This window comes from Canis lupus, chromosome 2, assembly GCF_048164855.1.
Source record: "Canis lupus baileyi chromosome 2, mCanLup2.hap1, whole genome shotgun sequence".
NCBI classification, from domain to species: domain Eukaryota; kingdom Metazoa; phylum Chordata; class Mammalia; order Carnivora; family Canidae; genus Canis; species Canis lupus.
The window spans coordinates 91294996-91367084 of NC_132839.1; the positions used below are offsets into that span (position 1 = coordinate 91294996).

General features: G+C 37.2%; 1 long non-coding RNA gene across 4 annotated transcripts; it reads left to right on the forward strand.

The window, feature by feature from the left end:
• The first annotated feature begins 11135 nt into the window (after nucleotides 1-11135).
• LOC140610713 (uncharacterized) lies at nucleotides 11136-57991 on the forward strand. Of its 4 annotated transcripts, XR_012012267.1 has the most exons (5): nucleotides 11136-11302; nucleotides 16499-16579; nucleotides 19988-20326; nucleotides 22265-22403; nucleotides 43234-43501. It is a non-coding gene; the product is annotated as an uncharacterized lncRNA (long non-coding RNA). The 4 variants fall into 4 exon arrangements; XR_012012270.1 differs by lacking the exons at nucleotides 19988-20326; nucleotides 43234-43501 and adding an exon at nucleotides 57800-57991; XR_012012266.1 differs by lacking the exon at nucleotides 19988-20326.
• Nucleotides 57992-72089: the final 14098 nt, after the last annotated feature.

Sequence of the window (72089 nt, forward strand, 5' to 3'; positions counted from 1 at the left end):
CAAGTATGGATGACAGCAGTGCTTAGAAACGTTTGAGAAGAATTAGGTAATATTTTAAGATTTGTGGGCCATACAACATTCAACTCTTCTACTACAGCATGAAGGCAGCTATAGATAATTCAGATGAGTGTGGTTGTATTCACGAAGACTAAATGTGAAAAAACAGGCAATGGCCTGAATGTGGCTCACACTGTAGTTCACCAATTGCTGTAATAGTGAATTCTTTTCCATAAGATATCTGAACAATTCTTCCCATAGTCTTAACCTTTCAATGACAAGCTATACTATGGAAAACTTCACCAAGTCTTCCAAGGCTGTAGCAATTAGTGCCTCGTCCATCCAGCCACCCACCTATCAAAGTTTCTGCCACCTCCAGGGCATTAGATTCATTCATATTCAGAGGCACACATTTCCTTTAGGACTCTGGAGATCTCACAACTCTTAGAGCATCATACCTCTCTCTTAGTCATAAGGCATCCTGTCTCCCTTACTTCCACCTCAGATGCCCCAGATTAATTAAGCAATGACTAGAGATTTGGGGAACCAAAGATTTTTTGGGTTTATCTCCCTAGCCCAACAATTCCTGTTCTTTCTCAGATAACATCCTCTTCTTGTCCTTGGGCCAGATTTCTCTTCTCCGTGTTCTTGGCATGCCTAAAGAATATGTGCCCTCAGGAATCAGCTGAAAATCCTCTTTATCAGAAGGATTATCCTTGACCCCAGCTAAATTTATGTCTCCTGGGTTTTGCTTTCTCGTAACATATTATGCATTTCTCTCATAATCATAATCAATCTAATTTTTATTAATATTTTTATATTTACTGGCTTGAAGCCTTTCTTTTGTGCTTTTGAAAGTCAATGCAGAAAAAAAAAGAAAGTCAATGCAGACACAGATCTTCTCCATTTTAGTCCAAGCAGTCAACCCAATGGGCACTTATAAGTAGTTTTAGTGGGATCTGAGGTGCTGGCATAAAGAAGAAAGTACGATTTTTTTAAGCTCTAACTTTTTGATGATTAAAGCCCAGCCAATGTAGAATATGTGATAAGACGAGTAGAAAATATGAAAATAAAGACTAAGGATAGAACTTGGAAAGCCAACTGCATGAAAGAAGAAAGTGAGAATGATGTCAAGGAAGCAAGTACAAGAACAACAGAGGAAAACAGCACATTCAGCTAAGGGCAGAAAACATTTTAAGTAAAAGTGAGCAAGTGACACAACCAAAATCCTCAGAAAAGTCAAATAGGTGTGAACAATCATTAATCTTTGTCTCATATATTGATATAAATGTATTTTTTAATTATATAAAAAGAAACAGTTATCCCTTTAAAGTGAACTGAACAGCATCAATAACTCACATTTAGATGTGAAATGAGCCTCAGTTTCCATGGCCATCCTCTTTTGAGGGCATTGCTATGACCTCACATTGACCATCATATTAGCAAGATGTGCCTCCCAAATACTTTCTTTTGTCCAATTTTTGTATGTTGTATCTTCTTTGTGAAAGAGGGGCTTTTTGTTCAAAATGTCAATTCCTCCTTATAGGCATAAAAGGCCATTATTTCTTTTAAAAACTTATATTAAGGGTATCTGAGTGGCTTAGTTAGTTAAGCATCCAGCTCTTGATTTTGGCTCAGGTCATGATCTCAGAGTGATGAGATGGAACCCCCGGTTGGGCTCTGTGCTGGGCATGGAGCCTGCTTAAAATTCTCTCTCCTCTGCCCCCCTCTCCACTTCTCTCTCTAAAGAAAAAACAAAAACAAAAACACCTTATATGTAGTACTAATCATGTCAGAGCCATGTAGCCTTCATTTCCTAGACGTAATGGAAATTCACAAAAAGATGTTGCCCATGCCCTTACGGAATGTATTCTAGTACATTGGGGATGGACACAAAACAACTGCAAAATGGACTGTTTTCATTCAGTTACAGTAAATGCTATGAAAAAGAGATGGAATTTAAGGAAGTGTCTAACAGGAAGATTGGGACTTGGGGAAATGAAAAACAGAAATGTGCCAGGTAACATGGGTAAGGATACGTTAAAGGATATGCCCACTATAAAAGCGTCTGTAAGTCACAAAGAGGAATGGCACATTCAAGGAGCTACCTAAAAGACAGATGAAAATGGAATAAATAAACTTAGGGGAAGAATAAAGAAACTTAGGGGTAAAATGGTATGAAATTAAACTAATCTGGTAGGCAAGGGTCAGTTTACACATGATAGATCATGACTATGTAGAAAGATCAATCTCTGTCTTGTATAGAGGAGTGATTGAGCTATTGAGAATGGAAGTAGGGAGAACCACCTGGATATGAGGTGGAAGGAAGCATTAAAGGGGCTACCATTATTTTAGGACCAATGACATAATAGCTGTGTTCAGTAATTGCTCTGGCACAGAGTAAGTCTTCGATAAAGATTAACAAAAACATAATTATTGTAATCAACATAGGATCCTGAAACATATCAACTTACTGAATATGAAATGATTACTGGGATTTGCTGCCAGGTGAATAATTGTCTCCTGATACCAGGAGAATTGACCCACTGGATGGTTTCTGGGCATCCTTCAAACCAATTTTGAATGACATTCTTTGCAGGGTCACTCTTTCCTGCCGAACTTGCACTCTGCCTCTGCACTGGTGTAACCTCTCACAGATAGAGCAGGGGCTGCTGTTCTATGCTGATCCACAGATAACAGGTAGGATGCATTTCCTGGGTTCAGCTGTCCCTGTTGCTAAGAGTCCAGTGACTATATTCAAGAACACATTTTTTCCTAGAAGCTTCCTCTTTAATCCCCTTGACATACGTGCTGAAGCCTCAGGGAGGGTCAAATTTCATTCAGGTAAAAGTGCCTTTGGACAACTTCATTTTGTGTTCCATAATACAGCTGCACCATCGATAAGTTAACTAATGAACATGCTCTAAACAATGGTGTATTGGCAGCAGAGCTCTGAAAAATAATTAGCAACAACCATAATAGAATTTGTTTTTTTTTTTTTCATAATAGAATTTGAATTAACTGTGGAATTTACCATTTCTAATAATAACTATTGTCCATGGTGAAAAGGACAGTCTTGGCAATTCGATGATTTCTTTATACATTTTGCAGTTTTACATCAAGCTGAGCTTGTGAGAAAACTTTGCACAGCCTTATAAATGAAGGCTTAAAGTGAGTGCTCACCTATGAAGGCCTCGGTTTGTTTGCTGGAGGTAATATTACTGGATGGACGGGGCGGGGGGCAATAGTCTGAAATTAAGCTAATCTGGTAGACAGGGGCCAGTTCACACACAATAGATCATGACCATATAAAAAGATCGATCTCTGTCCTATATAGAGAAGTGGTTATGGATGGACAGAGAAAGTCTGGATTGGCTGAAGTTTGGGAGAAAATGAAAGTCTTTAGTAGATGATTTTTCAGCTTACAACATTTAGCCTGAATTTACCTGACTTAAATCTATGTACATACAAACCCTGGGAAATAGAGTTGCAGATCATAAAATACCGCACACAATCATTTTAATTATTTGGATTTTTCAAATTCCAAGGTGGTGTTGAGAGTGAATTTATTATCTTCAACCACCATGTTTGATTGTTAATGAGATCTCTTTCTATTGTTTTCCATAGTTAACCATTATGTGTTCAGAATAAGTCAATCTTCGATGCCAGATATACCAAGAGTTGTTCACTGAGCATGATCAAATAGCTGAGGATGAGCATCCTTTCCATGAACAGTTCTTTAATGAAGTCAAAGTAACTCAAGTAGGCCAAATCCTAAATTATTGCAATTGAATGAAACTACTAGTAGGAATTAAATTAATATGGCATATGTTCTCTCATTCAAAAAAAAATATTGCACTTCCTCAGTGTTCCAAGATCTATTCTAGACACAACAGATGCAGCAGTAAATAAAACAGTAAAAAAAAAAAAATTCCTATCCTTTGGATCTTGCTTTCTAGTGATGGAAAGCAGACAACAAACCAAATATGTGTTTATAGAGACGGAGAGTGGTCAGAGAAGACCTCGTTGCAGAGGTTATATATGAACAGAGATTAAAGGAAGGATCAAACCATATGGGTATATAAATACCTGATGAATATGGAAAGAGAAAACTGCAAACATTAAAACTTTGAGAACTAGCTGGGAGGTCAATGTTGCTGAAGCATGGTGGAACAATGGAAAGTTAGCAGGAGATGAGATCGGAGAAGTAACTCGAGTTTTTATTAGGTAGTTAGTTATTTGAAGACCACTGTAAGAATATACCTTTATACTGCGGATGAAATGGAAACTGTGGCAGAGTAAGCATGGTCATAAAATCTTTGTTGTGCCTTCCATGGAGAGGTTGGGGGTATGTCTCTCCCTCTGAATCTGTAAGAGGAATCTCAGCAACTGCTTTGACTCACAGGGCACAACAGAAGTGGCTCTTTGCTAGTTTCTGGGACCAGGTCTTTAGAGACTGGCAGCCTATGTTTCCTGGCATTTGGAATACTCATTCTTGGAGGTCATCATACTCTGAGAAGCCCAACCCAAATAGAGAGACCATAGTAGACAATATTGTCAACAGCTAGATGCGCTCCCAGGCAACTGCCAGCTTCCACTGCCAGCCATGTGGATGGGTTATCTTGAACATCCAGCCCAGTGAAGCCTTCGGATGACTTCATCCCCATTCACTGTTCCCATTCAGCATTTGCATAAAAGGTCCCAGCCAGAGTCACTTGGCTGAGACCAGTTAACACAGATGTTCACAGTTAAAGCTATTATATTTTAATGTAATTTGTGATGCAGTAATAGATGGCTGTAGAAGTATTTAATACAAGTTTCTTACTGTAGTCATATTCTGACTTACATTTTAGGAGGCTCACTATTTTTGTTGTATTAAAAATAGATGGCACAGAAGTAAAACTAGATATATTAGTTAGGAGACTGGCAAAATCATCCTTACATGAGAGTAGAGCACCTGGACCCGGGGAGTTAAATATGAAAGTTAAAAAAAGGGGGGATATGTTTCTAAGGTATGGATATGTTTCTAAGGTAGAGGTAATACATTTTGTTTATAGATCAACATCTATAAGGCTGTAGATCTATAAGATGTTATAGATCAACATCTATAAGGCTGTAAGATAAATAGAGGAGTCAAGAATGATTCCAAAATTTTTGTTCAATAAGCTGTAGAGCAAGTTTGGCAGCTAACAGAAGTGGTAGAAATCAAGACTTTGGTTTGGGGGATGTTAGTTTTGAGATGCCAGTTAGACATGGATGTAGGAATATCAAGTGTGCAGTTCTCTCTATGAGTCTGGAGTAGGTGAGAAGGCCATGCCAGAGACATACTTGAGTGCTCGCATTGGCAGCACATATACTAAAATTGGAACGATACAGAAAATATTTTTTTCTTTAAGATTTTATTTATTTACTTCAGAGAGAGAGCACAAACAGGGAGGAGTAGAGGGAAAGGGACAAGCAGAGCACACTGAGCACAGAGTCAGACACCGGGCTTGATCTCGCGACCCTGAGATGATGACCTGAGCAGAAATCAGGAGTCGACACTCCACCAGCTGAGCCACCCAGGCTCCCCGAGAAAGAACCATAAATAAACATGAGAAGAAGCCTAAGAATTATGCCTTGGGATACTCCTACTTTAAGTGATTGGAGAGAAGACAACAAACCAGAAAAGAATATTGAAGAAGAAAAGCCAATGAGATAGGAGTGATGTGAGGAGAGTTAGGACAAAGGAAGAAAGGTAATAAAGATGGAGGAGGGGTGACTCCCAAATGATGCTGACAGGTCAAGTGAGAGGGGGACTGAACTGATCACTGGACTTAGCAATAGGAAGGTCACAGTGACCTCTACAAAGCTGTTTCAGTGCATGGAGGAGGCAAGAACCTCTTTGGGCTGGGTTCAAAGGAAAGCGGAGAAGAGGCATTAGAGATGCAAGCATGGGCAGTTCCTTCAAGGAGGTTTTCTGTCATAGGGCAAGGAGAAAGAAGGCGTGCAATTGGATAAGTAATAAGATTAAGAGAAGTAAAGGGGCACTTGGGTGGCTCAGTTGGTTAAGCATCTGCCTTCAGCTCAGGTCAGGGTGTCGGGGTCTTGGGTTCCAGCCCTACATTAGGCTCCCTGCTCAACGGGTAGTCTGCTTCTGTCTCTCTCCCTTTGCTCCTCCCTGCCCTGCTTGTCCTCTCTCCACCTCTCTAATAAATAAATAAAATTTTTAAGAAAGATAAGTAGAGAGCTTTTTGTTTTGTTTTTATATATATTAAAATATGAAATAATTAATTATAAATTATTTATATCTATATTTATATAAATATTCATTTATTTAATTATTATTATTGAATTAATAATAAATATTAAAATATATATTTTAAGAGGGGACACATGACAGCACATCTGCATCCTGACACAAATGTTCCAGGAGAGAAAGAGAAAAAAACTGTTGCAGGATTGAGGGGGACTTCCTAGCACCATGTCCTTGAGGGGAAATTACACCAACGGTGTTAGGAGACCCAGCAGAATATGTTGAGCTGATGCCATTACGTGAGTAGACGTGGTGGTGAGATTGTTTCTACTTTTAAGGGTGGAGTAAGACACAAGGTCATCAGCAGAAAGTGAGATTGGGAGCCAATATGGGGGATGCTTGGGGAGAGAAGAGAAGTTGTAACATAATTATCTAGGAGAGGGAAACTAATCGGACTAGGAAAATGTTTTCTGATCACAGGGTGGTGTTCGGGGCCCACTTGACGTTAATGGTCATGAATTTAAAAGGAGACCAGCCAGCGTAGTCTCCAGCCATGTCTGGCTGTGTGGGTGAAGATGTCAGGTAAAATTTAACCTGGGCTAGTATTGTGAATTGCAAGAAGAAACAAAAGGGGGAATGGTTGGGATGTGTGCAGGGGTTGTTTATAATGATTATCCATGAAGCTGAAACTGAGGTCTTAACTATTATTGTGTCATAGTGTTAAAACCAAACAAACACAACTTTTCATTATGGTAATAGAGCTGGAAATCTGGGTTCTACTAAGGTCTTTCTTTGTTGGACCATCTTATTCCAACAAAATCTCTAAAATTAATTTAATCAACATTTACCTAGTATCTGGTCTGTGGATGATAAAAGATTATGGGCAGAGAGCTTCTGAGAACAATTTTGATGCAAAAACGGGAAAGGTTGGTTTTTGATACTGGTTACAAAGACATTATCCTACTTGGAATTGTTTAGTACTCATTAGAGAGACATTTTCATGACTAGGATTTAGCATCCACTTAGCATTCATGGTGAGCTGAGACCTTTATGGAAAATATAAACAACATTCTCCCTGTTTTTATGGAGCTTTACAGGCTACTCTGAGCCTTTGTCAAGTACCTAATAAAGGGGAGAAGAACTTGTTCTAAATTGCTATTGTAGCAATGCAAGAAGGGGGGTTTTGTTTCTATGAAGTTTAAGAAGTACTTGGCAAATAAATTCAAATCTAACCAACAAGTTCACTTCTTCAATTATCTTGCTTCAATAAAGGTTGCTTCATCTTGAAACAAGCTTTCCTGGAATCCCCATAATGCTAATGAAGTCCTCATTCATCATTCCTAATTCCTTATCAGAGGCATATTGCATTTTCTTCTTATAAATCTTTATTGTGATCAAAGAGTCAATTAAAGAGAGATTAATCTTTTTTTTTTTTCCAGGTAGGAAAACTTCTCATTCTTCAATTCAAATTGTAATTGCAGTTTTTACCTTTAAATCCTGTAGTAGATGCTAGGGAAAAAAAAAAAATTACATAACATGTAATATCATTACCAACACAGCTATTTTGTAGTGCCATTTGCATTTACCTTGGTAACACTGCCCTAAATAACTTATATATTCTCGTTCTCTGTCTAGGTGATTTGAATCTCCGTGGGAGGTTTTCAAAAGATTTATATTCATTGAATAAATAGTGACCACGTCTTCTTGCTAAACTTATAAATGGCTTTTTCTTCCCTGAATTTGGCTCTCTATATTGTATTCTTAAACTGTTTTGCTTGCAATCTGCCCTAAATTGCATTGTGACAGTTCTCAGACCTGAGTATTCTTTTGAAGACCTATTTTCTCTTGTATAGATACAAATATAACTTGAAAGCCATGTTAAGGCCTGTTTCCTCCTACAAGCTTTGAAACAAAAATTTGAAACTGTATAGTACAACATCTGGCTGACGAGCCTCCTCCTCTGGTTGTGCTAACACGGACCCTGCAAACCGATGCCCCAGTATTAAATGAAACACGCCAAATTCTGTTGTCAAGCATACTCCCCATTGATCCTCAAAAATAGATTCCCTTAAAGTGTTTTCATTTGGATCTGAAAGGAATCTTGGAAGAAACCTTAGAGATTTTGAGTTCAACCCCCTAATTTTTTAAATGAGCTAGGAATTTTGAGACTTGCCCAAGCTTATAAGGCTAATTCAGAAACCAACAAGCCCTAATCCATTTCTTGATTTTCACTTCAATGTTCTTTCTGGTACACCACACCAGGATGAATAAATAACTACACCACGCATGTCTGTGCATTTTATAACCCAAATTACACTGATGGAGTTTAAGATTGTACTGATAGCTGGGCTTTTGGATACTTCTAATTTACGTGACCATGGCTTAATTTGGGGAACATCTAAATGAATGTCAGTTAGATGTCCCCCGATAATCAGAAACGTCTGGTATGCCAGTTGGCTGGGATTGGTGGTAGTGAAATTGGCAGTTAGGAAACTATTTAGAAGAGGGATTAGGAAGCTGCCCAGAAATAATTTATCCTTAAAGTTAGAGAAAGCCAAGAAGTATTCAAGTTCTAAAACTCGTGGGTCAGAATTAGACAGGGGTTCTTAGAACTGCAGAATAACCAACATTCAGATTAACCCCTGAGCCAAGGTGCTTACGGAGGTTTATAATAAGAGAATGTTGCTACAACATCCATCGCCACACCTTAGAGATGCAAGGCTCTACTAGTAGTGCATTTGCAGGGGCACAGAATTTTTTTTTTTTTTTGGCACAGAACTTTTGATGTTGGTATTAGCAGGTTGGTAGGAGAAATGGTGCCTTAGTCATGGGCTGTCTTATTGCCGGTGACAATGATCTCCCTCAAGGAAAACTAGAATAGAAAAGTATGAGTCAACTCAGTAATATGCAGACCCTAAGAGCATAAAAATTGCCTCTGTAGGACACTCAGAACATAGAAGAAGGCTCAGGTTTTGTGACTTGTGGGGAGCCTGAGTCAGATAAATGTAGGTATTATGGATCCCAGGCTGATATGTCCTAAAAGAATATGAATTATCCATCTCCATGATTAAGAACACTTAACTTGGAGTACCTATTGATTAATGATAGCTGAAGAAATGGAAAGATGTCTGAAGGGAATAAGGCAAGTGTCAGAAGCCTAGAGACCCTTAGCTAACAGTGGATTGAAGAATGGAAGTAAAAGAGGCCATTGCTTTGAAGAGTTTCCATCTAGAGGCCTGAACATTTAAAAAAATGTGTCCATGCTTCTGGTGGAGGATTTCTTTTTATTTATTTATTTATTTATTTATTTATTTATTTATTTATTTGGTGGTGGAGGGTTTCTGATATGCGTGTGACAAATTTGGGGTACTTTTTTAATGCAATGAGTTTTCTAACTATTATGCCCTTTCTTTCATAACATTTGTCATGCTTATCTAAATCCAAAAGCATAGCTGAGAAAAGATTGGAAGAGCCTGATATGTAGAACAAGAAAATCAGTATAATTTAGCATGTTAACATGTTTCTGGTCATCTTTATATGTATGTATTCACTTTTTGATCATCTATCAGCTTCTCTCATTTTTGATAAATGCATTTCCAACATTTAGTACCTGTGCACATGAAGAAAGCTCCCTTCATATAAATAAATCTACTGCCTAATATTTTAAGTTGCTGTGATCTTCATTTATATGTCTCAGAATAATGCCAGGCTGTTAAAATATTAATACAGTTACAGACAATATGGTAATAGTAATGATAATGATAATAATAGCTAATGATTATTAGGACTCATTATGTACAAGGCAATGTATCTATCGTACCTCTTACCATTTAATAATTAAAATAACATCATGATATTATGAGTTAACATGTATTCTTTAAAAAAAAGATCTACTCATGTGTTTTAGACACACAGAGAGAGAGCACTCAGGAGTTGGGCATGGGTGGAGGGAGAGGGAGAGAGAGGATCTCAAGCAGACTCCTTGCTGAGTGCAGAGCCAGATGTAGGGTTCTGTAGATCCCATGACCTTGAGATCATGACCTGAGCTGAAATCAAGATTCAGTTGCTCAACCAACTGAGCCTTCTAGGTGCCCCATGTTAAAGTGTTTCCCTATTTCCATTTACAGAAGTGCAATTAGAGAAAAAAACTTGCCCAAAGTTACACATATCCAATAGGGTTCAAATCTAGATTCAGAATCTGATTCTAATTCAAACTGTATGTATAAAGATATGTTAGAACAAATAAGCTAACTCCAACTTGATGAAAGGACACTACAAAGAAATTAGAGAATTAGAAGCCATTTCAGGGGGAAGAATGCCTTCAGGGAGAGTCTATAAGAAGGAAGAAGTGTCTTTCCCAAGGAAGACTTCCTTCAGACTTTCTGTGGTGAGGTAACTAGTTATTTTGACTATAGAAGAATTTCATTAGTACCCTCCTGATTTTGAAGTATTGCAAATCAATGATTACTGACATGTATTGTGTTGATAACTATTAAGATATAAGTTCTCGGGAAGGTTTCATTCAAAACCTAGCTTACCAGCTAGTTTCACAAGTCACACTAAAAATGCTCCAAATAGCAACTGAGTTGGCATCTAAGAATTTTAATCAATACTCCAGTTTCTAGGAGGCATTCCTGTTAATGAGAGCACAGACAAGAGGATGACTGAGGAACCACCAGTCCACAGCTCAGGCTCTAAGTCCTGAAACAGAATAAGGCTTGAGCCTCAAGAAAAAGGCATTTATACATCTCAATGATAGTTCTGGACTAAGAGACCCCAGTCTTAGTCCCACTAGAAAAGTTTACTATCACTCCCACTAAGTTGTCAGAACTACTTTCTGAGTCACAAACCTCCCTTATGATCTCATAAATTAATTCTTCTTGCACCCAATGGGCCAGAGATTCATTAGTACACACCCACCACCAGCTGTCTCTGCACTGGTTAAATTCCTCTTACACCCAGAAACAAAATTTGGAATTGAACTTGTCCTCAAGGACATGTGAATTGTATTAGCATCCAAGTGAAAGTAAAAAGGTCCATGTGCTGGTTGAAGAGCAAACAGTAAGCCTGGTGAGATATCTGTTTGCTCAGAATGAATAATCAGAGGGGAGAAGATCGGAAATTTAAAATGAATAGGAAATTTAAAAACTCCCCAGCCTAAAAGGAGGGGCACTTCATGCAAAAAAATTAAAAAAAAATAGAAGTTATAGCATGAGACAATGTTAATGATGAGCTGTCAATGAGACTTTTGAAAATATGTTAGGTGTTCCAAGCAGACAGGCTCAAGAGTAAGAATCGTAGGAAGACACAATATTCTTCTAGTTTCTGGGGCTTTGTTTTCCTTTTTTCCAAAAATGTGCAATTGTTTGCAGTACCTTTCTATTGATTGGTTAAGTTAACTTATAACTACCTTAATATTCAATCTTCATTATTGATATTCTATGACTGGTCTTACTGATATTGCATTTTCTGGAATTTTGTTAACTCTTTAAAGGCCAAATGTAGTTATGCTTCTAAATTAGAAGTAAGCCATCCTTGGCACCAATGAAAGAGGGAAAATGTATAATTTAACAAAAACCTAAGAGACTGTGTTGGGATGTTATTCTGTCTCACATTGTAGCAAGAGGCTTATGCTGTCAGGAAATTTTGGGGAGATACATAAGAACCCTTATTTGATTAATTATTATTATTGAAATTTTTACCTTGACATGGGGTCATCCAAAATGTATCACCACTGAGTTAATCTTATCAAATACCTCTTCACGTCTGCTTGCTGAAACACCCTCTGTGGCAGATGGCAAAAGACTCAAAGGTCAAAGATGGGATATTAAATGCTGAGCTTCTGAACATCTGGAAGGCTTTTTTTTTTTTTTAAGAAGGAAGAAAAAAAGAAAAGTAAATATATGTAGGTGTCATTTGCTCTCTTTCATATTAACATGACAAAGTATACTTCCTTGCAAGTCAGCCAAGGGGATTTTGATTTTGATAGAATATATCACAAGAGGAGACGTTCCTCCTCTCCCTATTACACCTGCACAGACGATTTATTTGCTGCACCCTCAGGCAATGAGCAGCCTGATGGTGATGGAACTCATCAGCATGCCCACAAGCACCATCTGTGCAGGAGCTAGGCTAATGAGCAAAGTAAGTAGGGGCTGGCGAGAGACTGGCAGTGAGGGGAGAGGGCAAGGTGGCTGGCTTTAACTCCAAGCAATCCAGAGGTGGACTTTCATATAAAACACTAAGTCTCAGCCATGGCTGCTCATTAGGCTTACAAGGGGAACTGTTTCCGACTTTCAATGCTCACACTCTTTAGATCAGATGATTCCAAATATCTAGTGATGGGGTCTAGACGCCATATTTTTTTTTGACTTTCCAGATTATTTTTATGGGCATTCATTTAGGAGAACCACTGGCAGAGAGGATAATGTGCTGAATTCACTCTGCTCCATATGTACAGGTTTGGATTCAATGCACAAGACGTTGTTACTCAAGTGTATTCCAGGACTGCCAATATCAGCCTCACCCAAGAGTTGTTGGGACTGAAGAAACTTATGCCCCACCCCTACGGTTGCTGCCATTTAACAAGATCCTCAGATGATTCACATTCACATTAAAGTTTGAAAACCATTCAATTAGGATGTTGCTTTTTAAATCGTGGAATTGGAAAAATTGTAAATCAGAGAACTGCTTTTCAATTTGTAGAGAATCTATGGGGACGGATTTAAGACAGAAAGTGTTACATATTTCATTCTATCAATCATTCAATAAAAATATGTAGAATACTATGGACTAGTTGCTTGAGTGGATTCTAGGAACAAAATGGTGAACTTTTACAGGTGGAATCCCATATAAATGTGCGATGAGAACTGTGATAAAGGTTAGAAAGAGCATCCCATCTCCACAAGCCCCCCTCCATCCCAAACTTCTTCAAGGGATTACCAACCTGCTTAGAGCCAAATCGTAACACACCTACATCAGGTCTTCATGACCTGTGGTTACTGTCAAGTAATTATTTCTTCTTGTGCTTGAGCCACACTACACTTACTAACATTTTCTTAGCCTTGCTCTGATCTTTTTCTATCCATTTTGGGTTCTCTGAAATGCTTCTTCCCCTGTCCTGTCACCCGCAAGTACTTAACCTTAGTAAATCCTTTTCATCACCTTTTTAGATAGATCAGTCTCCTTGGTTATAAGATTATTCCCTTCAAGATTACTGGTCTTGAACTAAATTAAGCACTTTTTTTTTTAATTAAGCATCCTTTTGTTGATGTAAACTCCACCTTCACCAGTAGACCAGTAGATGCAAGCTCCTTGAAAGAATGGTTCACACCTATTTGTGTTCACACTTTATCTTCAGCGATGAGCACAAAGTCTAGCACATGTGACATGGTCAACAACTAGTTATTGGAATAGTCAATACACATTTGGATGAATAAATAAACCAAGACATGGTAGTCAAGGAGGGCAATAGTGTCAAATATCCCCGAACAGTCAAATAAGGTGAAAATGGAAAATATCTGTTGGATTTAGTGATGTAGGTAAAACAAATATCAAGAATGCAACATATATGAGCTTCCTTTTGTAATTTCACAGGTCTTACCATACTGAGAGTAGCAGAAAACACCATGGTAAAGAAACACATTTTAACCACTTTAACACAATGATTTTGGTACTTTATTCGGTCCCAGAACCATTTGCCCAAAGTACAAATTCCTAATGTTCCAGGGAATTATTATTTTGATGAGCAATATTTGAGTGGTCCTGTATTCCCATGAGAAGCGATGATCTTCAATGCATGGGAGCATTTGATGTTCCCCTAGCATGTTGGTTCTGAAAGTTTTCACCTTGAAGTACCACTTCCACTCACATTTCACAAGGCTTCAGGTCAACAGAGAAGGGAAGTGCCATCTTGTATAAACCCAGAGGACTAGAGTCAACCAAATAATATAAATATATTACTAAATATAGTAAGCTGCTATAATGATTTCCAAATCTTTTGATCACATCAGACACATTTGCTCATCATTTAAGATGTCACTAATATGCCTTTTTTTTTTTTTTTTTTTACCAATCTTCATCTTTGCTTCCATATGTGTGCTACTAATATAAATTGTGCTCACCTCTGGACTAGCACTCTTCATACTGTGCTGAAGTATTTCTTGCTTGACTGCACACTTCCTAAAAGGCAGAGCCTTTTTATTGTCCCCTCGAGCTAGTCCAATGTTAGTATGAAGGCTCCTTTAAGAATCAATTATTTCCTGAATGGATACAATAATTAACCCTCCATTTACCTCTCTGTCTTTGGGAACACTGCATCTCCAACACCAAGCACAGGCTTAATATCAAGAAGAAACTCAAGCAGTGCTCACTGAATCTTTATATAAATGAGGAAAAATATTTTACCAAACTAAGCCTCAGTTTCCTTGTCTCAGAAAAAAAGTATTTCTGAAGATGAAAGGCACTATCTATAGAAGCAACAAGTCCAGGACTTGATACATAAGAAGGCAAAATAGCATTTTTTTCCTTATCTTTGAAATAATAAAGGTTAATTTGGCCTGACCTTAGTATGAAGTGATGAATTTTTTTCAGATAACATAGGAACTTCACTAGTTATTATTAACCTCCAATAAAAGAAATAAGAGCAGAGTAACCCCCAAATTAAATTTGATCCTTTAGGGTAAATTATGGATAAAAGTTGATAGAACATAGGGATGCCTATGTGGCTTAGCTGGTTAAGCATCCAACTCCTGATTTCAGCTCAGGTCATGATCTCAGGGTCATGAGATCAAGCCCCTACATGCTCTGTGCTGGGCGTAAAGTCTGCTTAAGATTTTCTCTCTCTCCCTATCCCTCTGCCCTTCCCACCCCTCTCTCTCAAAAAATTTTTTTGATAGAACATATACTATTATGTAGGATAATTTGATGTTTTATAATTAATAAATAGTACTTAGGCCACACCTTTCAATTACATATATAGAAAACTAGAAGCTAAGAGGAGAGAATTTCAAAAAGGTAAAAGTCTTAAGAAATGATGTCTCTTATTCAAGAAGACTGAGAGGGGTTGTGATGGATATCTAGTAGATCTTTTTCCCACCTACCATCCAATCTCCCATTTTCTTTGCTTGTCACATTTCTTTTCCTTAGGTGACTGTACTGAATTGACTTAATTGTCCATTTGGCTCAGAGGGAATAGACATATTCTCTTTTAGTCCAGAAGTTAGTAGGCAACTCTAGCTTAGTCTTACACAACCAGTAATATTTAGGGTTCATCCTCCTTATTCATGGACTCCATATTTCGAATTACTCTACTTTCTGAAGTGTACTTGTAACACTCAAATAAGCCATCCCGATGTTTCTCCAGTCATTTACAGACATTCACATAACAGCAAAATACTTCTTACCCGATGTATACATCCCCAGCTGAGGTCAAACATGATGAAGCTCTGACTTTTTATTTCTGCTCTTCCACTATAAACAAGTTTCCTTTTCAAGGTCTAGTTAATGCCAAGATTTTCCACATTTTTGTGCTTTTGATTTGTGCTTTACTGTTTAAAAATGACCCCAAGCAGTAGCTGAAATGCTGTCTAGTGTTCCCAACAGCAAAAAGGCTGTGCGGTGCCTTATGTAAAAATGTGAATGTAAGTTAGTCTTCATTTGAGCATAAGATACATTGCTGTTGGCTATGAGTTTAATGTTTATGAATCAACACACATATTAAATAAGATGTGTTTAAACAGAACACACATAAAGCAAGGTTATGTATTGATTGGTTTATGAGAATGCCATGACCAGAGGCTCACAGGAACAGAGTCCATGTTCCTGTATCACACCTAAGAGCTACGGTTTAGTATTGGTTCATTCAGTGCTTGTGGCAACTGTATAGAACATAGTTAATGTGGATAAATAAAACTGACTGTATTTCCATGGACTTTTGTTTGAGCTAATTAGGAAGAGGTCTTTGTGCCTTCTTTTGCTGATAGTATTGAATCCTAGAGTTAGGTAGCTTCCAAACTTCCTAAAGTCAGAGAAAGCCTGTCTGAGAATAGAAGCAAGAGAAAAGAAATAAAGGTTTAGAGTTAGAACAAGATAAAAGTAGAGGAGAGAGAAACAAGAAAGAGAAGATATGAATGAAAAAAAGGCACTGGGACTTGGTGCATATGAACCCCTCGGTCTCAACAGTGACTAAAATAAACTTACCTCAGATTTTTTTTAGTACCATAAGCCAATAAACTACCTCTTTCTTTTGTCTTTTCCTTTCCTTAGATAACTGAAGCTGGTTTTCTGTTACTTGTAAATCAAGGAGTCCTAAAACAAAAAATGGATGTCACAAAATATTGACCGCAGGTGATCATGTTTTCTTCTTAGTTGCAAGAAGGAATTGACAGTTTATTAAGGATTAGAATCTGTTGTCTATAAAATAGATTCTGGTAATTAAAAACCATAAATATTTTGTGAGGGATGTTTCAGAATGCTTTTCCTCTAATATTTTTAGAAAAGAAATACATATCAATGTGCCTGTGATATGGTAAGAATAAATTTAAGTCATTTTTTTTTTCAGTTAAGAATAGCTCATGTCTAATTAAGTCCTTTAATGAAAAGTTTGAAAGATGGGGATTCAAACATACCCATATTTGAATCTTAGTCTTTCTATTTACGTGCTTTATGACCTTAATTTTTCTAGGTCTTATTTTCTTTGTATGAAAAAGTAGGCATATAATGTGTACTGATATTTGCACATAGTAGGTGCTCATTTTTTCTTGAAAGAACAAATAGTTGAAAGGATTAAATGAAGCAATATAAATAATAAGATTGGCATAGAGCCTTGAAGCATAGTACCTTCAATTAAAAGTGTCTATCATTTATCGTTGGTCCTTTTCTATCATTTGTCTCATACTTAAGAATATATATGCAATTAGTTAATAGAAAATTTAAAAAATCTATCAACTTCTTACTTTGTAACAAATACAAATATGTATTTTATCTCATCTCTGTCCTAGGCATTGTAGGATTTACTTGAGATGATATAAGATAAAAACAGCACCGTTTATCTTCTCAAGGAGTTTGTCAACCAAAGAAAGTGTAAATAATGCAGACAAATGTAATTTCAGGTAGACTTATTTAAGTGCCTTTCTTGACATTCATAGTTACAACATATGTTGGGTTCCTAAGGAAGGAGAGGTACTTACATGAAAAATGATGGTGCTTGAAATGAGGGCTAAGAAAGCGGATCAGGATTCACCAGACAAGAATTCAATAGGTGGTCCAAGTGAAACTGTGGACTCATCAGGGCAACTAAGTGTAACCAAATAGAATGGAAAAGCCCTTGAGATAGCAAAGCAGACAAAACTTTCTTGTTGTTCTATTAAGAAATTAGTGGAAGAGTCTGAAAACTAGAAGTTTCATAGGATAAGCTGATTTGCAGCATACTCTCCAAAGTCTTACTCAAAGGTATGCATTATCATCTTCAATTTTTACTAAAAATGGGCATGAAAACATTCCCAATTCTGTCTTCTAAGAAAATTCACCTCACTGGATTTCTTTGCTCTGGAAATCAATGTAAATTTTCAATTTTCATTTCTTTATACTTATTTTAAAATATTACAATACATATAAGCATGTATGTTTTTTTTTAAAAAAAAAGCATCTATGTTTTGATAAATTCCACTTTTTTTCCAAATTTTTCTCTCTGCATGTTTTTAAAATTAAAAATCAAAACAACCAATGCTACCTTTTAGTACTTTCTCAATGGCTGGTATTTTAAAAAATTCTTTACCATCTAACCCCTACATGTTTCTCACCAGTGTTTTCTTCCCCAAGTTCACATTATCCATTTAAAGACTTACAATTTTTCTTAAAATGCACTACAGACTTTTCTTTCTACACTCCTCTGTTTGGTAAAGAACTAGAATATCACAAACAAGAAAACACCACTAGGCTCAAGATACTCATTCTAGAGTTTTGCTTTACTTTAACCCAACCAAAACTGTGATACCTAGTAATAGGTTTTATTGAAACATATCAGGCCCTCTATATTGTTCCCCAGTCTCCCTTATTCCACATTACCTTCCCATTCCCTTTCCACATGCATTCTGCAGAACAACAGGATTGCGTAAAATGAGCCAAATTTGAAACTGATCAAACAGGCTAGGTATTGATTACAAAAGTTGTTGAAGACTGTTTTACCCATTCTCAAATGAAAATATTTGATGGCAGGAGGAAGAGAATTTGGAAAACTGATAGAAGAAACGTGTAAAGGAAACACTAGTTACCGTTGCACTTCTTAGTACCCGATCTCACTCTTGCCAACATGCCAAGTCTCATTATCAGTTTGATGGTGGCTGAAATGCTGTGCATCCACATGTTTTAGTTCTTTGCCCTATGACTTCATTTTTATAGTGAAAACAGTGGAAATATACTAGGAGGGACTAATCCATAAAATGTGTATCTGCTTTAACATCTTCTAGTTGAGCTCCATGAAGGAGGAATTATTATTATTTTTTGAGAATCCCAAATGAGTTTCAGAAGGATCTCAACAAGAAGTGGAGTAGGAATGACTTCCATGCTTGAAGGCTCTTTGACAAACAACAACCAAGAAACGTGCACTCTCGTGCACATCAGTAACAGATAAAGACAGCTGTTGGGCTGGCCTCCTCCCTTTCCTTGGAACACAGCTGCCAAGGGAGGCACTCTCCTGCAGATGTTTCCCACTGGTCAGGTGGGAAGTCGAGCTGTGCAGGCATCACAGTAGGCATTGCAGTAAATCAGATAGCATCTCCTCTGGAAGAAGGCCAAGCTGCCCTTAAACATGTTAGGTACAGCTCCTTAGTAGCTTAGGGAAAGGGGATCCATTTCAATCATGTCCAAGAACATCCCTCAAAACCAGTGTTTTTGGCAGGAGGGGGTGGGTGTTGGGTAATTTCCTGCTGAAATTATAGAGGAAAAATAAAAGCCCTAAAGTCATTCCTCCATACTCTGATGCTGGGAAACAGATTCCGGGCCATGATTCTTATAGTAATATCTGTCTTGACTTTCACTTTTTTCTCCCTTCTTTCCTGCCTCCCCTTGCAAAGCAAATAGTTCCAAAATTTATAGTTGGGTGAAGGAAGAAATACATTAAAGCAAGATTTCAGGATAATCCACTATGAGTGGTGTTCATCCAATGGAAGCAATGGGTTATGGGGCAGAATGGGCTCCTAGGTAACTCATACGTGCGAACAATCTATCTGGTTTACATAGGCGAGAGGGGGAAATCTGGGCCAAATTATTGGTTACATCATCCTGGGGAAAAAATCATGGCTGACAAATCTGGATTGGAGCTGTAGCCCCATTATTAAGTAGCAGTGAGAACTCAAGGGAGCCTCTCTGAGTCTTTGATGTCACTATAAAATGGAGAAGGTATTCTTCCTTCGTAGTGCTGTGAATCCTTCATAAAATACTGCAAAGACACTACACTAGTTTCCTATTATTGCTGTAACTTATGATCACAAACATAATAGTATAAAACAATACACATTTATTGTCCAACATCTCTGGAGATCAGAAGTCCAAAAATTAGCCTTACCAGGTTAAAATGAAGGGATCAACAGAGAAGGTTTCATCTGAAGGGTCCAGGAAAGAACTCATTCCCCACTTCTTCCAGCTTTTGGAGGCTGTCATCTGTTACCCCTTGGCTTGTGGCCACCTTTCTCCAATCCTTGCTTCCTCATCACATTGTCTTTGGCCCTCTCTAACCTCCTACCTTCCTTTTATAAGGAACTTTGTGATTACATCACATCCACTACAATAATCCACTTGGAGGTTCCTCAAAGAGTTAAAAATAGACCTGCCCTATGACCCAGGAATGGCACTACGGGGAATTTACCCCAAAGATACAGATGCAGTGAAACGCCGGGACACCAGCACCCCAATGTTTCTAGCAGCAATGTCCACAATAGCCACACTGTGGAAGGAGCCTCGGTGTCCATCGAAAGATGATGGATAAAGAAGATGTGGTTTATGTATACAATGGAATATTCCTCAGCCATTAGAAACGACAAATACCCACCATTTGCTTCAACGTGGATGGAACTGGAAGGAATTATGCTGAGTGAAGTAAGTCAATCGGAAAAGGACAAACATTATATGGTCTCATTCATTTGGGGAATATAAAAAAAAGTGAAAGGGAATAAAGGGGAAAGGAGAGAAAATGAGTGAAAATATCAGTGACGGAGACAAAACATGAGAGACTCCTAACTGGGAAATGAACAAGGGGTAGTGGAAAGGGAAGTGGGTGGGGAGTTGGAGTGACTGGGTGACGGGCACTGAGGGCGGCACTTGGCGGGATGAGCACTGGGTGTTATGCTGTATGTTGCCAAATTGAACTCCGATAAAAAATAAATAAATAAATAAATAAATAAATAAATAAATAAATAAATAAATAAATAAGGAATCTTCCTTCAACTGAAAAAAAAAAAAAAAGTCCACAAGGTAATCTAGTTACAGTTTCCAAAAATTAGAGTGTCCATCTTTGCAGGGCTATGATGCAGCCCAGCACAGGTATTTAGCACAAGTATTAGCACAAACAGGCATGCAACAAAGTTCAGTCCCTGTCTCCTCTTCCCATCAGAATCAGAGGCTCATTCCCCCAATTTACCATCACCTTGAACACTCTTCTCAGAGGTCCAAAAAGAAATGCCAAAGGGATCTTCTCAGAGTAAAATGGGAAAAACCTTAAAAACTGTAAGATAGAAGTCTTATGGTGTATATTTGTTGTCTCCTTTGATGAGTGTTTAGGGTCTGGTGTGTTCTACATATCCGAGTTATGTTCGGAAAACATCTGAAAGAAAACCAGATTATGTAGTCAATTATAAGTGTAAAAAAGTATAAGCAATTTTTTTTTCACTCAGTGTGTCCTGAAATGAGTTACAGAACACCATTTGGATTTTGAGGATGAGGGAATCATCTTAGTTTTAGAGTTCAAGAGAATCCAGGTCTTGTGACATAAGGGAGTTGGAACTGCTAGGTATATTCAGCTTCTGATTTAATATTCTTTCAAATTGCACTGACATCATAATCATTTATCTTCAAGGAAAGCAGAGGGAGGCCAAAATAGTTTCAGTTTCACTCTGTTTTAATGGTAAATTCCTATCCTTTTGCTGATGTCCGCTATAAAGTGATCATTCATACTGCCATCACATGAAATGAACCAACTAAATCAAAATATTTTTCATAGGGGAGTAGTCTAGGGAAGTGAAAGCAACAGCATGCCGGACTTCTCATGCTGGGCTATTTTTGGACGGCCTTCTTCAAGGATCAATTTAAAGCTAACTTCTACAACAAAGCTGTCTTCAACGAGGCAGAAAAATATGCCGAACCCACACATACTTAACAAAAGTAGTCAGCTGACTGCACCTGACTTAACTGTACAAAATACAGAGTTTATTCTCCATAGCATAGTAGCTACAAGGAGTAGTAATTATGGGGATAATGTAAAACTCATTAGTTCACTGATTCATTGATTCATTATTTTATTAAGGATCTCTAACAAACCTATTTTTGCATTCATCATTCACGTAATCATTCATTTTTCCATTTTCTCAACAATCAATTTGTATATTTGTTCATTCATTCATTCATTCAACAAAGCTGCACTGAATATCCGACCCCTGATATATTATGTTGGGTACTGGAGAGGCAAAGATGAATCAAATATATGTGTGCTCTAGAAATCCATCTCTTGGCCCATTCTTCAGTTAGAAGATTCTGAGAAGGGAACATAGGCATCAAAAGTAGGATGTTTGTTAATAATCCACTGATGATCACATTAAATATAGGCAGATAAATTATGATATCAGAGAGACTAATTCAAGATTGGACATCTGATTTCAGGCCATTCAAATGTGTGAGGCCACATTTTTAATTATTGCATTTTTTTTTTCCAATACAAGGCTTGGTAGAGAGTTAGAATTCAAAATCTGTCCCCTGTGTATTAATCTGTGATTAAGGACTAATTGTGTTACTAGTCCCTGAAGAATATGAATTCTTTCCCAGCCTACCTGTTTTTATACTGGTCAACATCGCTGTGGAAGACATTTATGGTACCATCTCATACTTCGCTGCTACCCAAGTGGGAGCACTACATCTGGTTTGAAAATGAGAATCGGTGAACCTCTCTAGACTCCGAAGCAAGGTCAGAGTAACTGTCACTAAATTAAAAGCTCTAGCTTTATGTTCTCAAAGTTAGTTTTTGTCATAATTATAATTGGCTAAGAGAGCTTCATCTTTGGATTTTTGACCCTCCATATCAGGACATTTGTATTTTTGAGGCCTGCTTCACTACCATCCCAACTTACTCTCCCTTTCTACCAATGTCTTTCCACTGTTCCTTAATACTCAGATTGGTACATGAAATTTATTCCTTAGATATTTGTTTTTCTTTCCTTGATTCTATCTCTAAAAGGCTATATTTTCCTTGCCTCTCATCCTTCTAGTATTCCCTGAGGAGAGTGTGAATAATAACAATTTTTAAGAAGTTGATTTGTCATTTTCCATTTTCTCAACAATCCCTGTCCTTCATACATACTCATCTAAATTTACTAGAGTTAAGAGAATTATCTTTTATATTTTTGTTCCTCCTGTTGCTCTAACCCTAATGTTGAATTGATAAATCAATGAGTAGAAGCCTGTTTGAAGGTCTTTATGATAACTGGTCAGATACCTCTATGACAGTGAACTATTAATTATAACGGAGTGCCTGGTGTTCTGACAACTCTTGTACTTCTAGTGTACACTTCCTCTCTCAGATTTGCTCTTTAGTTTTCATTTGCTGGAAATGTTTGGGCTCTCTGCGAAGCTATCAGTATCATGTTCCCATTAAAACACTGAGACACAGAGTTTAAGTAACTCTGACCAAGTCACATAGCAAGTATGGAGACAGGATTAGGATCCAAGAATTTGACTCTAGACATCATGTTCCGAATGATTGAGCACTATGGCCATAGAAAGAGAAAATGCAATAACATGATTTTTATGGCTGTTTATACAAAGATTGGTATAACAATGGGAGCCTGCATGAGTTACGGAAGGTAAGTTATGGAAGGATGGGTATTTGTATCAATTCTACTTCTATGTTTTTAATAAAGATAGTGTAGGAAAAATAATTTAGATCTAAATATTTAAAACCTGATTCAGAAAAACCAAAAATGGATAACAAACTTCTGATGATCTTGATTTTGAGACTGACTCCACCTTTGACTTTGGGGTGAATGTGTTAATGAGATGATCCATTCCATTTGGAAAGCCAGTAATAGATTACAGAGAATAAATTTATCCTGAGACTGAGAATTTCAAGTCTGAAATGTTTATTTTGGTCAATCCTAGCCTTAAAAACCATGACTTTGAAGTCTGGATAAATATATTTATCTAGAAAAAAAATAGTTATTTACAGGTAAGTACAAGATAAGAGATAAACTGAAAGAAGCAATTGCTAAGGTGTTTCTCACCAGTCTGCTGTCTGCAAAATAAGTGTCTGTGAGTGTGTGTTTGCACACACGCATGTGTGCACATGGGTTTGTGCCATTCATCTGGAACAATTGTCTCAGTTTTTGGTTCTGCTTTGGAAGCTAAGGAATGTGTTGAGTTTTGGAATTCCTTTCATGTGGAAGGAATTCAGCTCCTGAGGACTGTTGATGATGGACAAACACTGCACAGAAAGACCATAAGGAAGACTTCCATTTTCAGTTTGCTTAAGTAATCTTGATAGAAGCACCCAAATATAGTGTTTTCTACAAGTATGACAGGAGCTTCTCGGGTCAAGACATAAGCAGTTGACATAAATTCCCTTTTAATTAAAGTGTATTTTGCCAGGCACAGAGCTTGCTAACAATCTTCAGTGTTTTCTACTTTGGGGTATCAGACACCGTTTTTCCTCCTTTGTGTTACAATACAACTTTCTACAAAAAAATATACTCTGTGATATTGAAATGCTATGAAAACAGAAACGGTATCATGGTCATTTTTCTGTTAATAGTACTTATTGAAACCTAGTGGTCAATGGAAAGGCAGCTGAGTAAATAGATGCCTGAATGAATAATACACGAATGACATGCTTTTGTCTAGATTTGGAGTGAAAGCAGCATCTTTTTATTAGATTCAGCAGTCCCTAAATATCCTGTCCCCATTTAGATGTCTATTAACTCTGCAAACATCATCTATGCATATTGTTGGGGAAGGAAAGATATTTGAATGTTCCGTTTCATAAATGATCAGAATACGAGACAAAGTTAATAATTAGGAGCCAGTGTGAAGATACTAGAGGTGGATTGTCGTGGACATGACCAGAAGAAAGTGAAGTAGGACTCCATTCTGTTATTGTTTCTTTTCTTATGTTTCTCTTCTCTTCTCGTCTCTTCTCTTCTCTCTTCTTTTCTTTCCTTTTATTTTATTTAAGATTTTTTTTAATTTATGAGGGAGAGAGAGAGAGAGAGACAGAGAGAGAGAGGCAGAGACACAGGCAGAGGGAGAAGCAGGCTCCATGCAGGAAGCCTGATAGGAGTCTAGATCCTGGGTCTCCAGGATCATGCCCTGGGTGGAAGGCAGTGCTAAACCACTAAGCCACTGGGGCTGCCCCATTTCTTTTTATGTTAATATTCTATCATTCTCCAACTCAAAATTTCCCAGTGGTTTTCCATAGTCTTATAAATGACATCCTAACCCTTTAACCTGGCTTAGGGAGCTATACTTACCCTGGTCCCTGTCCATATCAATGGCCTTATCTCATTCCATATCCCATTGTGCTCCCTGCTCTCTCCTCAAGGCTTTTGTAGGAGCTCTGCCTGGAATCCTTCCCTCTCATCTTCACTTTCTGGGATCCTCTTCATCTTCAGGTGTCAACTTCATTAATTCCCCAGAGAGGCTTTCCTTGAACATTTCCCAAATTAATATCCCAGTCACTCAGTATTATATCATCCTCTTTTAATTCTCTGCGTAAATCTCAACATGTTGGAGATGCCACATGTTTGCAGCCCAGGTAAGGCCGAGTCTCAGGCATCTCAGTCCTGATACCAGGTATGCAGGTGAAGAAGCAATCCTGGAAGTCCTCCCTCCAGTCCTACATTATATTTCAAGCATTCGTGTTATTCCATGGAGCAAAGAGCCATCTACGCATTTTCAGAAGTCCTGACTTACAAAGTTCCTAGGTTTGTTAAACACAAAAAAGAGCTAAAACACTTATTGATAACAACCTGCAATTTTCTTGTTATCTTAATGTTTTTAAAAGTCTCTGTCTCCCCACAAAGATTGTCAGTTCCATGATGGCATTCATTTTGCTTACTGCCATAATCTTTATACCAGTGCTTGGCACATAGTAGGTGTTCCATAAATACCCCCTAAATAAATAAATGACTTACTTTGTTAACTGAGCTGGATATTTTTACATTTTTTAGACTCATCAAACCCATGTGACGATTCTGCATAATATTATCCTCCTTTTACAGGTGAAGGCACTAAATATTAGAAAGATCAAATAGTTTTCTCAGGTTGCAGAGGTAATAAACTATACAAATAGGATGCGAACTAATTCTACTTTGAACTTTCTCATGATAGTCTCACAAAATAAATTGTTGGGTTAACCTGCTCTCCAGATAAACCTACAACTTCAAGTAACAGAATGCTGAGAAGCACAGAGTCTGGAGCTGGACTACCAGAGTTCAAACCCTAGCTCCTACACATTTATTCAGTAATCTTTCTTCAAGTTTCTAATTTCTAAAATAAGAGTTATAAATTCTAATACCGAGGCTGGTTTGAAGACCGAATGAGTGAATATATCTAAAACCTTTATACCAGGGCTTGGCACGTGATAAGAACTCTGTAAACACTACCTTCATTCTTACTATTACTGTTGTATTATATGATATTTATGAATGGCTCGATATATTCCCTAATAACCAGACATTATTAATAAAATATTTGCCGATATTTTCTATGTAAAACGTTTTTCATGACATAGGTCAAGCATATTATGTATCCATGTTATAAATTGAATGAGTGTAACTACAGGTCAGGTATCTCATTTTCTGTTATGTGTGGCCTACCTGAATGGGCAACATGTGAATTTTTGTCATAAATAGGGAAAAATTTTCTCTGAAATTAAGTGTTGTATGCGTGGCTTAGACTTGGACACTGTCTTGGATGTGATCTCAGTCAGTTCTCTCATGATTTAAGTAAGGACACCAATGGCAACAGAGGGACAAGGTCTCATTTAACGTCACACAGGCAGTTCGTACCTGAGCCAGAGCAAGAGCCAGGGTGGCCTGAGTCCCACCCTGGTGCTTTCCAGCCCACTCTGCTGCTGCCCTGCCAACAAGTCATTGTTGCTAGAGAAAAGCTTTTCCAGCTAAGTGGTCACTCAAATGTGTGCAACATCTGCTCTGCACTCGATGTAGGGTGGAAACTCAGCAAGTGCCCATTGAGAGCCGTACATTTACCCTTCATCAACAAGAACTGTAATAACAACTCCTTAGCAAGTTAGAGAAATACCTGATTCTTCTAGGTTAATCTCAGGTCACGAGGAGCAGTCCATACTTAGAAGAAATTGAGGATATTGAAGGATATGAGATGGATTTAAAAGAGTGTGCCTCTCTCATGCCTCCTGAGACTGTAATTAGTGGCCTGAAGCTACTGGCCACAGCAGTCTGGAACTTCGTACAGCAAACAGCTGTCTTCCTTTTTTAGGAAGAGTTATATAAGGCATGCAAACCACATGGATTTCCTTTGAAGCAGCTAGAACTTTTGTCAATATCATCTTTTATCTCTCTCTTTCCCTTCAAGCCCTCTGAGAAGAGATCTTATCAAAGAGGGAATCAAAGGAAGCTTCTGGTGTTACTATTTCCCAGACTACTTTCTGGAATTCTTAAAACAGGGAACCAGATTTCTGACAGTCACGATGTGGTTTGCACTGGTGTTTGCTCCCCGATGATCTCTCCATAATACCTTCAGGCTATGTTGGACAAAAGCCAAACAGAGCTTTGACCTATGCCCTGTGTTTTCAGGAGTTGAAGATCCATGTCATCCTTATGAGCATATAAATACTGCTTGTTCTTCTCTCCCAGAGGCGTATTTGTGCACTCACGGGTAAATACAAATAGGCAAACTACCCATCTTTCTACTTTCTGCAGAACTTTAAAAATGATTCAACTTTGACATAAGAACTTCAAAAATTCTCTGTTTCAAAAATCTGGATTGCCTTTTAACGATATCACAGAAAGAAATAAACATGACAATATTGCCAAAATAGCTACTGCTCAACACAGAGTTTTGATGTGATAGCATTGAACAAATAGGGCACTGTCCAGGGAAACAATTTTTTCACAAATATCCCACTTTTGAACTTAAAATGAGTCTCTAGTGTCAAAGTGTTTTATTGTTGAAAAATATAAATCAGCTTAGAGGTGGACTTCAGTCAGGCTTCTTGGTCTTATTCAGCAGAAAAGTATTCTGGTGAGGCACAGGGTGGCTCAGTCGGGTAAGCACCTGCTTTTGGCTCGGGTCATGATCCCAGGACTCTGGAGTGGGTCCTGCTTTAGGTTCCCCACTCATTAGGGGGCAGACCCCTTCTCCCTCTCCCTCTCCTTGTGTTCTCTCTCTCTTTCTCTCAAATAAATTAAAAAAAAAAACTTTAAAAATAGAAAAGTATTCTGGTTAAGAAAAATAATATTAGAGAACATAAACAAGAAGGGTGAGGAATGTGATTCAGTCTATGTGTACATCCACAGGAAGGTAATAATGTCTCATACAGGTAATGCTAGTGAAGACCCTCCTGTGTGCTAGACACTGTTTGATGTGCATTAACAGATTCAACCCTTGAATCAGTATTGTGGGATAGTAACTATTAATATACCTTTTTTCTTTTTTCTTTTCTTTTCTTTCTTTTCTTTTCTTTTCTTTTCTTTTCTTTTCTTTTCTTTTCTTTCTTTTCTTTCTTTTTTCAGACTAAAAAACTGGTTAATGTTTTTGTCCAAAAACTTTGAACTAGTAAATGGGAGACCTGGGACAACAGTAAAGACCACATCATAGGAACATCCTTCTCAGGATGCCAGTTCCTACTGTCTACCATGAAGCACTTCTCTCACCACCATCTTTACTGCCCCTGGGCACTGGGCTCTTGGCTACCACTTTGCACCTCTTATTCCAGATTCAGGTCTCGGGTATGGCTATCTCATGTCCATGTCTTGTCTTCAGGGGATCGAGAAGCAACTATCCAGCCTCAGATGGTTGCACTCATGCAATAACATATTTCTCAAAACTAGGAAAGAAGTTCAGATGCCTAGAAGCCAAAAGAGCACAACAGTCACTGTTCTCGCTTACGGTAACTACTAATAACGTTGGATGAAAAATCAAGACCTACGTAAAGATTACTATACAATTTAGTCAAATTGCAACTGTGGATAGCATTAATTGATAACAAATGTAAATGACCTTGTTTCTAAAAGAGACCATTTTGATTTCTATCCCAAACATAAACAATTTACAATCAGTAAAAAGAAAAGCTGAGGAGAATAATTGTATGCCTTGAATAAGTTCTTTAAAACTTGTTGAGAACCAATACTATGGGACTTTAATTCGCAGCAATTTATTCCAATATAAACTCAAATGTTAGATAATGCCAGACGTGAATGGAGGAAAGGGCTGAGAAAAAGAGTGAGCAAGCGAGATTTCTACTGCAAAATGCTTTTGACATGGTCCAGTTACTGCGTCACGACTTCATGTTTCTTAATCTTGGCAATAGAATAAAGTCCTCAGCAGAAGGACTTTTTTCAAGTCCAAAAACATGACACTTCAGAACTCTAACCATAACTTCTCTTTTTATGTCTACGGGATTTACAGTGTTTGCAGATGGAAGTAATTTAATACTGGGGTGATCTTTCATCTAGCCTGTTCTTTCAGTGACCTTATGTTTACTATAAGAAAACACCAACAAGGTGTCTGATTTCTTCATGGAAAAATGGCAACTATTTAAAACAAAAGGATTTTGTCCAGGAGAATCATAAATCTTTCACTGTTTCTGTAATTTAACCAAAAGAAGGGGGGGGGGCTCATTTGTTCTGTGAGGAGTGTTTGCCTGCGAGACAAGGCCAATTTGACTTTCTCATAAAAATGCATTTTTTTGAGGTGGGGGAAGATAGCAAGAGAATAAAAAGTCACTGTTCCATCTATGGCAGGAGAATCAAGTCTTTTCATTTCCATGGCTTTGCCTCAAACTGTCCGTAAGTTATCATTTTGAAAGAAAACCCCAGAATCCTTCCTGGTATTTCCCAGGATGCTTTAAAAATAATAGCAGGTTCTTTGTGTCCTTCATACATCTCTGCTTCAGCATGTGTGGCTCCTGCTGATTTTAAAGCCTGCTCTGCACCCCAGAAAGCAGACTCTTCTTGGGATGAGAGAAGCTCCTGGTAACCACAGTAACACACCTTTCCAGGGAATCTTCCCATTGACATTTAATAGGACGAGTAATAAATAATGGAATGAAATCTTTCAGCAGAAGACCAGAAGCTGCAACTGGAACAGTCAGGAAATGGATAACAGCTGCCTTTAAGGTGATGAGATGCAAGATGCCTTCCTAGATTGGAGACAATTTTTCCAATAAGAAAGAGAGTTTAAATCCAGAATGTCCATTCTGTTTACACCATAGATCCAGGAGATGAAAATGCCAAATACTCTTACGAGTATGATACTGCATCCAAAAATATGTTATGGACTCTAATCTAGAGTGTAGATTGGGTCATTGTGTGTGAATAACTCATTCAGCAATTACAATGTCTAAATATGTATTTTTATTATATTGAGTGAATCCCTGAACAGGGTTAAATATACTATTTTAAATAGTAATTACGTGTGAGGACCTAATGCACGCCGAAGTGTGCTTATCCTTGGAAATAGAATGGGGAACAAAGCACATGGGAGATAGAGACAAGGAAGAAGCAATGTAGAAGCAGGTACTTGAAGGTTGAGTAGAAGTTAGGTGAAAAGAGGAGAAAGGAGAGGATCCCAGGTAGAGGAAATAGCTCAGGCCAAGGACTTAGAGCAGAGAAATTACTGTGTATTGGGGAACTGAAATTGCTTCAGCATGTTGGTCTCTGGCCAAAAAACATATTCATTCAACATTCAAAAATATCCAGTTTTTTGTTCTATGAAACAGAAGGAAGTGCTCCAGGTGTTAAGGTATGACCATCAGCAAAGTAGAGAAGTTTCCTTGTCCTTGCGGAGCATATGACACAGTCTGTCTTCACAGTCCCCCACTCCCCTCCTCCCTCCTCCGTCCTCCATCCTCCCTCCTACCACATAGGGAAGAGGAGTTGATAATTTTGCAACAGCAACCACTGAAAACATATTTTCTTAAGATTTGGGGGAGGTACAAAATTATCAATTTTAATTAGTCTCAGTGGATATTTGGCATCAATAACAATGAATAGTACCCTAAAAAATGTATCAAGGACTGTGTTGGTTTCAGGCAGTATAAAGACAAACTTGATTTATAGATTCAGTATAATCCCAGTCAAAATCCTAGCCAGTTATTTTGTAGATATTGATAAACTAATTCTAAAGTTTATACAGAAAGGCAAAAGATCCTAAACTTTAAGTCTTACTATAAAAATAGAATCATCAACACAGTGTGGTGTTGGTGAAAGATAGACAAATAGACCAGTGAAACATAAAAAAGAACCCTAAAGTAGACCCACACAAATACAATTCGTAGTTGCTCAAACTCAGAAGTAGCCAAGATATCCTTCCATAGGTGAATGGGTAAACTAACTGTGGTATATCTAACAAGGGAATACTATTCAACAATAAAGAGAAATGAGTTATTGAGTCACAAAACTATGCAGTGGAAACTTAAAAGCATATTTCCAAGTGAAAAAAGTCAATCTGGAAAATTATATACTATATCATTCCAACTGTATGACATCGAGGAAAAGGAAAATAATGAAGATAGTGAAAAGATCATTGCAGCCAGAGGTCAAGGAGGAGGAAGGAAGGGAGGATCTATGGTTGGAGGAGGGGGGGTTAGATACTGAAACTATTCTGTAAGATGGTGTAGTCGTAGATACATGTCTCCATATGTTTGTCAAGACCTAGAGAGTGTATGACACAAAGAATGAGCCCTAATATAAACGTTGGATTTTCATTGATAATTATGTGTGAAGGTTGGTTCATCAATCGTGACAAATGTTGCACACTACAATGGAACGTGGATGGCAGTGGAGGGAATGTGTAAGGGGGGAAGGTAGGAGTATGTGGAAACTCTACGCCTTCCTCAGTTTTCCTATGAGCATACATGTGCTCTAAAGATGCCAAAGTTTATTAATTTAAAAAGAAAAACATATGAATAAGAAAATATCCTTGATCTTAGAGAGCCCCTGGTGACTTGGGTCATATCATCTATCTATCTATCTATCTATCTATCTATCTATCTATCTATCATCTATCTATCTATCTATCTATCTATCTATCATCATCTATCATCTATGTGATCCTATAATTCGTGAATCTATCTCTCTGTCTAGAATTATGACTTGTGTGATCATAGAGGAATACATAAAATTCATTGTGAGTACAGGAAACATAGATCAGGATTAATTCCCCTATACTTTGGTGGGTAAATCCAGCAAAGAGCTAAGGAGAAGAACTAACATTGTGTTGGACAGTGAAGGATGAGTAGGAGCCCACTGGTTTAAAAACAGTAGAAAACAGAGAAATATTCTTAAGCAAGACAAGGAGAAGTAAAAGTCATCCTGGAGAGTGTAACTAGAGCATATGGTATATGAGAGGAATAAGGAAGAGATAAATAAATTGATTGTTAGTCTGGAGCCAGATTCTAAAGGGCCCTCTAGATCTTAGGCCTTGAGGGCCTGTTCCATGCAGGCATGGTGCCAGGCACCACCTATGCCTCATTTTGTAAATACTCATAACAACCTTACAAAACAGGTATTGTTAGCTTGATTTTACTAAAGAGGACACTGTACTCAGGAAGACACACTAATTAGCCTGAGTTCAAGGCTGGTAGATCCTGCCAAGGAGCTCAGTGGGCCTCAGTGAGGCTGGAGAAGGGAAATGATGTGCTTCCCTCTACAGAGAAGATCAACTGGATGCTCTTTTCAGACACCTGAGGCATTGCTTTCCATCCTTATTCCAACAGACCAAGGAGATTCTAGTCCTCTCCTTGAACTGGAATGCCAGCTCTAGAATTCACTGTTAATTAAGCACATTATTCCTCAGATATTGAGGGATTGAAAGGAAACAGAAAAGCTCAGTTGTAGAGGCAAAAATGATATTGCAGAAATTAGACAATAGTGGTCATATGTATTAACTTAGATCTTTGAAAAATCACCCCTGGGACACCTGGGTGGCTCAGAGGTTGAGCACCTGCCTTCGGCTCAGGGCATGTCCCAGGGGTCCTGGGATCGAGTCCCACATCGGGCTCCCTGCAAGGAGCCTGCTTCTCCCTCTGCCTGGGTCTCTGCCTCTCTCTGTGTCTCTCATGAATAAATAAGTAAAATCTTAAAAAAAAAAAAAGGAAAAAAGAAGAAAGAAAAATCACTTCTGCTGTGTGTATGTGTGGTTGGGGGGTATAAAGTAGCGAAGCCACTCCGCTCCTGGCAGACAGGGGAGGACTTGTGGTAAGTAGGTAAGCGTAAAGAGTATGGAGAGGCAACAAAGAGGAGCCCCCCCTCCCCGTCACATCCCCACTCCATGGAAGAAAAAAAAAAAAAAGACTCTAAGTAGTTCAAGCGATTCAACTAGGGAGAGTAAGAAGAGAGAAACACAAACCTCCAGGCTCCAAAGACTTAGTGATTCTTAGATACCGATCTGCGATTTCTGATCGGTTTGGAAGTATTTCAGTGGTTGCCTTGCTTTGTTGAATATTCATTCTGGTATTATTTCAGGCTGTTTTGCTGAAATTATTCCAATTATAGGTTTCTTTGGCTGTTTGTGTATGCGCGTATACACATACGCACGCACAATCAATAATTTAGAAAACATTTACTTGAATTCAAATAATATTAGATGTTTGTCTCCCCCACTGGGTTATGAGTTTTAGCAGTGCAAACACAATGTATAAATAGCACATTGTATAGTGTCTGGTGTATATTAATGCTTAATAAATATTTGTTGCATAAATTCATCTCCTTTTATAAGACAGTTTCCTAGAAACCATGTTGATGTCAGGCAAGAGCCTGTGCTTATTGTCTTTTTATATCAGAGGAGTTGAAACCACAAAAGGGGCAAGATACAGCAGCTAGACCTCGTCGCTCTGTCCGTAGGCCCTGCTTGAGTACCTGACTGCGGTCCAATCCCCTTTCCTAACACACAGCCTTTCTCTCATCTGGCTTCTTTCTGTCCCTGTTCCCCTGGTAATTTTTTTTAAATTTTATTTTATTTTTTCTCATAACTTGATGTTGCATCAGCTACAGCTGCCCTTTACAAATCACCTCTAACCTTCACTTTTTGTCCTCACTTTTGCTTATCCTGCTCTTGGCTCCGTGCATCTGGCCCTCGGAGGCATGTCTTTCTAATCCTCAGGATTTTAGGCCCTTCTCCTGGGGCAACTGGGATTTTTAAAGTTGGTTGGAACATAAAGATGTCCAGATAGCTCTATTTCATGGGGTTTAATAGTACAAATAGAGTGCTCAAGTGTGTTCATTTGATTTATAAACACACGGCGTTGTCACTGAGACCCCTTGGGAGAAGAATATTTGTACAATTATGTCTAGCTTTTACTAAAGATAATTTTGTGTCTGTTTAAGGTATGAAGGAGTTCTTTCAAGAAATGTTATCTGATTCTTAGTTTTCAAACACTTTCAGCAAACTTTCTGTTGTTTACGGGGATTGGTGTTTATATTAATATTACAGATAACTTTGTAAATAAAGACACATGGCTCAGATTCTGTGGACACTAAAGTTGCTCATAATTTGCAAAGAAGGCTTAACTTCTTATTTTTCATATAATTATTCAAATAGTCAAGTAAAACGTATAACTATGATTAACGGGACATTTATGAGAGCTGTTACTTTCTGTTAAAATACCAGAAACACAAAGAGTTTAGTCTATTACTGATATAGGAAACATCTTTCAATGTTATGAATTATTTGGATAAGATAACACGCATTATGTGTTTTTTGGTTGGTGTTTTTGGGTTTCTTTCTTTCTTTCTTTTTTTTTTTTTTTTTTTTTTTCTGGGAAGCCAGGCCACTGTGAGCAGAAAACAGATTCTATGGCCACCGGCCCACAGAAACTAGTGGGCCTCTCTGGCAGGGCATGAAGGAGTTTGATCCTTGGTCTAATTAGGCATACTCCCTCTGGGACTCTGCTTAGAAGTCAAAATTAAGGCTTGCCTTGTTTCCTTGCAGTGATGGGGAAATCCATTTCAATTCAGCAGCATTCCCTTGACTTGAACACATTTGGGGACTTGGAAGCATAGCAGAGCAAGCTCAAGGGTTACAGACTGGAGCTGCCAGTTAGCAGAATTGGCAGGCACCCCTCCTAAGCTTTTTGGTTTAAAGAGGCTGCTTCCCTCCCACAAGGAAGAAGCCAGAACCATATGGCCCAAACCCCAGGTGGCTCTCCTCCACGGCTTGTGGTTCCCCTGAAACTTATTCTCCAGACTTGAGGCCTGCCAGAGATTCTCTGATGGCAGACACATACAGGCATGGTTCTGTAGCTGGTGGGGAAGATAAACATGCAATTCACCCCCAAAGACATGGGTGGTGCACCTACTATGTGTCAGACATCTTCCTATGAAGAGGGAGATGAAGATGCTCTTGTCTCCTCCCTGGAGTAGCTTACAGTTGTGTGGCTTATTCACTGCTGCTGTTGATCTATCATACATTGAACAACTAGAAGGGGAATTAGGAGCAGAGAAACTCTGATATGAGAATATTATGGAAAATTACAAAGAACACCGCACTCTGAGTCCTAGGACTCTGATCTCTCTCTGGTTCCATTACTTAGCCATTATGGATGAAATTAATTAACTAATGAAATACTTCTTTTTTTTTTAATTTTTTTTTATTTATTTATGATAGTCACACAAAGAGAGAGAGAGAGAGGGGCAGAGACACAGGCAGAGGGAGAAGCAGGCCCCATGCACCGGGAGCCCGACGTGGGATTCGATCCCGGGTCTCCAGGATCCTGCCCTGGGCCAAAGGCAGGCGCTAAACCACTGTGCCACCCAGGGATCCCCATGAAATACTTCTTGACCTGTATACACTCTGCTCACGTTGCTAAGATTTTTTTTTTTTTTATTTCTTACGTTCCTAAGATTTAAGGATACTACTATAAATAAGATATGGTCACTGACATCAAGATGTTTACTCTTATGCCATTTGAGTTTTAGTTTCCTCATTTATTGAATATATCATTACTGCCCTTTTCATCTCACTAAACTATTTGGAGAAGCAAACTTGATAATATACATGAAAACTCAATTACAAAAAAACTGTACATGTATATGCAGCAGATTTATACAGCTTATTACATATAAGCGATTTTCAAGGTGTGAAGTATCCAAGCTAGTACATCCTGGTATTAGAGAACAAAGCAAAAAAAAATCCATTTTTGAACTTTCAGACCACTATTTCTTCCCGTACAGAAGTGGTTCTGGGAGTGTGGTCTTGGACCAGCAACATCACACCACCTGGGAATTTAGTAGAAATGCAGATTGATGGGCATCATTTAGAATTAATCAATTAGAAACTCCGGGGATAGAATTCAGTGGTCTGTTTTCACACCCCTCCACATGATACTGTTATAACCCGTCAAAGTAGAGGACCACAAATATGGACCGTCCTGTCTTTCCCCAGCTAAACTGTCACGCCTTTTCCATCCTGGCCAGCAGATTGTCAAAGTCTCTTCAGGTTTAGAAGAATTTGAATCTGAGAAGCGAGGGAGACTTAAGGAGCCTAATTCATGCAAATGATAACTTTATTTTGTTTCATCTTTTATTGATCAACGTATTTGTTCACCATACATTTATTGAACACACATTATGTACCAGGCATCACACTCTGCTCTTCTTCATAGCTTTCTGTTTTCCATGTGGCCTTAACTTATTTAAATGACATGATATATTTTTTAAAAAATTAAAAAGCATATCCTGACATTGCTCTCAAGCCCTGGAACATAACTTTATCCATTTGCTACTCAAAGATCTGTTTCCTTTTTCCCCCCTCTATTTTTTATTGTCCTTTCCCCTTCAACTAAGAGCCAGAGAAGACAATGGGGGCTAATATGTTGATGCATTTTCCTCGTGTACACGAAGACTTTATTGAAAACTCTCCATGGGAAGCTTGTCTTTGTTTTACTGCAATTCCTCAATAACCTGGTGACCTCGAAGAGGCAATTCTAGCTTGAAAGCTGAAACATCTTACTGCCTGCCAAAAGTGAGAGGGACCTGCACTTTGGGGTTTGTGGAGATTTTATGTATTTGAAGGAATATTCCCTAGGTTATATCCTCTTCAGAGACCAGAACCAAGGCATTCAGAAACAGCTGTGCAGTGGGAAACTGTCAGGGTAGATTCTTCATGTTCAGCTAATGGGCCCCACACAAGCCTTATTGAGAGGAAGCCTACAGACCAGCGGTTAGAACACAGGAGCTGAGCTTCAACTGTTCCTTTGGTTTACAGAGCTTTCTCTTTTCTCCACACGCTCTGAGAGAGAGTTAATTTGGGGAAAGTTGAAGGCTTGCTATGTCCAGCTCCCTCTTTCTTTCTATCCCTATCTCTTATGGCTCCTTTCCGTCTCTGAAATTCTTGGTGCTTTTACAAAGGAGAGCACAACCCAGTGAAGCTGTTACATACCCTGGTGAACCTGACCTAGTACGCTTCCCTCCTTGGATGTTAGGCTCATATATGATGACATATATGATGATTGCCAACAAATGTTGGCAATTTGTTAATATACTTTAATGAAGCCTGTCCATTTCCAAGAGAATCACCCAGAAAGGGTTATGATCAATACAAAAAAGCATAAATATCATCAACATCTTGTATCACCATCAATGAATGCAGATGCCTCTTTGCTTATAGGGCAAGTGAATTAGAATTCTCTGCCCTTAAAGTCGTGGAAAAAGGAATGGCAACAGAAAGAAAAATTAAGATTTAAAAGTTTATATGTTTTGCTAAACAGCAAGTCACTTTACTTCTCTAGAAATTAGTTTCATCCAAAAATGAGAGCAGCGAATGCTCATTATGCATTGTTTTAGGCATTTTTCAACTATCAATGAACTGAAATTAATATTTTTTAATGATTAATTAATTAATTTAACAGAGAGAAAGAGAGAGAGAGTCCGCACAAACAGGGGAAGGAGCAGAGGAAGAGGGAGAAGCAGACTCCCCATGGAGCAGGGAACTTCACACAGGGCTTGATCCCAGGACCTTGTGACCATGACCTGAGCTGAAGACAGACACTTAACCAACTGAGTCACCCAGGTTCCCCCAATGAACTAAATTTATGACACAATCCTGTGATGGTAAATTTTATGTCAACTAGACTGGGCCACAGAGTGCCCAGGCGTTTGGTCAAACATTATTCTAGGTGCATCTGTCAGGGTGTGTCTGGATGAGATTAAAATTTGAATTAGGACATTGAGTAAAGCAGTTTGGCCTTCTGAAAGGTGGTGGTGGTGTTGGGAGGTGTTTCTCATCCAATTAGTTGAAGATTTGAATGGAACAAAAGATAGATTAAGGGGGATCCTGCTGTTTCAGTGTTGAGTTGGGTCATTGGCCTTCAGACTCAGACTCAAACATGGTCTCTTCCTGGGTCTTTAGCCTGAAGCTTTCATACTAGACTTTCTCCGATGACTCTCAGACCCTCAGATTTGGACTAGAACAACAACATTGGCTCCTCTGAGTTTACAGCTTGCCATGTACAAGTCCTGTGGTTTATTAGCTTCCATGACTGTGTGAGCCAATTCCTGATAATAAACAAAAGTCTCCCTCTCAGTTTCTACTTACACACACACACACACACACACACACACACACACACACACACATCCTATTGGTTCTGTTCTCTGGCTAATACCAAACCTGTGTCGTAGATACTACTGGTATCTCCATTTTACAGACAGGGAAACCCATACTAAAAAAAAAAAAAAATAGGTAACTTTCTGTGATGGTTTAAAGGTATGTCCATAGATTCCTTGATACTCCTATCCCAAGAAAGGAAGGATAAGTCTTGTCCCCTTTAGTTTCTTATTTTTATTAAGTTCTTTTTTAATTCCAAGATAAATAAAAATAGTACTATATTACTTTCAGTTGCATAATATAATGACTCGACAATTCTGTACATTACTCAGTGCTCATCATGATAAGCATCACTCATTAATCCCCATCACCTCCCTACCCCCCCCACCTCCCAACCACCGACCTACCTTCTGGTAACCATCAATTTGTTCTTTTATTTAAATAAGAGTCTGTTTCTCTTGCTTTTCCTTTCTTCTGCTCATTTGTGTTGTTTCTTAAATTCCACATGAGGGAAATCATATGGTTTTTGTCTTTCTCTGACTGATTTACTTTACTTAGCATAATACTCTCAAACTTTGTGTCTGGTGTAAGAACGTGGTCCAGTTTCATTCTTCTACATGCCGCTGTCTAGTTTTCCCAACACAATTTGTTGAAGAGACAGTCTTTTCCCCGTTGGATATTCTTTCCTCCTCCATCAAAACATTAATTGACCATATAATTATGAGTTTATTTCTGGGTTTTCTATTCTGTTTTATTGATCTATGTGTCTGTTTTATGCCAGTACCATACTCTTCTGATTACTACAGTTTTGTAATAAAACTTGAAGTCTGGAATTGTGATACCTCCAGTTTTATTTTTCTTTTTCAAGATTGCTCTGGTTATTTGAGGTCTTTTGTGGCTCCATACAAATTCTAGGATTGTTTGTTCTAGTTTTGTGAAAAATTCTGTTTGATATTTTGATAAGGATTGGATTAAATGTGCATATTGCTTTGAGTAGTAGAGACATTTTAACAGTATTTGTTCTTCTAATCCATGAGCATTGGAACATCCTTCAATCTCTTTATGTCATCTTCAATTTTTTTCGTCAATATATTATATCTATCAGAGTATTTTGTTAAGTTTATTCCTAGATATTTTATTATTTTTGGTTCAATTTCAATGGGATCATTTTCTCAATTTTTCTTTCGACTATTAATAATTCATTTTTAATGAATAGTATATGGCAGACATGATGGGATGTCCCTCTTAAGACTAAGTCATAAAAAAAACTCTGTTTTCTGTCCTGGTCTCTCTGTCTGTCTCTGTCTCTCTATTCCAGGGAAGCCAGTTACTATACTTGTGAGCAGCTCTATGACGTGACCCATATAGTGAGGAATTTAAACTTCCTGCCAATAGCCACAGAAGCCAACTTGGATTCTTGCACTTGTTCAGATGACTCCAGTTCATAAGAGATCCTAAACCAAAACTAGCTAGCTAAGCCTCTCCTGGATTCCTGACCTTTATAAATGGTGTGTGATAAATGTTTATTATTTTAAGTTTCCAAGTTTGGGATAGCTTGTTACACAGCAAGATATAACAATTACATTTGCCAAAGGTCACACAATTCATAAAAATCAAGATCCCAACCCAGGCAGTATGTCTCAGGATCAATAGTTTTAAAAGTACCTCCTGTTGCCTATCTTAACCACGCAGTATTACGGACCATAAACCTTTGATTACCATCCCCACCCCAAAATAACTGACAAAAGAGAAGGTCAAAGCCTCCATATTTCACTTCAAATAGTTCCTGCCATGGATCCTCTTTAAAAGAAACAGTAAATCAGAGTAACGGAGTAGATTTTCCTCTAGTTATTTGACCTCAGAGATGTTCTTGCCAAACCTTACCTAACAGGTGAGATTGAGGCTCAGTTATGCCCTAGCCCAAGTGACTGTCTGAAAGAGGGTTGAGCACTTTTAATTCTTTTCTTATTGAAAAAAAATAATATTTTGTAAGACACAAGCTAATTGAGGCAACTGTTTAATTGAGATTTGGTTTAATAACTTTTTTTCTTGAGCAAGGAATTTTTATTTTTTATTAGTTTCAGAGGTAAAATTCAGTGATTCATTGGTTGTATATTAAACCCAGTGCTCATTACATCAAGTGCCCTCCTTAATTCCCTTCACTCAATTACCCCATTCCCCACTACCTTCCTCCCCAACCCTCAGTTTGTGTCCTAGAGTTCAGCGTCTCTTACGGTTGATCTCTCTCTCAATTTTCATCTTATTTTATTTTTCCTTCCCTAATAATTTTCTGATATCATTTTCAAAGAGTAATGGCAATGATAGGGTGACCAAATAGCATCCACTTCCCCAGAGACTCATCTTAGGACAGAATAATAATCCCTATGATGAGTCACAGGTCCCTAAATGTGCCTTACTTCTCACCTCAAGGCCTTTGCATAGGCTGTTACCACTGTCTAGAAGGACCTCCCCACCTGGCATCTCCTGATACTCCTGATATGCCTTACATGCAACTGCCTCCCTCATTCCTTGAGACTCAGTTACATATTCAGTGCCTTCTAAGATACCTTCTTGTTACCATTTTACCCACTGCAACTCCTTGGATCCCAATAGCAATTTAGATGGCATAACACAGACTAAAATAATTTTTTTGGAAGCAAACAGACAATGATTTCTGTCAAGCTTGTGATATATACTGGCTTGGTGTCCTTGGCTGAGTGTCCCAACCCCACTAAACTTGCTCTTTTATCAGGTAGAGATGTAAGGGTTAAATGACTCCATAATTGAGAATGGCCCTGGCATACAAAAATATATTTTTTTCCAAAAATATCTTAAATAAATATTAACTATTATTTTCATTGTGTGAAGTACTCATCAAAATGCATGCAACACCAAAAAAAATGCATGCAACATTTTCAATTATTTTCTCTTTTATAAGAGACGCTATTTTATTGAAATATAGTTGACACACAATGAGAATAAGTGCTTTCTGAATGAATGAATGTTATTTTAGTGTCTTGTCTTTATAGCAGTGCTGGCTGATGCTATGAGAGTGAGAGGAATTCTTGCTCATTTATCCTCACTGCCACTTCCTTTAAATATATCTCCAACTGAATTCCATAAGTTTGTTTCTAGCCAATCATCTTGCCAAATGTTGAGGTCTTAAACCTTGATTCATAATGACACCCCTCCCTTTTTTTCACCCTTTTTGAGCATTTTGTAAATTGTGCATTCTACACCTTTCTCATTTGCTGCCTTTCTTCATGCCAAGGGCGTCTGACTGAATCCAGCCCTCATTTCCTCTAGTTCTCTTGCTTCAGCCACCTCTGGTGAGTCATAGCTTCTACACTGAGTGTCTCCAGCTCCAACATTCTATTCTCCATGTCGATATATTTATTTCTCCCCAAATGGCTCTTATCATATTACTCCCTGCAAAACATAATGTATTGGCTGTCCATGTCTCAGAAACGAGAAATCTCACATATTTGTTGCAGATTGCAGTGAAGACACATTGCCTACGTTTACCGTATTCATGTTCTCCCCTTTATTGAAACCGTATGGTTTTTGCTTCCATAACACACCCCCGTGCTTTTCCATCTCCAGGCTTTTAACCATTCCTTTTTCTAGAAAGCCCTCTTGCTCCAGCTTTGCCTGTGGAAATAAAGTTGTCTTGCAAATACTGCCTCACATGTCACTTTCTCCATGAAATCTTTCTTCATTACCTCACCCTTTTCCCAGGTCCAGCTGCTTCATTTTCTCCTTCCTATCTCCATGGCCCTTTGCCTCTTGTTTACAAGATTTCTCCTACGCTTTGTGTAATGAGATTTTGTCTCCTTCTGTTGCAGATTTCAAATTTCTTGTACTTTAACCACCTTGATAATCATCTCCCTTCTGAAGATAAGTGCCGTGCTTTGCATCAAATAAAGTCTCGGATCCTGAATTGAATTGCATTATATAACCAGTTAAAATTCCTGGTGATATAGATATAATTAGAATTATATAAATGCAGTCTAAGATAGAATCATCTCTTTTCCACAGAGTTTTTGAGAGTGACAAACACTTGCTATTTAGGCAACTCTAGCAAAAACATCTTTACTTAAGTGTCATTATAATGTGGAGAAATTGTATGAATGTTTGGGATTGAAATTTCTGTCTGTCTGCCTTCCAATTACTAGAAAACCCAAACTAGCCAACTCAAGATGGACTTTTAACAAAATACCTCCCTGTAATGATAATTGCTTTTGGGCTTCAAACTGACTTATTTACTAGCTTTTCGATTGAAAGTCATTTCTTTTTAGGACCTGAAGGGTTTTTGCACTGCCTGGGGAATTGGGCAGCCGCCTTTAATTAGAAAAAGGCCAAGATATTCAACATACAGTAGGATTTGTAATATTTGTGATGGGGCTGGGGCGAGGTGAGGAGAAAGTGTAGGTTCAAGAAGGGTGAAATTACTCATTTTTTACCTTTTGTATGTTATTTTCCTGAGTCAGTGGGACAGAGGAAAAACAAAGAATTCTGATTTGTATTCACTCAACACACAACCCTGGACAGACGCAATGGGTACTCTGTGATGATTACTGGCCAGCTTAGAAAGTGCTCTCTACAGAGCTACATGAAACTTAGACCTGTTCACATGAGGAACAAATGGTACTAGGGAAATAAAATACATATTTTCAAGTATGTATTGTTAATTATATTTTTAAAATTAGGGTTTACATCCACATTTGATCCAATAATTCTTAGCCTTAATAAAAACGGCATGTTGCAGAATTCCCACCAGAAAGTTGAGAAGTATCTGGAACACAGAAGACAGGTTTGGCTCACAACACAAAAGGCCCTTGACTTCCAGAGGCAATATTTTTCTTTGAAAATTATTAAGCCCTTCAAATTTTGTTAATAAATCTGTTTGAAGTAGAGTTGAGGACTCTATGCCAGCTAGCTACAAACAAAATAGGTGTCTAATTTTGTTTATGCATTTTGTATTTTTTATTGTTCTTTAGGTGCTTACCACATTTATACAAAAGGAAACAGAAATTCAACGTCTTGGAAATCTCAAATTATCTTCAAAATGCAAGTTACTTTTCTTAATAATCGTAAACTTTTGGGATTGTGAAATAAGCAACACAATTTCATTCAGAAAGGAACATTAACCCAAACACAGATTTTTTTTGTAAGGAAATTGGATTTCCCCCCATCTTTCTCTAGAGACCTGGGAATATTACCAAGGACTAAAATAATTAATTGTCACTAAAGGACACACTTATCAAATATCATTTACATCAAATTTGAGGTTCCCTTTTTTTCCATATTTAATAGCCAATTAAGATGTAGAAATGTGCCTGTTAAAGAATATCACAACTATGTTAATAGTGAAGCAACAATTTTATGAAAGCTAATCCAGGAGATCATTCCGAATTTTCTTACAAAGGAAATTAGCATTGATAGTCATCTTTCTGGCAGCAGAAGAAAATGAAATATATCATTTCCAGATGTGTCTATAACACATAAAAATATATTTGAATTTTATGGGCTTAGTAAAATAATAATTTAGCTTTACAAAATTGTCACATTGAGAAATTCGTTTGCCCTAGAAAGTCAGTATTTATTCCATCAAATACTATTCAAAGTCTTTAAACAATACATACTTTACTGAATTTAATTAAAATTAGATTAATTTAATTTTAAGATAAAACATTATGAAGGCCACCGAGTATATCACTGATAGTCATATAATGAATCTTTTTTTTTTAAGGTTTTGTTTGACTCTGGTTGACGTGCAATATTGCTTCAGTTTCAGGTTTACAATATACTGATTCAACATTTCTACATATTATGCTCACCCAAACCGTAGCCACTACCTGCCACCATAAAATACTATTACAGTATCATTGACTATATTCCCTATGTTGTACGTCTTATTCCCAGGACTAATTATTTCATAACTGGAAGCCTATATCTCCCACTCTTCTCCACCCATTTTGTCCATTCCCTCACCACCACCACCACCACCACCACCCCCATGGCAACCTCAGCAGTCTCTGTTCTCTGTTGCAGTCATTATTTTTCTGATTTTCAAGATGTCTGCTTCTGTGGACATTAATTTTTTTTCAGTTTCTTTTTTGTTTGTTTGTTTTTATTTTAATTCCAGTTAGTTAGCATACAGTATACTATTAATTTCAGATGTACAATATAGTGGTTCCACACTTCCATCCATCACCCAGTGCTCATCATGACAAGTGCCCTCCTGGATCCCACCTCCTATCTCACCCATCCTCTCACCCACCTCCTCCTCTCTGTAACTATAAGTTCATTTTCTATAGTTAAGAGTCTGTCTCTTGGTTTCTCTCTGTCTCTCTCTGTCTCTGTCTCTCTCACTCTCTCTACCTACCCCTGCTTATTCGTTTTGTGTCTTAAATTCCACATATGAGTGGAATTATACAGTATTTGTCATTTTCTGACTTATTTTGCTCAACATTTCACTCTCCAGCTCCATCCATGTTTTTGCAAATGTCAAGATCTCATTATGTTTATGGCTGCATAGTATGCCATTACATGCATACCCCACATCTCCTTTATCCATGCATCTATCCGTGGACACATGCTTGGGCTGCCTCCATGCTTTGGCTACTATAAATAATGCTGCTATAAACATAGGAGTGCATGTATTCTTTTGAATTAGTGTTTTTCTATTCTTTGGGTAAAGAATAGCAGCATGATTGCTGGGTCATACGGTAGCTCTATTTTAAACATTTGGAGGAATCTCCATACTGTTTTCGACAGGGCCTGTACCAGCTTGCATTCCCACCCACAGTGCATCAGAGTTCCTTTATCTCCACATCCTCACCAATACCTGTTGTTTCTGGTGCAGTTGATTTGGGCCATTCTGACAGATGTGAGGTGATATCTCATTGTAGCACCAATTTGCATTTCCCTGATGGTAAGTAACAATAAACATATTTTCAATGTGTTTGTTGGCCATCTGGATGTCTTCTTTGAAGAAATGTGTGCTCACGTCTTCTATCCATTTTTAATTGGATTATTTGGTGTTTGGATGCTGAGTGGTATAAGCTCCTTATATTTTTTCAATCCTAACCCTTTATCAGGTATGTCATTTGCAAATACCTTCTTCAATTCTGTGGGTTTCCTTTTTGTTTCGTCAATAGTTTCCTTCACTGTGCAAAAGCTTTTTATTTTTATATAGTCCTAATAGTTTACTTTTTGCTTTTGTTTCCCTTGCCTCAGGAGACATATCTAGAAAAAGTTGTCATAGCCAGTGTCGTAAATGTTACTGCCTGCATTCTCTTCTAGGACTTTTATGGTTTCAGGTCTCAATTTAGGTTTTAATCCATCTTGAGTTTATTTTTAACTTTCGTACTTTGCATGCTATATTATAGTAGTGGACTTTCTAGAAGAATTATATTCCTATAAAAATCTTTCTTTAGGGAACACTGATAAATATTTCACTCTTTTTTTTTCTGTGAAAATGCACACATGGGGCACCTGGGTGGCTCAGTGGTTGAGCACCCACCTTTGGCTCAGGTTGTGATCCCGGGGTCCTGGAATAAGTCCCCCATCAGGGTCCTCACAGGGAGCCTGTTTCTCCCTCTGCCTGTGTCTCTGCCTCTCTCTGTGTGTCTCTCATGAATGAATAATTCAAAAAAAAAAAAAGAAAATACACGCACATCTACACAAAAACATATGTCAGGGTGCCTGGGTGGCTCCGTCAATTAGGTATCTACCTTCGGCTCACATCTGATTCCAGGGTCCTGGGATCAAGCCCCAAGTCAGGCTCCCTGCTCAGGGGTGAGTCTGCTTATCCCTCTCCTTCTCTGCCTGCTTGTGCTCTCTCCTTCTCTCTCTCTGTCAAATAAATTAAATATTTAAAAACCACAAACACATGTGTATATACACACATATGTATCATATGGTGTGTATAATATGAATAGTATGTACATACAATTTATTGAGGTTTAATACATATCAATCAAATACATTCATTTAAGCATAAAAAGTTGGTAAATTTTGAAAAAAAAATATTTAGAACATTGCATCCATCACTATACTCAAGATATACATCATTTCATCATCCCCAAAATTTCCCTGTTCTCCTTTATATCCATTTCCATAATCTCATTCCAGATGAAACAAATGAAGATCTTCTTTCTGCCACTAGAGATTAATTTTTCCTGTTCTAGAATTGTAGAGAGAAATATTTTTTTTGCATATTTCTGCATTCACTCATCATAGAGTTTTTGAGAGTTTTGCATGTTATTTTCTCTTTTGTTGAATAGTTATTTGGTTGAGTGAATAGCGTGCGGTTTGCTTACCTCCTTACCTACTGGTAGGTAAACAATTTGGTCCTTTTCAATTTGGAGTTATTACGCATAAAGCTTCTAAGAGCATTCTTGTGCAAATATTTATGTGGACATATGTTCTCATTTCTCTTGGTGGATATCTAGGAATAGAATTCTGTCTTTAGAAATTATTTATTTACATTTATAAGAAACACTCAAAGTTGTTCTTAGATACTCCAAAGTGGTTTTCACATTTTATATCCCTTGCAATGCTTAATAATTCCAGTTGTTCCACATCTTTACCAAAACTTGCTATTGCAAGTCTTTTAAGTTTCTTTAGCTGTCTAATTAGTAAATCAATAGTTTTAATTTCATTTTCCCCAATAACTAATGTTATTGAGAACTTTCTCATATGCTTATTAGCTGCTTGTGTATCATCTTTAGTGGACTGTTCAAATTTTTGCCCATTTAAAAAAATTGGGTTGTTTTCTTACCATGAATTTTTTATCTAAGCTGGATAAAGTCTCTTGTTACAAATATGTTTTGAAAATATTTTCTCCTAATATGTCGCTCTGGGCTTTTTTTTATTATTTTCTTCACAGTGTCTTTCAAAAGTCAGAATTTTAAAAAATGTTTTATTGAATGTAATTTGTTATTTTTTTTTCTTTATAATGATTTCTTTTGGAACTCTGCCTGAAGAACATTATTTGCCACATGGTCACAAAGATTTCCTTTGATAGTTTCTTTTAGAGATTTTAGAGTTGCGGATTTTGTGTTTATGTTCATGTTCCATTTCAAATATATATATATATGAATATATAAATATATATATGGTTTAAAATTATTATCTTTTCTAAATATCAATATCTAGTGCCAATCCCATTTATGGAAAAGATTTTCCTTTCTTCATTAAATTACTTTAATATTTTTGACAAAAATCAATTGTCTTTTAGGTACGCTCTATTTCTGGAATCTATACTGTTCTATCTCTACATACCTAATTTATGCCAATATAACACAAATATTTTTTCCAGACTTACATTTTCTCCTTTTCTTCTGGGACTTTGATCACATGAATGCCATATTTGCTATTTTTCCTGAGATATCTGTGGTCTCAGGGTCTATTTAATTTTTTTCAGTTAATTACTATTTGCTTTCAGATTGGACAATTCATTTGGATAGGTCTTCCAGTTCACTGATAATTTCTCCAGCCATCTCCATTCTGTTCTTGAGTTCATCCAGTGATGTTTTGTTGTTGTGGTTGTCATTACTATATTTTTCAGTTCAAAACTTTCATCTTGTTCTATCTTCTGCTTCTTTACTGAAGATTTCTATTTTCTTCATTTATTTTCAATAGGATTTGCAATTGCTTGCTAGAGCACTTTTATGAAGGTTATTTTTCTTAGTCTGTTACAGCTTCAAAAAAGGAAAGAAGGAAAGAAAGAAAGAAGGAAAGAAAGAAAGAAAGAAAGAAAGAAAGAAAGAAAGAAAGAAAGAAAGAGAAAGAAAAAGAAAGAAAGAAAGAAAGAAAGAAAGAAAGAAAGAAAGAAAGGAAAGAGAAAGAAAGAAAGAAAGAAAAGAAAGAAAGAAAGAAAGAAAGAAAGAAAGAAAGAAAGAAAGAAAGAAAAAGAAAGAAAGAAAGAAGAGAGAAAGAGAGAAAGAAAGAAAAAGAAAAGACAGTGGTTTACACAACAGAAATTTATTTTCTCATAGTTTTGGAGTCTAGAAGATCAAGCTGCCATCGAGGTTAGGTTCTGGTGAGAGTTCTCATCTGGGCTAGCTGATTGCTACTTTCTCACTGTGTCATCACATGACAGGAAATGAGAGAGAAAAGGAGAGAGGGAGCTTGAGCAAGTTCTCTGGTATCTCCTCTTACAAGGGCACCAATCCCATCAAAGTAGAGCCCTTCCCTCATGGCCTCATCTAATTCTAATGACCTTCCAAAGGGTCTTATCTTCATATATCATCACATTGGGGTTTAGGGATCAAGGTATGAATTTTGAGGGGATACAAACATTCAGTCCATATATTGCCTTAAATCCTTGTCAGACAATTCCAGCATTTGTGCCAGCTCAGTGTTAACAATTTTCAATGGTCTTTTCTCATGGATACTGAAGTCATGGTGGTTCTTGCTATGATGAGTAATTTGAGATTTTATCCTAAATATTATGTGTATTATATTATGAGACCCCAGTTCCTCTTGAAATCTATTTAGCAAACAGTCAAACCTGTTTAGGTCCAGAATGCACATTTTTGTTAACTGTGATTAAAATGTCAATTTAGGGGATGCCTGGATGGCTCAGGGGTCGAGCATCTGCCTTCAGCTCAGGTCATGATCCCGGGGTTCTGGGATCAAGTCCCACATTGTGCTCCCTGTTCAGTGGGGGGCCTGCTTCTCTTTCTGCCTGTGTCTGCCTCTCTCTGTGTGTCTCTCATGAATAAATAAGTGAAATTTAAAATGTCAATTTAGTTTTCAAAGCCTTTGCAGTGCTATTTTGCTCTGCTCCAGTTGTGTGTTTCCCAGAGGCTAACCTGAATCCTAGGTTGTGTTTTGGATCCCTCCTTAGTTCTCAAGGTTTGCTGTGTTGTTTTGTGTCAGTTTCAAGTATGAGCCACTTAGAGATCCGCTCAGGAAGTCATGCCCAGAGTTTGCAAATTTCTTTCTGTAACTCCCTCCCCTTGGAACCCTTCGCTCAGCTCTATTGTTGGGAAGGAGGGAGTGTGTATTACCCCCTTATTGCACGGTTGTGCAGAAAGACTGGGTGCTGTCTACAATCTCTGAAGCTGCAGAGGAGAAATACCATTGTGGTGGTTCTCAGATCCTGAGGCTGCTGGACAGTCTTCCTTTTCTGCAACATTCAGAGTGTTTTGTCATCTGTTTTAGAAAACTTGGTTCTATAGTTTTGTTCTATTTTGTTGTTTGTGAAATGATTATGGTGGAATGTATTTCTATTGTATCTAGAATCAGAAGCCCTATGAGATCTTTCGATGAAGTGATTTAATGTCTTTAAAAGTTAGTAAATATTTTCTGTTATTATTCCTTAACATATTGTCTGTCTTGTTGTTTTTTTCTCCCCCCTACATTAGGACTCCAATTACACATTCTATTTCTTCTCACTGTATTCATTATGTTTTTTATTCCCTCTTTTGCATTTCTCTGTCCTTTTAAAATTTTTCTTCTGGCCCCTTTCTACTTTATTCTCACTTTTTCTATGTCAAGTCCTCTGTTAAGACAATCTATTGAGTTCTTAATTTCTGATATTTTATTTTCAATTCCAGAATTTCTATTTGGTTCCTTCATTAAAAAAAATAAAAATAAAAAATAAAAAATAAAAAATAAAATAAAAATAAAATAAAATAAAATAATAATAATAATAATAATTAATAATTTCTATGGGATCCCTGGGGTGGCTCAGTGGTTTAGCCCTGCCTTCAGCCCAGGGCATGATCCTGGAGACCTGGGATCAAGTTCCGCATCAGGCTTTTGGTATGGAGCCTGCTTCTCCCTCTGCCTGTGTCTCTGCCTCTCTCTCTCTCTCTCTCTCTCTGTCATGAATAAATAAATAAAATCTTAAACAAATGATTTCTAGTTCTATGCCAAAATTCTCAATCTTATCTCTAATTGCCTCAAACATACTAAGTTATTTTAAGTTATTCCAGATATCTCTACTAGCTGGAGTCCTTTTGAGTGTTTTGTTTTGTTTTAGTATATACTGTCTTCTTTTCTTGTGTTACTGATGATTTTTTATTGACTACTAGACAATGTATGTGAACAAATTGTAAAGATAGTTTGAGACTTACAATAATGTTATATTTCTTCAGAGAATAAGCAAACTTGTTTCCTCAAGGTGTCTAGAGGTGCTAGTGATTCCATATGACATAGGTCCAATTTTAGGGATTAACATGTGTTGAGCTGTTTTCATCCATGCCAGAGGCTTCTATTTCTAGGTCAACCCTTCTTTAAAAATGTAACCTTTCAGGGTCCTGTCCTAAAGTATGTCCCTACCTATGGTATACCTTGAACTCTACATTTTATGAGGTTCATGAGTATCTCAAGACCTCTTGGGCTCTCAGCAGTTTCTTCTGCAATTGGCAAGTGCTCCTAGAACAAGCATGGAGTTATCACCCCCTAAATTCTGGGCCCCTAATCCTTTCTTCCTTGTTAACTTCTTTATACCTTTGAGCAAAATAAAGCCTCTTGACTGTCATTTTTTGTTATTGTGAACAGGTGTTTAATCTGAATTACCTAGTGTATTAGCCAGGGTTTTTCACAGAAATACAGTGAATAGAATAGAATGGAAAGATTGAGAGAGGCGTGGAGGCGGAAGACTTTAGGAATTGGCTCATGTGGTTATGTAAGATGGAGAACAAGGAGAACAAGGAGAGCCAGTTGTTAACAATTCAGTTTGAGACCAAAGAGCCCTGATAATGTGGGGACTTGATGGTATAAGTCCCAGAATTTGAAGGTCTGAGAACCAGGAGCTCTGATATCTGAGGGCAGGAGAAGATGGTCATCTCAGATGAAGAAAAGAGAATAAAAATCTGCCCTTCCTCCCACTTTTTTGTTCTATTTGGTCCCTCAATCATTTGAATGATGTCTGTTCACACCAGGGAGTGTAGAACTTCTTTACTTAGTCCACTGATTCAAATGCTAATCTCTTCTGGAAACCTTCTCACAAACATGCTTAAAAATAAATATTTTATCAGCTATCTGGGGATCATTTGGCAAGTTGAGCTAACACATGAAATGAACCATCACGCTTAGCCTAGTTACAAACAGTGGTTGAAGATCACACTGAGTATACCTATTTTGTCTACTTAGAAGACACAGGGGATTTTATCAAGAGAAACTATTTTAATTCAATTTAAACATCATACTATTAACAAAGACCATCGCATTTCTTGGCTTTTATCTTCATTAAGATAATAGATAATAGATAATTAAGATTTCTACTTTCCTTTCCTTTTTTTTTTTTGGATATCTTTTTTGTTTCCTTTCCCCATCAGGAACAAAAATCAAATTCTCCTCATGTTTTCTACAGATCTCAAACATTCTATTGTTAAAAAATCCTTCCCTCATATTTGAAAGGTAGATGTCTCCTTTTTTAGACCATATAAATAAAAGAGACCCCCTCCCAGTATATAAATTCTGGTGCCATGTGTTAAAATAACTATTTTCCCCACTTCTTATGCTGTGTTTCTCTCTCAGGTAGATTATCAGCTCTTAGAAGAAAGCATTGAGTCAAATGCTTTACCACCATTTCATATGTTGCATGGGCTCCACTTTAGAACAATCTCAACATATGCAGTCTGGCTCTCCAATGTAAACATTTGTATAAATCGACTCAGAATTAACAGCATTATTTTTTCTTTATCTCTTAATACCTATTATTATTGCACACACACACACAAAAAAAAAACTTGGAAAAATACACTTAAAATAAAATATACATCTACATTAGTTGTTGTATACATGGGTTTGCTAGAAGAAAACTTATCTCTATAGTCAAAACAGAAAATCTAGGATTTGATCATATGATTAACTTCATCAAAACACTCAGTTGTTATGAATATTTATTCAAGATTTCACTCACTTTTATTTTCTCAAAATATCACCTATAACCTTATGACTTCTGTGTATTTATTTCTAGCCCCTGATGCTACACTCCAGTTTCTAGTTATATACTAGATATGTCAGGGCTGCCATTCTTCCATCTAGTGATCTCTATTTTAGCACTGATTTACTTATTCTTTATGGTCCCCCATTCACCCAAACAGATAGATGATTATTTGTTTCTACATGGTACTTGGGTTCAAGTCATACATTTGTATTATATTACTTAAATTGAATGAACTACTATGTTTAAAAAAAAAACTGCAAAGAGAAGATTCTATAATATCCTTCCTTATTTTATTTATTTTTATTTATTTATTTAAATATTTTATTTATTTATTCATGAGAGACACAAAGAAAGAAGCAGGCTCCATGCAGGGAGCCGGACGTAGGACTCGATCCGGGACTCCAGGATCATACTCTGAGCCGAAAGCAGATGCTCAACCGCTGAATCACCCAGGCATCCCCCTTCCTTAGTTTTATGAAGTAGATATGAACTCTACATATTTAAGTCAGACCTTAATTTCTCATATTTCAGCTTTAGCACAACTTGTTTTCTCTTGGTCTAAATGAGAAGAGAGGAAACATTCTCTGTCTCCATCTGTACACCATCTCTTCTAGAACATAAAGATTTATTAAGTACCCATTCTTCTTTACTTCTTCCTGGCTTCCCTGTCTTTCCTTTATGACCTACTTCTCAAACTTTTAATCACTTCCATTACCTCCTCATAGGTATTTTTCAAGTCATTCACATCTCTATATCAATAAACTATAGGTTCACAAAGTAGAACACATACTCCAAGTGCTTTTGAAAAAATCCAGTTGGTTAAAGCAGTTAAAGAAAGAATAAGAAGACTCTGAGTTGAGGTGAAATTTAGGGAAACTCATAAAGCTTTATTCACATATCTTGGTCTCATAAACAGATCAAAGATTTCAAAACATTCACCCAAAGCCTCTTTTTCCTGCAAACTTACCACTGCAGCCATGCTGCTGAATGTTAATGGACTTTCTAGTGGCTCCTTTATTTATCAGACAAGGTCCACATGTAAGGCATAATCTTGGTCCTGAAATTATGTCATTCAGCACATGATCAATATTAGCTGAACATTCTATGTTATCCGTGGGTGAAGCTACTACGTACATATTATCATTGCTATAAATAAGTTAATATCACAGAAAAAAAATGAGAATATTTGCTTGAGGACCTAGTACAAAAATGATAAATGAGGGAATTTGGTGAGAAAAGTATTTTTCTTGGCCTGTGTTCAAAAAAGAGTTTTAAACAATTGCAGGGAACTTTCTTGAGATGTGTGCTGGGAAGCAAATTCAGCTAAATATAAATCAAAGGAGTTCTCTTTATTGTAATTCAAGGATGCCACAATATAGGAAGCAAAGGAGATTGCCAGAGGAAGAAACAAATATTTCCTTCTCCATAGAGAGGTCTTTGTACAGCATGGTTTTTAACTTCTTTCCTTCTAATTCTTTGATGTCTATAGAGAGGCATGTCATGGCCTACAGTGAAGTATCGTGGAGCTCTGGTTAAGAGATTGGTGAGAAGACCTCGTATAGAGTCCTGTACCACTGAGTTAAAACCCCAGCTTCATCACCACACCTGTGCAATTGAGTTACTTAATTTTATTTGTGACTTAGTTTACCTCTTTCTAAGATGAATACAGTAATACCACATCGTATTTGGTGGTTAGTACAGTATATAGCCTGGAGCAAATATTAAGTAAATGTTATCTTTGTCATTAGTGTTATTAGATATTTTTCAAAATCCATTCCCATAATACGTACAGCTTTCTAGCTGACCCTAGCTTATTTTATTAACTCATTACCAGTCGTCACTCATCATGGTTTGAGCTGGTCTGGGAAACTATAGACAATTTCCCCTATCATGGTTTTTCGTTATGTACTGGCATTTACATGTTCTTTCACACAATTGGTCTGATAGATGTTCATTCCTTATTTCTGATGCAATTCCAACTTCATTTCTTTCCTTAATTCTGACAAGATAGATTTAAGTGTTCTCTATTTTCTGTTATTCCAGGTCTTTATTATTCATTTATTATTTATTTATTTATTTATTTATTTATTTATTTATTGTTTTTTACACTGACATCTCTTACCTTCTTTGCATGATTTTTCCCTAGCTAAAATGTAAAGTCCTCAAAGACAGGGACTATGTGCTAATTATTATTGGGTTTCTCAGAACCTAACACTCTGCCAGACACATAGAAAGCACCTATTGTTTAATGCCTGAATGAATTTTATAGAATACAATATGGCAAAGCTAAAGTATAAAATAATAGGAAGATTAGAAATATAAAACAAATAATTAAGAATCAGGAAAACAAAATAAAAAAATTTCAATAAGCGTTAGTTTTTCTTTAGTGCCAAGAAAGAATTCTAAGATATTAAAAACCATGTTGCCATATTTAAAATAATTTACATTTTAAAAATTCAATATGATACTAAACATTTATATTACAGTCTAAATTATAAATACACAAATATAAGAGTGATACCCCAATATTATAGTAACCCAATACGGCTATGGTAATAGAATTAGAACTGCGCTGCCTTTTATATTTTTCTGTAGTTCTAAAATACATAACAAAATATTTATTATTATTATATGTAGAAAAGACCCATATGCCTTTTTATCCTTTGATAATGCTCTACAATGAGAAATGCATTAGGACCTATGTAAGCCCTACATATTCAGGCATAGTCAATTTGGTTAAAATATGTGAATACTTAGAAGTTCAAATTCTTTTCAGGCTATCTTTTCCAAACCTAGAAAAAAATATACATACATCTCTTAAAAACTGTACATTATCCTGTCTATGATATCTTTTCTTATATCACAGCATGTGCTACAAACCCCAGCTGCTCACCCTATAAACGTACATGTTTAATGGGTAAGAGGCCTGGGAAGACAGATACAGAACAAAGTCATCTTCCGAACAGAAAAACAACATAATTCAAAAAGCCTTATCTTCTTTGTAGTCATTAAGTTGAATTTTTAATCCATACGGGAAATTGCAAGTCATAGTCCTTTATGTATATAGATGAAAAGGCTAGAATTCAGAGAGGGAAGGACATGTGCACAAAGACACACAGCTAGTTAGTGCTGCAGTTAAGACTAGCCTCACAAGCCATGATTTTTTCCATTTATGCAACTTCTCAGAATTATAGAAATAAAGAGGGACTTTAGAAAGCTTTTTCTACAATCCACAGTTGAGGACTTAGCATAACCCAGTATTTTCTTCTAGATCACAGAACTCTCTAGAACTAGGCTGGAATGAGCAGCCAGGACTCTTGCATCCAAGTCATTACATTTTTTCGTGCAAAAGCAAGAAGTTAGTCTAGCTCTCATCTACACCACAGTTAGTACCAGCAGTATCGGAGTAAAACTTGATCCAATATTTTTACATTATTGAAATATTAGTCAGAGTCTACTTTTGTTCTACCAGGAGAAGAAAGTAACTGTCAATCATAAAAGCACATAATTTCTTAATTGTGTTCAGTCTTGTTTTCAGAATTTCTCTGAGATTCTTATCCATTTTATTCATCTTCCTATGAAATAATGATCTACAACAAAGCCAATGAAAGGATTAAAACTTCTAGTTCACACATAGTATTGAGTGTATGTGTGTGTGTCTTACATAAGATGTTTTCCTAAAATCCTGAAAACTGCAAAAGGTAAAGAATTTTTTTTTTTTTGCTTGTTTTAAACCTTGATTGATAGGCATAGGCTCAGGTGGCTTATTGTATATATTAGCAAAGAAGAACAAAGTTCCTGGAAGAAGCTCTAGCCCTGTGGATAAGACTGGATTTCCATGAAAACACACACCAGGAAGTGCCCTGTGGTGCATTGGAAAGTAAATGATATAAAAGATGGAGGACTTGAATTCTAGTTATATTTCTGTCCCAAATTAGCTCAAGTATCTAGAGCAAGTTATTTTATGATTCCAGATATCAGGCTCTTCATTTGTTTGTTTACAAAATCCATAGGAATTCATCATCTTTTTTTTTTTTTTAAACCTCCTGGTAATAATATTCCTCAAACCTTCCCACTGGGGCTCTTTCTAACAGGCTGTCCAGATAATTATCAAAGACTGTTTAGATCTTAAGCTAATGATAAAAAGATAGAGAGTAAGGTTGGAAACCAAACACAATAAGAAGGCAGTGGTCAGTGGAGAACTAGCCTGTAGTGGACATAGTTCCTGCCTAATATCTGGGGGCCCTTGTCTTTGCCATATTCCAATGCCCTGTCTGTGCTGTGAACCCTGAATAAATATATAACCAGAAAACTTCTTTCTAGCTTCAGAGACAAGCAAATTAGGATGGATTACTATTATGATTATATGGCTGGGTATTTATAATAGGGCAGAAATTTTTGGAATAATCAATCAGCTTCACAAAGAAAAGAGTATTCAATGAGTTAACGCCTATCAATTCAAAACCAAATTCTTTTTTGTTATGTTAACTGTTTTTTTTTTTTTCTGGAAATATGTGAGAAATATACAATTTGATTTTAGAATCTACTCCTGTGGTTGTGTCATCAATTGTCTGTCATTATTCACCCCAAAAAAACTTTGCTCTTAGGAACAGACTTCAGATCATGTCTCTGATCTGCTAAACACTCTGCCAGTGGCTTTCCAGTGCAATCAGAATAAACCCTTCCCACGGCCATGCAGTTCCTCTGAGATAAGGGCTTCGCCGGGCTACAGCTCAAACTTTCCCATTCTTTACCTCAGTGTTCATTATGCTCCAAGCTCACGGGTCTTTTGGTTCCTTAAACACACCAAGCCCCTTACTACCTTAGAAACTTTGTGCTAGCACCCTTTGCCCAGAATACTGTTTCCGCCAGGTCTTTGCCAGTCCTTCCAGTCCTTCAGGTTTATGTGCAAATATCACATTCTCAGGGAATCTTCCCTTGTTTATCCCATTAAGTGAAGGTTCCCTCCCCGTCCATTACTAAATCTCTATCGCATCACCCTTCTTAATTTTCTCTACAATTCTTATTACCAAACTAAAGTTATTTAAATTATGTATTTATTTATTTAATTACATGTTTGCTTTCCCTTCAAAACACAGTAAGCTCCTTGAGGGCAAGGCCTTATCTGTCTTGCTCATCTGAATGTCTGCAGGATTTTCAGTAGAGTCTTTCACAAAGTAGAAGCTATGTAATTAGCACTGGATAGATGAATGAATGAATGCTACTCATATAGATCTATTACCCAGAAATGCAAAACAGAATTGCTAAGGTTCTTTCATTTGAGTTTTTAATTTTTTCAAATGTACCAAATATTTATCATCAATAAAGCCTGTGGCTCCAGAACCAGGAATTAATGCCTGTGTCATTATCTATGATGTCAGTGGTTTGAAAGTCATAAATCTCTTGATCCACTTGCCAAAACAAATGATTAAAAGTAGCGAGTGATAGAGGATGAGGATAGGAAGGGAAGCCCAGAGTTCCCCTTGGTCCTCTTTTCTAGCTTATTACTACTTCCAACGACCTTTCTTCTGAACTTATGCCCACAATATCATGTTTTGTTTTTCTGCTTCTTGCTGAATTCTGTCTAACATCCTTTTTCTTTCTTCAGCATGCCAAACAACTAATTCTGAATTACTTTTTCCACCCCGTAGCTCGCTGTTTTGCATCATGAAAGGAGGCTTAGCTGAATACTACAATCAAAGGACGACTCACATAATTAGAAAAAAAGCCCTGCTTTCTTCATTAAAAAAAATGAGAATAAATTTTCTGTCATTCTTTGCTTGCATACATGTCTTATCCCCTGATGCTCAGTAAAGCTGAATTTTCAAATTTGTAACACTTCTTCAGGTCTCTGGGTTTGATTAATAATAATTGTCAGTCCATTAAAATGGATTATGATGATTCCCAAGGAATTGGTTGTTAACATAATTAACAGCTGGCTTTACTTTCAAGACATTAATCAAAAGAGCAAGTTGCTGGAAATGACCAGGTTCTCACAAATGTTGCTAATTAACAAAGGCATTGAAGTTGTGTGACAATGATTCCTGATGCTGTTATCTGCATGATTGTATCACAGCTTTAAATGCCCCCAATGTGATATGTTTTCTCAAGTGTTATTAAGCCAACAGGCATTTGAATAAATTTAATTTAAAAGAAACAGACTATAGTTTGGTGTTTACTTTTGGACAGAATGGAGTGTAAAAAACTTGAAGAATGGCCACGATACAAAATGTGTAATATTTTCCACGCATAAATGGTGAACAAAGTTCACGTATGATACTTAGCATACGTGTAGCCTAACTAGCTCTATCTTAAAAATAATACTTCTTGGAGAAGCAGGATACACTTTACCATTATCTGCTCATATCATATATTATTATATCTGTACATAATGAGAGTAATACATGAAATAAGGAAGGAGGAATAAAGTACAAAGAAAACTTAATCACCTTTATTCCTACCAAGAAAGCAAAAAATCACTCTTAAGATTTTGGAGCATTTGCTTCCAATATCTCCATGAGCCTAAACTATTTTGTGTATGTTGTTATGACTTGTATGCAAATGTGTATTCTGTTTTTTTTTTCATGACATTGTCACATGACTTTTCTGTTAGAGAATTAAGAAGATAACATGTTAGTTGGCACAGTTATTCCATCAAAAAGATCCTTTACATTTTACTTAACAATTCCCATAGGGTTGAAATCATATATTTCACTTTTAAATACAACACTGTAATGAGTGTCAGTTAGTGGACTCTTTTAGGTCCTATGATGCTTTTGTTGCTAGAACAGAAACCAGGATTACTTACTTCTATCCCTGGTGGAGTTGCCAAATTTAACAAACAAAAATACAAAACACCCAGTTCAATTTCAATTTCATATAAATAATGAATTTTAAAAAATAGAAGTATGTTCCATGGAATATTTAACATTTACTAAAAAATGCATAGTTCATACTTAGACTATTAAATTATGTTCTTTTTTTTTTAAATTATATTCTTTATCTGAAATTCAAACTTGTTGGGGCATCCTGTATTTTCCCCGGCAACTTTCAATCAAGATTTTTCTTACGAATTGTGGTAGGCCAAATAACAGCCTCTCAAAGAGGTCTATGTCCCAATGCCTAGAATCTGTAGGGTTATACGGCAGAGAAGACTAATGTTACACATAGAATTCAGATTGCTAATCAGCTGATGTTGATACAGGGAGACTACCGAGGTGGGCCTAAGGTAACCACAAGTGTCCGTATAAAATGAAATATAGAGACAAAAGAGAGAACCAGAAAGATGGAAGTGTAAGTGATTTGGCTGAACACTGCTGGTGTTGAAGATGAAGGAAAGGGCCATGAGACAAGGAAAGTGGGCAGCCTCTGGAAACTGGAAAAAGTAAGAAAACGTATTTTCACATAGAGCCTCCAATAAGGAATTCATCCCTTCAGACATCTGGATTTTAGCCCAGTGAGGATTTGTTGGACTTCTGACCTCCAGAACTATAAGATAATAAGTTAGTGTTGATTTTCAGACTCTATTTTTTTTTTTAATGGCAGCTGTAGGAAAGTAATACTCATGTTTTCATGAAGACATTGGTGGTCATTGAGCAATAGTAGGCTACAGCCTTTTATTCTCATATTGTGATAATTTTACAAAAGAGGTTCAAAAATCTGAACCAAGACCTAGAACACACCCTTCAGGGAAGCTCAAGAGGCCAGACACCTTCCTACTATCACTCTCAGTTCTTTCGTATGTAGCCAACCTGGGAACACTACACAGAGTGCTTTAGATCTTGGAAAGCTGACATTGTTTTGTTCTTTGGTTAGTGATTACATGTGAATGGCTTGAGAAGCAAAGAGACTTTAACTCAAGCAATCAGCATCTTACAGCATTAGTCATGAAATGAACTAAAATCAAAAGATTCCACTTGGGAGTCAAGCTAAAGAGTAAATCAAAGACAGCTGAGATAAGGGAATGTTCCTCATAACAAATTTTCTCAATCTGAGTCGATGGTGGGGCCAATCCTCAGTACAAGTCTGCAGGTATTCAATAGGAAAGACTAATTGTTAAATTCACCAAATTTACATATATTTATTGTTCTGGGAGGAAGGTAAGCTGATGTTGCTTTGCTTCATATCTGCAAAATACAAAGGAGACAACACATTGAGCGCTGTAGTCATTTGTTTTTCTGGGAATGCCTCCCAGTTCACAAGTTTGTAATTAGGGGAGGGAGGATTTTATAGGTTATTTAAAATGTGCATGTTTCACAAAGAAGTTCACATCGCATTAAACTTAGAGATGTCATGGTTAAGACAGGGCCCTCAAACTTAAGAAGTTCAAAGCCTATAGAGGAGAGAGTCTCATAAACAAGTAGTAACTACACAACGTGATAAATGTTCATGCAGAGGAATACACAGGAAGCTGGGGGAGCTCTCAGGAGGCAGCAAGCAATGCCCAGAGGCTTCCATGGGGAGATAATGCTTAACATGCCAGGGAAGTATGAGCAGACATCTTTCAGGCCCCCTGCAGCCTATGTTAAGCAGTAGGGAGGATTTTGTGCTGAGGAAGTAAAGATGAGTTTTTTTTTTTTCCTTTTAATAGAAGAATAAATAAATGAGGTAGTGGGGTCCTGTGCCTACTTACCCTGTATACAAGTCATGTATGTGTTATATATATCACAGTTCCTTAAAATGGGTTTGATTCTCTTCATTCCTTAAGAATATGTCTCTCATGCCTACTCTTTGTTGATCAGTGCAGGCCAGTGTGTTAGGTAATTTGTTTCATGCTCAGGATAGCCCTACATGCTTGCTTGTCTCATGATGCCAGGGTCTGGCTTGGAACACAGGGTGGCTTAGGGTACTCTTTACTGAATTGAGGAACGCAGCAGGTAGAGGGGGCTTCGTGCAGAATGTGATCTAAGTTTGGTGGATATTGACTGTGAGGGTTCTGTTGAACTCTAGGTAGTGTCTAATGGGCTACTCTATGTGTCTGTCTGGATCTTTGATGTCAAGTTTGAACAGGAAATATTGACTTGGGAATTGTTGGGAATGTGTGGTGATTAAAGCTCGCAGAAAGCCTAGGATGGGCTGGAGTGAAAGAGCATCAAGAGAAGAGATCCAAAGAGAGCACCAGTGGGGAACGGCAATATTTGAGAAAGACGCAGATACTAAAGCAGAAGTAATCAAGATGAAGACTCATCAGAGAGGCAGGTGGAAAACCGAGTCAGAATGATGGTTTAGCCAGCATGGCAGAAAAATCTCTCTATTTTAAGTGATATCGAGCAATATCTGGACAATATCTATTGGTTTTTGCAACAGGGTTATTTGCAGTGATTTTGCTAAAAACAAATTCAGAGTTGTGTGGTGGAAACAGAGCCAGACTGAAGTATGGCTGGTTAATGGAAAGTAAAGAAATAGATTTAGGGCAGGGTATCAGGGCGGCTCAGTGATTGAGTGTTGGCCTTTGGCTCAGGTCATGATCCCGGGATCGAGTCCGGCTTTAGGCTCCCCTCAGGGAATGTGCTTCTCCCTCTGCCTCTGTCTCTACCTCTTTCTGTGTCTCTCATGAATAAAGAAATAAAATCTGAAGGAAGGAAGGAAGGAAGGAAGGAAGGAAGGAAGGAAGGAAGGAAGGGAGGAAAAGAAAGAAAGAAAAAGAAAGAAAGAAAGAAAGAGAAAGAAAGAAAGAAAGAAAGAAAGAAAGAAAGAAAGAAAGAAAGAAAAAGAGAAAGAAGAAGAAAGAAAGAAAGAAAGAAAGAAAGAAAGAAAGAAAGAAAGAAAAAGAAAGAAAGAAGAAAGAAAGAAAGAAAGAAAGAAGAAAGAAAGAAAGAAAGAAAGAAAGAAAGAAAGAAAGAAAGAAAGAAAGAAAGAAAGAAAGAAAGAATAGATTTAGGGCATACAATTTAATAAGGAGGTAGTGAAAAAAAAGACAGAGGACTAGAGAATAAGAATGAGAAATGGTATCTGGGTGAGGACATGGTATTAGAAAATGTAATTTGTCTTGTTTTTAACAAGAGAAGCTTGGGTATATTTACATAACGGAAAGGAATCAGCAGAGCGGGCAGGTGGATTTGGGACTTTTCTGGCTGCAAGTGACAATGACCATTATCAAAAAACTTTTAGGAAGAAAATGTAAATACTAACTCAAACTGTGACATCCAGAGTTGGGGCTGAGTCGAGAGTCCAAATGATACCATTTCACATTCCATAAAAAGAAATTCTCTCGGTCAGCATCAGCATGTACAATCCTAGAGAAAGACCTTGCCTGGCCAGACTGTGCTCACCTGTCTGTCTGGGGGCCACCGCCTATTGTGAACTGTAATTGAGAAAGCCTGTGACATGTACCGCTATAGGGCCAGGCTGGGACTGTGCCTGGGAACCCCATGGGAACAATTAGAGATGCTGAAGGGATTGTTCTCAGTACAATGGCTGGTGCTCCCAGGAGGAGGGAAAATAGGAGGCTTGGTGGCAAAAACAAAAAAATAAAAAAATAAATAAAAATAATAGAATGCAGTACAGAAGTCAAAATACAGGTCAGGGAAGTACTAAATCAATAGAGGAAGACTTCAATCAGCTTTAGACAGGAAGCAGCACATCCTTGTCATTTCAGACAGGTCCTCCCTGTCCATCGCACCTGACATCCCTGGGTCCTCCAAGTGCCTTTCTGTCCCTCCATCGTCTTTTATCTTCTTCCTGATGCCCATCACTCCCTAACTTTACCTGACCTGTTAATTCGCTTCCTTGTGACTAGGCCACCTTTCCTGCCTTCAAATGCAAACTCCCTTACGTCAGGGGCCCTGATTATCCTAAGTACTATTCTCACTCTGCCACCTGGAATCGGAAATAACACCTGGCACATATTTAGCATGATTTGTTGAGTTAAAGAAGAGGTGGGGAGAGGGGGCGGGTGGTAGAGGGAAGGAGGGAAGGACTGAGCGAGAATGGGAGACTACTATTTGGCCACAATAACTACAGAGCAATGTGTGTGAACTTTTTTAAATGATAAGTACAATATCCTAGTGAACGTGTGTGTGCGCGCACGTGTGAGTGTACGGCCGATCTAATTTTTCACTTACGACCTATCATTGTCTCTAGGTCATCAGATACAAAATGTCCGGTGATGACCTTAAAACGTAAAGTATTTCTGCTGAGCAGGCAGTACGTTCACGGACTTTGGTGCTTCTTGTTGGCCTAGTTTGGCTATTTGGGACCACACTCAAAGACGTCGAAACCTGAATTTTGCTACAAAAAGAAGTTTAATAATCTACGCTGGAAAGTCCCATCACACGCACATTCATGAAACATCTAGGCATAATTCATGAAAAGCTTCGATAAAGTTAAACCACAATTTCTATGGAGAAACTTCTCAGAATTCCTTGAATCAGAATGTTCCCCAGCTCTCTCCACAGCGAACCAGAATAAAGCTGGTACATCTTCAGGTCTGGGCAAGAGAGGAATTTTCCTTGTGTTCCTTTCTTTAGAGCTCCCAACGTAGTCATCACAGAGAAAGTAAGTACAGGTACTGAGGAACTCATGGACGCTTCTGTGACTTGGGGTGCAGCTCAGCACACGGAAACACAATCCAGAAGCCCTAAACATCTGCTGTCAGGACTGACCCCACTGAGGCCCTAGAGAAATATTTCTTCACTCCTCTGCCCCTCTGTCATTAAAATGAAAGACAACCGCATCTGAATTCTGTAAAAGACTGTCGTCGTCATGCCTCTGATGTCTGCTTTTGAGTTCAGGGAAGACTTGACCGCGTGGTGCTTAAACGAGAGCAAAGACAAATTGGTTAACTGGTCAAATCCCTGCTCTGAGATGGCGTGGATGGAACATACGCTTGCACATCAGAATGTCCATTATTTGTATGTCTCAAAGGCCCAATATGTGTTTCGTGGATACGTATGTAAACATACATGATACATGTGTTACATATTTATATGAGTATAATTCTAATAATTATGATATAAAATATGTAGTAATCAATTTAAAATTGAAAGTTGGAATTTCGGTTTTGTCTAATTTAAAATTTGCCAGGATCATCTGTATTTAGCCTTTTAGTTTTGCGTTTTGTTAGAAAAGTTCTTTTTTGAAAAGCATAAAGTTAATTTTTTTTTGTTTTTGCAGCAGCTGTTATTTTTAGTGACTATATATTCAGATTTTCAACATCTTAGATACATTTCCATTTTACCTTCATCTTTTAAATATCTGTAGTTGAACACACATGATATGAAGTCATTTATAGCAGCATACTGATTTCCTGAAATAAAAATACAGGATTTTATATATATATTTCCACTGCTTTTTGTTTTGTTTTTTTTTTTTTTTGCTTTTTGTTTTTCTTCCAGATATATCCAGAGCATCGGTAAAATACCCACACATTTAGAATGATATATTATTTTTTAATTTTTTCCTAAATTTTAGCTATAGAAAAACAGGAACCTTAAGCATATCAGAGTAAGAAAGTAGACGTTCCTGTGAATGTTTGTTAAAGTGATATGGAGATATTCACTGACTTGTACTTTTGTCCCAGGCCATGCAAATGCTACACACTGACCCGTTCCAATTCCCCTTGTTAAGTTAGTGAATACCAAGGCAATGTATTTTCACAATGTATTATATCACGGAGGATATATAATGAGAAACAAAATAAATAGGGACCTTTCCTGCAAAGGTGTTATCATTTTGTAAGAGGCAGTGGTAATTACTCAGGCCACGGTTTGTGGAGCAAGGTCGTGACAGGCGGTACAACACGGGACACTCCAGGGTGTGTGTGGGACAGGAGGAGGTCCAGGGAGGCTTCCCAGAGTAAGATGTGACATGGACAAGTTCAGGGAGCTAAGGTGAGAGGAGGTGGAAGGGAAATCCGATAGAGCTCTGGAGGCAAGACATGGCTTTTTTTTTTTTTTTCCTTTTCTTTTTAAAAATTTTTATTTAAATTCTAGTTAGGTGACACGCAGCACAATATTGGTTTCAGGTGTGAAATTCAATGATTCATCCCTTACATGCAACCCCCAGTGCTCATCACAATAAGCGCCCTCTTGATACCCGTCACCCATCTAGCCCAACCCCAGTCGCCTCCTTCCATGAACCCTAATTTTGTTCTCTATCTTTAAGATCTCTTAAGGTTTGTTTCTCTCTTGTTTCCCCCCACCAATCTGTTCATCTGCTTCACTTCTTAAATTCCACGTATGAGTGAAATCTTATGGTATTTGTCTTTCTCCATCTGACTTATTTTATTTAGCATGAAACAATCTGGCTCTATCCACGTCATTGTGAATGGCAAGATTTCATTCTTTTTGATGACCAAGTAATAGTCCACTAAGTATATATTCCAATATATATGTATATATTATATATGTATATATATACAATATATAAATAATATATAATATATAATTATATATAATATATGTAAAATATATAATTATAAATATATATAATATATGTTATATATATGCATATATATGTATACACTCCATGTATATATGTGTGTATATGTATATACACTCCATCTCTTCTTTTCTTCTTTATCAATTCATCAGTTAATGGACATTTGGACTCTTTCTGTAGTTTGGCTATTGTTAATAATGCAATTGTTGGGTCATAGGATAGCTCTAAGCTCTATTTTTTTTTTAAGATTTTATTTATTTATTTATCCATGAGAGACACACAGAGAGAAGCAGAGACACAAGCAGAGGGAGAAGCAGGCTCCATACAGGGAGCCCGACGTGGGACTCGATCCCTGGTCTCCAGGATCAGGCCCTGGGCTGAAGGCAGGCACTAAACTGCTGGGCCACCCGGGCTGCCCTTTAAGCTCTATTTTTAACTTTTTGAGAAACCTCCATACAGCTCTCCAGAGTGGCTGCACCAGCTTGCATTCCCACCAACAGCGTGAGAGGGTTTCCCTTTCTCTGCATCCTCGCCAACATCTGTTGATTCTTGTGTTGTTAATCTTAGCCGCTCTGACATGTGTGAGGTGATATCTCATTGTGGGTTTGATTTGTATTTCCCTGATGCTGAGTGATGTGGAGCGCTTTCTCTCGTGTCTGTTAGCTATCTGGACGTCTTCTTTGGAAAGTGTCTGTCCGTGTCTTTCCGCAGCTAACTCTTTTGAAAGAGGAAATCGAACAACACTCATTTATTTTTAGGTGTATTATAATACCTGTTCAACTTTTCTCCCACTTTGTATCAACACTTTGATTTGGTAGGATAAGATGAAAATCTCAAGTAGCAATATTCCGTAATGAAAACAATATCAATAATACTTGCTAACTCCTGCGTGGTACTTACTAAATGCCAAGGTTTTATACGTGAACATCTTAAAGTGTTTAATCCTTATAACAGCTCTAAGAAGGAGGGCCTGTTAGAACCTATTTACCAGCAGAGAAATCAAGTCATAAAATGATTGTCACTTGTTTTAAGATTTTTCAGCTGGTAAGTTGCAGAGTCGGGATGATTTAGAACTAGGGAGCCTGGTTCCAAATAATAACAACACTATGTTTGAAAATGCATACATACTACATAAATAATGTATTTATATGTTATAAATATAAGTTTAGTATTTGTATTATTGAGAGAGTATGTACCAGACCTGTGCTGAGTACTTTACATTCCTTATCATATTTATCCTTCACAATTACATTGTTATCACCCTTCTGCAGATAACATTAAGCCTCGGAGAGATTAAGTAATTTATCCACAATCACAGAGTTAGGAGGTCATATAGCTGGGAATCAAAGCCACTTACTCTGATCATACCCAGGCTAAGCTGTCATCTAAGAGAAAACAGTTTGTTAAGTATTCTTTGGAGTATGATTGTATAGAATTATAGAGGGTTCTCAGAGAACTCTCAAGGGACGTCCAATTTTACAATGTGGCATTTTTCTTGATTTTTTTTCTCTAAAAAATAGAAAGATGATATCAAAACAAAATAAGTCATAAACTATACTTAGGTTTCTCTTTTTAGTCCATAATCCAGAAGTAAGAGGCAAAATCAAGCCTGATGACACATTTTCTTAAGGAATGGTGAAACTGTAGGTTTTTTTTTTCCCCATTGAATGTGGTCACCATATGTTTTATTTTTAATGACAATGTTTCTTTCAGCTACTTCAGTGAAGTCCTTCCTGATAGAAAAAAAATCTCAGTAATTTTAAGCCTCTTTATTATAAAATGTAGATAAACCACAATTGGTTCAGGTCTTTCGCTTCCCATATTTCATTTTATTTTCCTATTTGAATCTGGGTCTCTCTTCCACTTCCCATAAGCATGGTTACAGACTGTTCTGAGTTCTGTGGAAAAGTAACAAAACCTATTTTGCTGAGTTTTTGGTCAAGACACTGAATTAATGAAGCTTGTTGTCTTTGGGGACAAGTCTTAGCACATATCCCATTGTTCCTCCAGAACTGGGATTCTTTGGCTCAAGGAAATAATAGTATAAAAACAGCCCCCCTACTGTTATGAAATTTATAAGGCCCCACCTAATCTAATTTTTCTTTGCCTCTGTCAAATCTGGGTTGAATTACACTGGGTGATCCAAAATTGTTTCAGCAGGGTGACAGATGTGCACACAGAAAAATACCTGTTGTGATTTTATATTCCGTTATAGCTCATTTACAATTAACAGATGAATTGTTCACATGCAAAATAAGGGCCAGTTGAATGCTTAGTCATTATCAGAGCCCCCATGAAAAGGGAACATAGGCTGAGCTATCTTTGTATGTCAAGTACTATCACAGGTGCTTTAAATCTACCACCTTCTTGTAATATTCCCCAGCTGTACTACATAAAGTGTTCTTATCTCATTAATACTAATGAGGGGGAAGGCCCTGAAAGATTTTAAGAAAAGTGTCAATGTGTCAATGTGTCAAGGTTTGCATATCTAGAAAGTGACAGTTATATGGTTAGAGATGAAAAAGTCCAAAGTCTGAGCTATTAGACTTGATGAAAAAGTCCCTGATATTTGTAGCCACTTTTTCTGTAAGTGCTACAGAGACAATATAAGCATTTTCATTTTTGGAACTGTCTATTCCATCCATCAATCTTCCACAGATTGACTTTTTTTGCTAATATAAGATTTTTTTTAACTTGAAGCATTTAAAATAAGAATTGTAGATGCTATCAAATCCAGCAATAGGTAGACTTCCAAAAACATTTTATATCAAATCTCTATTAAATGTGATATCATTAGATCCTGACTAGTTTTCTAATACTCTGACAAAATCAGCATCTAATACTTGTTTTTTATTAAACTACACTTACCCTATTACTCTAGAGGGTATTGTAATCCATGAAGCTGTATTTTAAAATTTATAAAGTTATACATTTCAGAAATTATAAATAAGAAAAATAATTTGGTTCTACAAATTTCTGGAAAAATACTAACTAGATGGTTTGTGAGGACTCATAAGTAAAAGAGGGTTCACAAGAAGTCAAAATACATTTTTGAAAAATAAACAATATCAAATGATTCTTATCATTTTGATAATGATGGATTAGTCAATGGTTCTCTCGCTCTCTCTCTCTCTCTCTCGTCTCTCTCTCTCTTTGGTTCTCAGTCTCTTTCATCTCTACTTGCTCTTTTTCTTTCGATCTGGTCTTACTCTGTCTTCAGCCTAGGATTCAACTTTTATAAGGTTTATCAAGCTATGCTTGGAAACAGGAAGAATGTAGGTTTAGTAACAGTACTAAGGAAGAATACAAAATGTCATTGATTTTCAGATCCACATCAATCTGAGAAAATGGGCACTTGGGTCTTCAGTGTTCTGTAGGGGGCTTCATCTTGCCACATCTTGATTGATGCCTTTTACGAAGAAGATAGATTATTGCTGCTGTAAATCCGAGGAAGATGGCTTATGTTTTGGGAAATTCAGAAAGATCTCAACAGTTAGATTCTTGGACTGGAAAAAGTATTTATTCCTGTTAAGTTTCCTCTTACAAGCAAATTGCAATATTTTAAAAATGTCAGTAATAAAACTTGCTTGGGGAAGAGAGAGAAGTACAAGTTTTGTGACATGAGACTTAACCGGCAGTAGATTAAGTATGAGCTGACTTTGTGACACACTTGTTAGCAACGAAGGAGAAAACAATTCAGTAATTCACTGGCTGCATTAAGACCATGAAATACCCAGATCCAGAACCATACACAATGACTGTACTCTGTAGTAGTTAGATGACATTTAGAATCATGTATTTACTTTGGATGATGCACTTAGAGGGAGATATTAGCAAACTGTATTTGTTTAGTCACTTGGGCATTTTCTTAGTAGATATCAAGTGCCTTTTATGTCTCAAGTAGGATGTTAGGCACTGGGTTTAATGAAGAGGAAAATATAGTTAATATCTTCATGAACCATGATGTCTAATGTGTGGGGAGACCAGACATTGAACATATAAAAAAGCAATGAAAAATTCTTTGTATGCTCCAATGTTATCATATAGGAAAAACATGACTAAACAAATCATTGCAGACTTGGAGGATATCTAGAGATGGTATGAGTTTAAATATATGCTATACAGCATAAAAATGTCTTGCCTTTTCAGATTCTGTGTACATGTAGGGGAGGAGAGGGAGGACACCAAAGAAAAATATTTTAAGAGCTGCTAAAAATAAGGAATCACAAGAATCCTTCAGACATATTCATGGATATTCAGATGCCACGGATAAAACAAATGGCGGTTTGATATAGATCCTTCGAATTACTGCTGATTGAGTTATGAGTCCTGATTTTCAAACCCTTTTCACATCAGCAACTCTATATAGTATAATCCAGGGGTGAACAAAACAAGAATTTCTTTTCCCAAGGAATATAAATTTCTTCAGCTAGGAAATATTTAAGTGCAAAAGGATGATCAGGACATAGTGCCTCAGGAATTGATGTGTCAGGCCCAGATCTGACGGATGACAAGCTATAAAACAAAATAGGATATTTGCAAATACAGAGGTGGGAAAGAGGACCAAATGAAGTTAAAAGCATGAGGGTGTCTGGGTGGCTCAGTCAGTTGAGTGTCCTATTCCTGATTTTGGCTCAGGTCATGATCTCATGGGTCATGAGACAGAGCCCTGCAATGGGCTCCGTGTTCAGCAGGGAGTCTACCTGAGGTGCTCTCTCACCCTCTACCCCTCCTCTGACTCATGCATGTGTTCTCTCTCTTTCTCAAATAAGTAAATGAATAGTTTTTTGTTTTGTTTTCTTTTCTTTTCTTTTAGAAAATAGCAACATAGTCATTTTCCCCCTAAAACTTTTCACTATAATATTTCAGCAACAACTCTTACAGGTGAAAAATTACCTCCTAATTTAAGAAAGTTACATTGTTTACTGAATTCCTTGGAAATAAGTCAAACTATAATTAGTAACAGTATGGATGTCATGTGTAACTTCAAGACCTTCCAGACCATTCTTTCACCTCAGGCAATAGTACATTTTTTTTTGTTTAAAACTTGATACTGTTTTCTCTCTCTCTGTTTCTCTCTCTCTCTCTCTCTCTGTTTTTCAAATATTTTATTTATTTGTTCATGACAGACACAAAGAGAGGCAGAGACACAGGTAGAGGGAGAAGCAGGCTCCCTGCAGGAAACCCGATGTGGAATTCGATCCCAGGACCCTGGGGTCATGCCCGGAACTGAAGGCTGGTGCTCAATTGCTGAACCACCCAGGTGTCCCTGTTTTTTCTCTTTCTATATGTTCCCCTAACTCTATTTCTTTTCCATTACAGTTTATCCCTTAGCTACCCATGACATTTTGTTTACAGAGTTTCTCACAGTCTGGATTTTATTGATTTCACATTCATAGTGTGATTCAATGTATTCCTCTCATTTCTGTATTTGCTTTAAATTGTCTGCTCTATCTGGACACTCCATCAGACTCAAGTTTGATCCCTATGGTAAAATTATAGATGGATCGATCCTTCCATCATAATGCCTTGGTTTTGTTTTGTTAGCAGCCAATGATATTCAATGTCTAAATTCATTAATTTATTACTCTATTAGGGATTATAAAATGTTGGCATTCTAATTCTGAAACCTAATTTTCATGATTTTATTAAATTGTTTTTAATTTTTCTATTTGTTTTTCTTTTTAATAATAAATTTATTTTTTATTGGTGTTCAATTTGCCAACATACAGAATAACACCCAGTGCTCATCCCGTCAAGTGCCCCCCTCAGTGCCCGTCACCCAGTCACCCCCACCCCCGCCCTCCTCCCCTTCCACCACCCCTAGTTCAGAGTTAGGAGTCTTCATGTTCTGTCTCCCTTTCTGATATTTCCTACCCATTTCTTCTCCCTTCCCTTCTATTTTTCTATTTGTTTAATCAGTTATACAGTTCATATGGGAAAGAAAAGGTAAATGTTCTATTTGTTTTTATCATTTATTCAATTTGCAAGGTAATAAATTGGTTCCTTGCCATCATCAAAAAAGATGAATTAGTTTTTTAATCATAATAAACTCATGAATTTAAGTATGTTTGATATATTCTTATTCTTATCATTATTGAAGCTTAGTTTTTCCCATCTGTAGTCAGTGATGGCCTCTTTAAATTTTTTTCTGAGTCTATTGATATCACCCTAGTAGTCTTTGATAGCTTCTTTGCTATCTGAGTGTGAAGATATTACAGATTCATTGTTCATTTTTTTTCCTTTAAACTTGGATTCAGCCAGATTTTTCCAAGAAGGGTCAAATTACTTTATTAAGAAATAGTATACAAAGACTAAAATCTGGGTTCAAAGATACTTACTACTACTGTGGTTTCCACTGTTGATGGATAGGTAGGTGGGTAGATAAATAGGTAAACATACCATTTATGATTACTGAAAACTATTAATTGTTTTGCATATGTTATCCTTAATCTTGCTTTTTATTATTTGTCTAAATCCACATTATCAGATCACATATCCATTAAACACTTAAATCTTTCCCCTATAATTCTTGTTTATTTTCAATTACATATGTATAAT